Below are 72,089 nucleotides of genomic sequence, written 5' to 3'. Positions count from 1 at the left end.
CTCCAGGCCCTGAGCTGTCGGTACAGAGCCTGACGCGGGGCTCAAACTCTTGAACCATGAGATCGTGACCTGAGCCAAGGTCAGACGCTTAACCGACTGAGCCATCCAGTTGCCCCGAGGTGCTTATGTTCCACTGCAGGAGAGATTTGATGACGAGGTAAACAGAGAAAGTGTGTGGGGACAAGTTAGATAGTCAAATTTCTCTGGAGAACCCAAGGCCACCTAGAGTATAATGTCAAATGAACTTCCATAAAGAGGAAGAGGAAGAGGTGGCCTGTGGCTGGGCCATCAAGAGGGAATTCCCACAGGAAGAGAACTTGAGTTTGTTCTCAAAGGATGAGTAAGGTGTAATTCAAAGTCACAAGGTTAGTAGCAGAGCTGAGATTTGAGTCCAGGCAGTGTGATTTGCAGAGTAATACTTTTAACCAGGGGTTGACAAGCTATGGCCCATGGCCAGATTTGTTCCACTGTCTGTTTTGGAAAATACAACTGTTTTTCTGAGAGTGAGAGAGAGGTCACAAGTGAGTGAGGGGCAGAGAGAGAGAATCTCAGGAGGGATGGGGCAGGGGGGTCGGGTGAAGAGAGAGAGGTGGGCCTCACCCAAAACGGGGCTTGTGCTCACCTGATGCAGGGTTGGAGCTCACCCACTGTAGGACTCGAACTCATGAACCATGAGATCATGACCTGAGCCAAAATCAGATGCTGAACTACTGAGCCACCCAGGCGCCCCTGAAAATACAATTTTACTGGAATATAACCAGGCCCATTTGTGTTGACTATGGCTGCTTTTGTGCTACAAGGGCAGAGAGACTGTGTCCCATAAAGCCTAAAATATTTACTATCTGTCCTTTACTGAAAAGTTTGTTGACCCCCGACCTTAACCATCTCACCCTAGTGCTCCTATGGGCTAGGTGGACACGAGGGAGACAATGATAAACCAAATGGACCCTTCCCTGAAGGAAATCACAGTCCAGTTAAAATAAGGACCCTCCCCAGGGCATCCTGCTCTCACTGGGTAACGTAAAAATAATAATTAACAAACAACAATGCGGCGGTAGTAACAATGATAATCATAGCAAACATTAATGAGGACTCACTGTCTGCCAGGTACAGTTTATAGTTCTTTACACATATGAAGTCACTGCATCCCCCCAACAATCCTGCGAAACAGGCACTCTTATTATTGTCACTGTAGGCAGGAAGAGGTTGAAGTACAGAGTTTAACAGCATTACTCACTAAAAGTTGGGATTATAAAGACACAAGCAGGCATTCTGGACAAGGAGAAGAATGCAGGGAAACAAGAAAGACAAGCACCACATTATGGCAATGCAGGCTTCGACCTCCACACTAATGGGTCAGGGCAGTAGCTCTCTGGTCAATTAGAATTAGAAATGCAGAAGATACATTTTACTGAAGGACCTGATCATTAGAAGAAATCTATTCTGACAAAGTCTGTGGCAGTAAATCTCACCAGGAAGTACCCTACTTCACCATCAAACCTTACTTTCTCATAAATGGGAATCTAAGCGGAGTCTCGTGAGGAAGAATGCCAGCATCTCTGAAATCACTGTTGTGGACAAAACTTTTGCTTTAGAATAGCAACTCACATCAATAGGCGCTCAGTAAATGCGTCTGGAATTGAAGTATGTTTCTAAAGCACAAAGATGGAATGTTCTTCTAACCATTCATTTCCTGTAGCATCAGGAATGACTCACGTGAGCTCGAATGGCCCAAATGGCTCACGTTGTTCCTGTACCATTTCAAAATGAGGAGAAGAAAAGGAGCTTATCTCTATTCAAGTGCCAAGTATTCTGCTAGGTGATTTACATCCCCAGCATATTACCAGGATTAATACAAATTTTGAAAATATGAGGATTTTTGCTTCTGTCCAGGGGCCAGATTCACCCTCTTACCTTAAGCAACTGAATAAATGGACAAAATATATGAAATGATGTCTTTCAGACATTAAACAATAGGTACTAGAGGGCAGTGATCACTGAGAGAATGGAAACAAAGGAGGTGAGTCCTATGAGTATCCGAGCTTGGGACTTGGAATAAGTTTACAGGCTACAGTGCAGTGAAGATGGCCCCAAACAGAGTCTAGTAGTCTCACTGAGTTGAGAAGACTGAATTCAGAGCACAGGGAGGCAAAAATGATAACCTTTGCAGAGATAATGCTGGAGAAGACACATGCAGCGAGAGAGAGAGAGAAAGAGAGAGAGAACACTTCAAAGTTCTTCAGAGGGATCTCCTTGTAATCTTTGGTTGTGTTGTCCTGATCTCCATATGCATGTAAGGAAACCACTGAGCAGGGAGGGGGAATAATCCCTGGAATAGGGTAGATATAACAATTCCAAGAGTTCTAACAAATCCTAGATGACTAGATTAGTTCATATACACTAGCCCAATTGGGAAATCTTCCCGTGGAGCACTGGATAGTCATCATAGGGTGTTCCTCGATAGTGGGGCCAAATAAGTTCTAGATAAAAGACTATTCTAACCATTCCTTCCTAACTAATCGTAAATCAAGCTTCGAAAGGATCAGACTCTTCTGAAGTGACGTAACTGAATTCCAGAACAAGGCCCAACAATATTTAAAGAATATATCAATATATCCAGCATCCAAGAATGTAAAATTCTCAATATCTGGCATCTAATAAAAAATTACCAGACATCAGGGCACCTGGGTGGCTCAGTCAGTTAGGCAGCCGACTTTTGATTTCAGCTCAGGTCATGATCTCAGGGTTCATGGGTTTGAGCCCTACATTGGGCTCTGTGCTGACAGTGAAGAGCCTGCTTGGGATTCTCTGTCTCTCTATATCTCTCTCCCTCTCTCTCTGCCCTCCTCCCTTGCCTCTCTCTCTCAAAGTAAATAAATAAACTAAAAAGAGAGAGATTACAGGTCCACAAACTTTAAAAAAAAATTACTAGACATGGAAAGAAGGAAAATACAACTCATAAACCAAAAAAAAAAAAAAAGAACAATTTTTAAGTGAAACATACACAGAAATAGCATAGATGATAGAACTGAATTAACAGATATGAGTGGCACATGAGCTATTAAAAATACAATCCATGTTTAAAAAGTCAGAGGAAAACATGATGTGACAAGGAGAGAAATGAGAGACATAAAAAAGACCCAAATGGAATTTCTTTTTTTTTTTAAGTGAATTCATTTATTTTAAGAGAGAGAGAGAGAGAGAGAGAGAGAGAGATTGAGTGTGCACATGAGTGGGGAGGGGCAGACACAGAGGGAGAGAGAATCCCAAGCAGGCTCTGCCCTGTTCAGTGCAGGGCCAGACAGGGGGCTGGAACTCACAAACTGTGAGATAATGACCTGACCTGAGCTGAGATCAGGCTTCAGATGCTTAACCAACTGAACCAGCCAGGTGCCCCTCAAATGGAATTTCTAATATAAAAAGTGCATAATCAGACATGGAAGAAGACAATGTTAGCATATTTGAAAACAGAACAATTGAAACTATACGAAATGAAACACAGAGAGGAATAAAACTGAAAAAAAAAAAAAGAGTGTAAGAACAGTGTCAGTAATCTGTAGAACAATATAAATTGGCCTATAAATTGAAGTTCCAAAAAGAGAGAGAGAGAGAGTATTATAAGTTAATTGTGCCTGCCCTCCCCAATTCATATGTTCAAGTCCTACCCCCAGTACCTCGGAATGTGACATTATTTAGAGATAGTTTCTTTAAAGAGGTATTAAGTTAAAATGAGGTCATTAGGGTGAGTCATACTCCAATATGACTAGTGCCCTTATAGAAGAAGAGAAAATTTGGACATAGACATGCAGAGTGAGAAAACCATGTGAAGATACAGGGAAGACATCCATTTACAAACCAAGGTGAGAGGCCTCAGAAGAAACCTGCTTTGGATTCTGTGTCTCCCCCTTTCTCTCCCCCTCCCCTGCTCATGCTCTGCCTCTGTCTCCCAAAAATAAGTAAATTAAAAAAAAATTTTTTTAAGTGAACTTAAAGGCGCCTGGGTGGCTCAGTTCGTTAAGCTTTGACTTCGGCTCAGGTCACGATCTCACAGTTCATGCGTTTGAGTCCTGCATCAGGCTCTGTGCTGCCAGCTCAGAGCCTGGAGCCTGTTTCAGATTCTGTGTCTCCCTCTCTCTGCCCCTCCCCCGCTCGCACTCTATCTCTCTCTGTCTCAAAAATAAATAAATATTTAAAAAATTCTTTTAAAAATGAATTTAGCAAGATCACAGCATACAACAATATAGACAAATTATTTGTATTATTAAACACAATCATAACTGAAATTATTAAAAATGCCGTAGGCAATAACATTAAAATATTAAATTCTTTATTCAAAATTTCCTAAAACATGTATAAGTCACGTACACTGAAAATCATGAACCATTACTGAGAAAAATTAAAGAAGGCTAGATATACCATATTCATGGTTCAGAAGACTCAATATTGTTGAGATGTCAATTCTCCCCAAATTTTGGTATATAAATGCAACACAATTTCAGTCAAAATCCTGGCAGGCTTTTGTGGAAATTGACATGCTGATTCTAGAGTATACATGGAAATGCAAAGGAGGTACCATATGCAAAGCAATTTTAAAGCAGAAGAACATCTGAGTTATATTAGCTGATTTCAAGGTGTGTTCTAAGTCTACAGCGATGATCAAAAGTGGTATTGATGTAAATAGGTATAGAGATCCTAGAACAGACTAGAGAATTCAGAAATAGAAATGTGCATGGCCATTTGGACTTTGGCAAAGAAGCCAAGGCAATTCAATGGGGAAGGGATAATCTTTTCCACAGGTGGGGCTGAAATAGTTGACTATCCATATGTAAAAGAAAAAAAAAAGAAAAGAAAAATGAATGTTGACCCTTATCATACACTATAGATAAAAATTAACCCTGAATGGATCCTGTGACCTAAGGGTAAGAGAACCTTCAAAGCTTTTCGAAGAGAACACAGGAAAAATTTTAGTCACCTGGGTTGGGGAAAGATTTCTTACCTTGGACACATGAAACATGAACTACAGAAGAGAAGGTTAATGAATTAGACTTCACCAAAATGAACAACTTTGGTTCTTTTTTTTTTTTTTAATTTTTTTTTTCAACGTTTATTTATTTTTGGGACAGAGAGAGACAGAGCATGAACAGGGGAGGGGCAGAGAGAGAGGGAGACACAGAATCGGAAACAGGCTCCAGGCTCCGAGCCATCAGCCCAGAGCCCGACGCGGGGCTCGAACTCACGGACCACGAGATCGTGACCTGGCTGAAGTCGGACGCTTAACCGACTGCGCCACCCAGGCGCCCCGAACTTTGGTTCTTCAAAACACATTGTTTAAAAATGAAAAGACAAGTCACAGAATGGGAGAAAATATGTGCAAATCATGTATCAGATAAAAGACTGTATCCAGAATATATATAAAGCGGTGTTACCACTCAATATAGTTCAGAAAAGGAACTACTCAATACAAAAAAAAAAAAAAAAATGGGCAAAATATTTGAACAGACACTACACCAAAGAAGACACATAAATGGCCACTAAGCACATAAAAAGTGTTACCAGAAAAACAAATGACAATCAAAACTACAATAAGTTACTACTGCAAACACATTAGAATGGCTAAAATTTTAAAAAACACATAACACCAAGTGGTGGTGAAGATGTGGAGTAACTGGCACTCTCATACATTGCTGGTGAGAATGTAAAATGATATCACCATTTTGGAAAACATTTTTTATGGAGTTAAACGTACACCTGCCATATGGCCAGCACTCTCACCCTCAGGCACTTACATTGCAGAAGTGCAAATGTATGTCTGCCCAAAGACCTGTATACAAATGCCTGTACTAGCTTTATTCATAATAGCCAAACACTGGAATTGAATGTCCATCGACTGGTGAACAGACAAATATATTGCATAATATTCACAAAATAGAAAACTGCTTAGCAATAAAAAGGAATGAACTATTTATTTTATTTTTACTTCAGGCTAATCAAGTGAGGCAGCGGGCGGGGAGAAGAAAGACAGAAACCTGTCACTGGTTGTGACAATTCATTATAAAGACCACTGTACTTGAACTGGCCGGGAAGAGACTCTTGATAATAGCAACAACGTGGGTGAATTTCAAAAGCATTACGCCAAGTCGGGGAAAAAAGAATAGAACACAAAGATTATGATACTGTATGTTTCCGTGTGTATGAAATTCTGGAAACAGCAAAATTGTGATAATGGGAAACAGAGCACTGGCTTCCAGGGGCTGGCGTGGAAGGGGGGTATCGACTGCTAAGGGGAATGTGGAGAGAGAGTGCAGGAGGGACAGAGAGAGAGAGGGAGACAGAATCCCAAGCAGGCTCCTCACTGTCAGCACAGAGCCCAATGCAGGGCTCGAACTCACAAACCATGAGATCATGACCCAAGCCAAAGTTGAAACCAAGAGTTGGCTGTTTAACCGGCTGAGCCACCCAGGTACCCCTTATTTACTTTAGTTTAGTTATTTTAATTTAATTTTACTTTATTTTATTTTTTAAATGTTTATTTTTGAGAGAGAGAGAGGGACAGAGTGCAAGCAGGGGAGGGGCAGAGAGGAAGAAACAGAATCTGAAGCAGGTTTTAGGCGCACAGCTGTCAGCACAGAGCCTGATGCGGGGCTCCAACTCACAAACCTTGGGATCATGACCTGAGCCGAAGTCAGACGCTTAACCGACTGAGCCACTCAGGTGCCCCTCATGATTTATTTAAGTAACCGCTACACCCAATGTGGGGCTCGAACTCACAACCCCAAGATCAAGACGCTCATGCTCTTCTGAGTGAGCCAGCCAGGCGCCCCCGGGGGGAAACTTTTTAGGGTGATTATGCTCAACATCTTTACCACAGTGTTGGTTGCACAATTACGTGTGTAAAACAAAGCTCATCAAATTGAACACTTAAAATTGGTAAGTTTTTGTTGTATGTAAATTATACCTTTCGTAAAAGTGACCTTGCCCCCAAATGAAGCATGTGTCATCCCCAGTCCACAGCTGAAGGAACTGAGGCATATAGAAGGTAAGGAACATGCCTAAGTCACAGAACTAGCCGGTAGTGGGGCTGGGATTCAAACACAGGTGTCCATTTGAGTCCGTAGCTCATCTTTTTTCGTCTGTGTTTCGCTTCCTTCCTTGCTATTCATTGTATAAATAATTATTAAAGGATTGTATTAAAAGCACTTAAAAACTAGCAGAACAGGACCTGTATTATGAAGGCCCCTTGCCCAAGAATGTCTGGTAGTCTTCCCCTTGTGATTCTTACTTCGAAACCCTACCCTCACCTGGCTTCGTTTGGAGGCAGTACACCCGCACAGGGCGTGTGTGTCCTCCCTCTGGGACTGTCGGGTTTCTCGAAGGCGCTGCCGTGCCCACACTGCCTGCCTCGCCCTGCACCTTCTCCTCAAATCCAAGTCTTAGCTTCCCTTACCCCAGCCTCGAATTCACCCCATCCCATGTGCAGCATTTACACTTGTATTTACCAGCTCCACGTGTTTGTTCTTATTTATCTTGTTCTTTCACCTGCAGGCCTACGGAGTCCCTAACTAAGCCAGAAGCGTTGTGGAATGCTGCTGATCGGGTCTGGGTGTCCCCGACTCCCACCTCACATTGCCCGAGACGACATCTTTGACACGCCTAGAGCTCCAATTTGGATCTTCTAAGCTCAATTTGGTTCAGGTGAGCCAACCTTTATTAGGTGTCCACTGGGTCTCAGGCCTGTGAAGCTGCCATTACCCATCAGCGCCGTGCGCGTGGTAACAGGATGCGAGTAAGGCCCAGGCCACGACAGCAGACGGCGCGGTCTCCAGGGTGAGCGGGGGCCGTGATAGAGGGTAGTGTGGGGAGGGAGCCGTCTTCACAGAAGAGGTGACCCCTGTGTTGGGTTTGAGTGATGGAGAGGAGATGTACAAATTCCTGGGAATATCCGCCCAAAAGCATGGAAGCGTCCATGAGTGCACGTGTCTAGCAGAGGCTGGTACTGTTGGGTACAGAGGCAAAGGGACAGGGCAGGAGCTGAGGGCCAGAAGGTAGCAGGAGCCACACAAGGGCAGGCTCCTGATGCAAGAATCGGGAGCCAGGTGGGGTGCCTGGGTGGCTCAGTCAGTTAAGCGTCCAACTCTTGGTTTCGGCTCAGGTCACGATCTCAAGTTTTTGAGTTCGAGCCCTGCACTGGGTTCTGTGCTGACAACTTGGAGCCTGCTTGGGATTCTCTGCCCTCCTTTTTCTCTCTGCCCCTCCCCAGCTCTATTTATTTCAGTTATAAATAAACTTAATCAAAAATATAAAAATAAAGGAATCAGGAGGCAGGTGTGCTGTTACCAGGTGAGCTGTTACCAAATAGGGGCAGACTCTGGCCCAAGTACAGGATGCAAAGTGATAAAGGGAGCATGTATGAGCTTTGACTCTGTGTTAGGCACTTGTGATCACTTGACGTGTGTTAGGTCACTAATCCTCACAATCCTATCAGGTCGTAAGACCATTGTTAGGCCCATTTTACAGATGACAAAACAGAGGCCTAGAGAGGGTAAGTAATATGTCCACAGTTTTTTTAAATTTTGTTTTTTTCGCATTTATTCATCTTTGAGAGGCAGAGAGAGAGTGTGAGTGGGGGAGGAACAGAGAGACAGGGAGACACAGAATCTGAAGCAGGCTCCAGGCTCTGAGCTGTCGGCACAGAGCCGGATGCGGGACATGAACTCACTGGCTGCGAGGTCATGACCTGAGCCGAAGTCAGAAGCTTAACCGACTGAGCCACCCAGGTGCCCCCACAATTTGTTTTTAAGATGCGAACCCAGGAAGTCTGACTCAAGAGCCCAACTTTAACCACTTTGCTACTCTTGTCCCAGAAATATTGGAAGGACTTCAGTTATTCATTTATTATTTATTTTTTATTTTTTAAAGCTCATGTATTTATTTTGAAAGAGACAGAGACAATGGCAGGGGAGGGGGAGAGAGAGAGAGGGAGAGAGAGAATCCTGAGCAGGCTCCGTGCTGTCAGTGCAGAGCCCGACGTGGGGCTTGAACTCACAAAACCATGAGATCGTGACCTGAGCTGAAACCAAGAGTCAGACGCTTAACTGACTGAGCCACCCAGGCGCCCCAGGACTTCAGTTTTGTTTTTTTTTTTTTAATTTTTTTTAACGTTTATTTATTTTTGAGACAGAGAGAGACAGAGCATGAATAGGGGAGGGGCAGAGAGAGAGGGAGACACAGAATCTGAAACAGGCTCCAGGCTCTGAGCAGTCAGCACAGAGCCCGATGCGGGGCTCGAACTCACAGCCTGTGAGATCATGACCTGAGCCGAAGTCGGACACTTAACCGACTGAGCCACCCAGGCGCCCCAGGACTTCAGTTTTTTAAATGCCTCCAAATAGCAGTAGCCCGATCAGAGGGAGCAATTAGAGTGTAGGCAAAAATTTTAAATAAGGGAAATAAACCAGTCTCAAAATACCAAGGCGCGGGAGGTATTCCCCCCCCTCCCGAAAAATAGCAAGATATTTATAGACCTCTTAGTATCTGGAATAGAGGGTTATCATCTGTAGAAGATTGTAATTTACAAACATCATAAAGTAGAAATTCGTTGATGACCCTTTAAGGCAATGCTGCTCAGATTATGCCTTCCGAGCTTGGTTTCAAGCATGTCTGGAGGCAGGTGGCATCTTCCTGGGCCACAGCTGCCTTTTCTCCCAGAGAGGACCCAGCGGTCCCCCCCGTGCCTGTACCCAGATATCCAGGACACAGAGGGGACACCCATGACACCCAACACCCAGGCTCAGAACGTATGTGAGTCACAGCATTCCTTTTGACCACTGGCATCTTCAAGGTCATAATTAACATCCTGTTGCTCATGAACAAAGTCCGGATTCCTCAGTTTGGCCTTCGCGGTCACCCACAACTACCTTTCCCAGTTCACCGGTCCCCACCTAGCCCCACGTATCTCTCCTCCAGCCCACACGACCCACTCTCCTAAATTTAGACCAGACTTGTGTATTCCTAGGTCTGGGTCTACATTCCCACTGTTGCCTTGGCCTGGTCACACCCCCTTCGTCTCCCTCTCAGCTGTCCTGTCAAACAAAATCCGACCCATCTCTCCAGCCTCAGGTCAAGGACTACCTGGTCATGCCCATGAGAGGCAGCCTCTCCTGGGGGGGTTAGTGCCTACTGGCAACATGCCTCGCTCCCAGAGGGGCAGGACTGGGTCATGCACAGGCTTGCATGCCCCCCAGGGACCAGGAATGGCCCTGACATAGACTGGGCACTCATTAAATATTCGCTGAATGACTGCCGGGTTTACTTATTTTTTCATTTCCTCCAATTCCTGAGAACCTTCAATTCCAGAAATCTCAAATGAGTATCTGTCACATATTGAAAAGACTCACAGAGAAGGTATTTCAGAGCTTCTCTCCATGACCTGGTCTAGAATATGGTATCTCACTGTTGGGAAGTTCATCCTGCTGTTTAATTTAGCTTCTCCAGCCACACGGTAGGCTGATTTTTGTTGTTCTTGTTCTTGTTATCACCTCTGTACTTTGGAGAACAGCTGGTGCCCATATTTGGCATAACAATTTTTGGTAGACCTTAGAATTCTGTCACATGATCTGCTATCACACAGGGTAGCGTGATGTCCCTGAACAGAACCCCATAACGTGGAAGCCTCCACACAGCATGAAGAGCGCACACGCATCATAGTCCTGTTTTTCTCTAGTCAAGGCCTCCTGTGCATTTGAAGGTTCTATGAAATTAACTTTCTCCTTGTTGGTTAAATAATCTCTGTTCCCCCCAGAGATTATTTCTGGCCTTATCCAATGTTTTCAAGTTGAAATAGAAATAAATATTCTTGTAGGGTCTAAGGAAATTTCTAAGTATATTAAATCCTGTGTGTATCTGTATTGTGTGTGTGTGTGTGTGTGTGTGTGTGTGTGTGTGTGTGAGTGAGAGAGGGGTGTGTATGTGGGGTGTGTGTGTTTGTGATGGGTGTGTATGTGGGGGGTGTGTGTGTGTGTGTGTGAGGGGTGTGTATATGGGGGGGTGTGGGTGTAAGTGAGGGGTGTGTATGTGTCTGTCTGTTTGAGGGAGACTGAGAGATTATTGAGCTGCCCTTCTAAAGATCAGGTTATGGTATAAAAATACTAAACTAGGGGTGCCTGGGTGGCTCAGTCGGTTAAGCGTCCGACTTCAGCCAGGTCACGATCTCGCGGTCCGTGAGTTCGAGCCCCGCGTCAGGCTCTGGGCTGATGGCTCAGAGCCTGGAGCCTGCTTCCGATTCTGTGTCTCCCTCTCTCTCTGCCCCTCCCCCGTTCATGCTCTGTCTCTCTCTGTCTCAAAAATAAATATATGTTAAAAAAAAAAATACTAAACTAGTCTGAAGTTTACCGAACATGCGGTAAGCATTTGGAAACCCGCTTAAGTACTTGGAATCTTCTAACAGCTGGGCCCTCTGTCATTTTAGCTCCAGGAAATTGATCAAAGACCATCAATTAGCCCTTATGGGGTCACGTCAGTCTGGCCTCAGAGCAACAGATGTGGAAAGGGGCGAGAGAGCAGTGTTTCCCACAGAGTGTGAGCTTGGCATTTTTCACTTTTGAGAGCTACTTGAAGATTCCTAGGTGTGACTTTCCTGGCACGGACCCAGCGATTCTTCGCTGCCTGGATCAATCCTAAAGGAGTGGCGGGTTTTGGTTTTGCATTTGTGCTTTAGGTACAATCTTCATCATTGTCCACACGTGCACACACACCCACCATTTCATCCACGGTAAAATCTTAATCATTGTCTCCATTCTCTCTCTCTCTCTCTCTCTCTCACACACACACACACACACACACACACACACACACACTCATCCATTGTGGTGCTTCACTCAAACTGGTGAATGTGCTGAGGATGAGGCTTGCCTTCTGCTCTCTTCCAAGGAGAGCCGCTTTGAAACAACCCACCAGGACATTAGAACAAACCCGCTTTTATTTTATCCAGCAGATGGCGCTGTGCACCACACTCTGCTGGGCCATCTACCGGTAAGGTCGAGGGACTCGACAACCTCAGGGAGGTTGTTCCTCCAAAGCCTGGAGTTAGGGCGAGGCTCCACTCTGATCCACTCTCCTCTCCTCTGCAATCTTATAGACATTATGCATCCACCGCAGCCGTCAATGGATCCTAAAACGTATAAAAACTGCTTCCTACTAATACATTCATTCAGGAACCTTCCAGTGAGTGTCGCCTGTGTGACAGGTGCAGTTCTCAGAGCTGGGGGTATGGGGGTGAGCAAAGCAGTTGACTAAATGATGCCCACTGCCCGTGAGACGATGAAAACATACAAATAAATCTGTCACGTAACGTAATCTCAGTCATCAGTCGTACTCGGAAGACAAAATAAGCAGGTTCTTTCAGTGGGCTGTTCTGAGAAAGCCTTTCTGTGGGGTGACAGGTGAGCAGAGCCCTGAATGATTCACAAAATGTGGCTCCAACCTCCAGGGCACCTGAGAATGACCTGAGGAGCTTTTCAGCACCCCTGAGGTGTGCTGACCTAATTGGTCAGGGCCAGGGTCGGGGCGCTGGGGGTTTGAACTCTCCCAGGTGGTCTTAATGTCCAGCCGGGGTTGAGAACCATTGACTCTCAATACCTCAGCAGAAAATCATGCCCCTTGGTAGAGTATTTTCCTGTAACTGAATGAAAAGGGTTCCATGATAGGACTCAGAAAGGTGTCAGCGACTCTTCTCGCTGCTGCTGACTGACATATGGCGGGCTGCATCCTGGAGGCCTTGGGTTGGGACTGGACCGGTGGTGACACTGTCCCAGGCGGCTCCCTGAAGTCCAGCCAAGCTGGGCGGCTGAGCTCGCTCGGCCAGCCAGAAAACACACCTGACCCTGCCAGGCCTCCGAGCCTGGGAATCATCTTAGAAAGGATCCCTCTCCTACCCCCATGTGAGTACACTTGGGTGCCCTACCTGGGAGCAGAGGACTCTCCTACCACCTGTCTGTCTTAAGGTAGGGACCACCTTAAGTTGCTTCTTCTACAACTGTACCTCTCTGACCTTGTACCTAACTCCCTGCCTCTCCGCCTTCTGCTCTGGAATTCATCAAGAGTCTCAGGCTAAACACAGGACAAACCAGTGGCTGCCAGAGGGAAAGGGCATGGGGAGTGGGCAAAATGGGTGAAGGGGAGAGGGAGATACAGGCTTCCAGTTAGGGAATGAATAAGTCACAGGAATAAAAGGCACAGCATAGGGAGTAAAGTCAGTGACACTGTAAGAGCATTGTATGGTGACCGGTGGTAGCTACACGTCGGGCGAGCATAGCCTAACTTACAAACTTGTTGAATCACTATGTTATACACCCGAAACTAACGTAACTTTGCGCGTCAACTACACTCAAATAAATAAATTAATGGAGAGGGGGAATCTTTAAGGGAAAGGGGCTCTCGGGACTAGATTCTGGAACTATTGAGTGGGCCCAGGTGTGCTCTGGGAGCCTCATGGACTCCAGCCCTCAGCTGCTGACCCTGATTCTGTCTCGTTTTGGACACATGGGTCCCATCTCCACTGGTGCCCAACAGTGAGCTGCCTTGGAGAGCATTTCCTTGTTTCAGACAAGCTGGAGGTTGTCTTTCCCTCGTCTGAAATGCTGGCCAGGAATGGCTCGCCACATCCACCTTCCTGAGACTCGGGCTCCAGGGCAGATCTTGCCCTCAGACACTGAAGTGCTCAAGGAGGCGAGCGGAGGATCTAGGCTGAGAACAGACACACTAAAAAGAACCCTCGGGGCGCCTGGGTGGCTCAGTCAGTGAAGCTTCCGACTTCAGCCCGGGTCATGATCTCACAGCTCGTGGGTTTGAGCCCCGCTTCGGGCTCTGTGCTGACAGCTCAGAGCCTGGATCCTGCTTCAGAGTGTGTCCCCCTTTCTCTCTACCCCTGCCCATGTTCTCTCTCTCAAAAAATAAATAAACGTTAAAAAAGAGAGAGAGAGAGAAGAGAACCCTCTGTAATGAGATCTCCATGGTATTTGCCCTGGGGCCCAAGGCCACAGTTCTCTTTCTCTTTATTTTTAATCATAGAAAATTCAAAGCAAACACAGGAGTAGAAAGAATTGTAAAGTGAAACCCCAGGGACCCTGTCATCCAGCTTCAACAGGTTGTCATCTGTCATCATAACTCTAGGAGCCGGGGATAGGGAAGTACAGTAGGTTTCAGATAACATGTCATGGTACCCATAAATATGTCAGAGGCACATCTTTAACAGATAGCATTTTCAACACGCTCCCCATGCATTTATCACCTAATACCACAGTAGTTCATATTCATATTTCCCTGTTGTCTTTTTTTATTTGTTTTTTTTTTTCAATTTTTGAGTGGGGGTGTAGAGGGAAAGAGAGAGGGGAGACTCTTAAGCAGTTCCATGCTCAATTAGGAGCCCAACACAGGACTCACTCCCACGACCCTGGGATCATGACCTGACCCCAAATCAAGAGTCGGATGCTCAACTGACTGAGCCACCCAGGCTCCCCTCCCTATTGTCTTGAAGGTCAGTTTGCTTAAACTGAGACCAAATTGTTCCTTGATGCCGGCAAATATCGTATTCGTTTTCCATTTAACCCACTTCCAACTCCCCAGTTCTTGTTGGGTGAGGAGCAGGAAGTTAGGTAAGAACATTGACAGTGACTTGAGAGGTTTAGTGGAAGGCACGTGTGGGATCTGGATGAGCCTTCTCTTCCCTGCTCTCTGAGGGAAAGACAAGCTTACTTGTTATGAGCCTTAAAATTCACAGACAGTGATCTGTTAAGTACTCATCAAAAGCAAATAAGCATTATTACATAAATCCCCAACAGTATTTTGCTATATAAAAAAAAAAAAGATATTAAGCTCTATTCTCTGATGTGAAAAGTCAACTGAATCACTCAGATAATTCTTTTTTTTTCTTTTTTTTTTCTTTTTTTTTTCTTTTTCAACGTTTTTTATTTATTTTTGGGACAGAGAGAGACAGAGCATGAATGGGGGAGGGGCAGAGAGAGAGGGAGACACAGAATCAGAAGCAGGCTCCAGGCTCCGAGCCATTAGCCCAGAGCCCGACGCGGGGCTCGAACTCCCGGACCGCGAGATCGTGACCTGGCTGAAGTCGGACGCTTAACCGACTGCGCCACCCAGGCGCCCCAGCACTCAGATAATTCTTAAGAAATGCATTCAATGTTTAATGGCCTTGTTCTTAAAAGCGATACCCTCCCCCACCCAGTCAAACCACTCTTTTGAGTTTAGAAGTGTTATTTAACAAAAACAAAATCCACTGTTCTTCCTTCCCTCGGTCATTAGAAGATGGTCTTTAGCTCTTGGTTAGTTTTCATTCTTTTCCCTGGAAGACGTTCCCCTTAGAAAGGAAGGGAGAGTAAATCGAAGAGTGCAGGGCGTTAACAGGGATCTAGTGGAGGGTAGAATGCTAAATCGTAACTTCTCGCTGGGCAGAAGAAGATTTTGCTATATTTTATTTATTGGGTTGACTCCTTTGTTGATACAAATCCCCTGAGATGTTGTAATCTCTTAGCTATGCTTTAAATTTTTTTTTTTTCAACGTTTATTTATTTTTGGGACAGAGAGAGACAGAGCATGAACGGGGGAGGGGCAGAGAGAGAGGGAGACACAGAATCGGAAACAGGCTCCAGGCTCTGAGCCATCAGCCCAGAGCCTGACGCGGGGCTCGAACTCACGGACCGTGAGATCGTGACCTGGCTGAAGTCGGACGCCCAACCGACTGCGCCACCCAGGCGCCCCATCTTAGCTATGCTTTAGAGGAAGGTTTTAGTCTCCTTCTGCTACTGTAACCCATTGGTCAAACTCGGTGGCTTAAAACAACACACATTTATCACGGTATGGTTCTAGAGGTCAGAAATCTAAAATGAATTTTACAGCACTAAAATCAAGATGTTGGCAGGCCTGGTACTTTCTAGAAGCTCTAGCCGAAAATGCGTTCCTTGCCTCTCCCAGCTCCTAGAGTCCGCCCACATTCCCTGGCTCGTGGTCCCTTCCTCACATCACTCAGACCACTTGCTTCTGCATCACATCTCCTGCTACCCGCCCTGGACTCCTGCCTTCCTACTATCAGGATCCTTGTGATTATGTTGGGCACCCACAGGTCATTAGGATGATCTCTCCGTCTCAAAATCTTTCATTTAAACACATCTGCAAGGTCTCCTTTTTGCCATATATAGTAACATTTACAGGTTCAGGGGATCAGGATTTGGGCATTGCTTAAGGGAAGGAACGAGCTGTTGAAAATCCAGGCCTTATAAACCACCCCAGAACTCTCTCTTCTTTTAGTCTTCTTGGGGGTGGCCAGTTGACAGTCACATACACCGTACTCTGGGAAATCCAAAGCTGGTCATTTGTTGAAGGGTAGAAATTTGTGGGCCCCGAAGCAGATAATATGCATTTTCTCCCTTGTGAATCAAAATTGTTCCAAACTGTGAGTATCCATAGACAACTATTGAGATATCGTCATCAGATAGCTTCAGTCTTGGACTTCTGTGGTTTCTATGGGGTTGTGCAAACATTAGGTACATTTGCCATCCCTCTCAAATCAGGGCAGGGTCTAGGACTGCTTTGACCGTGTCCAGGCCTTAGGAGTCAGACAGCTTTCACTTCCTGTCTCCCAGAACACTGGATCTGGAGGCCTAATCTTCCACGTAAGAAGTCCAACAACCTTGCTGGGGAGATTGCATGGAGAGGTCTGGAGGTTGCTGGGAGAGGAAGAAAGCCACAGCCTCCCAGCTATCCCTGTCAGGGCACCATTTATGTGAGCAAGCTGTCGTGGATCTTCCAGACCAGCTCACTCTGGCTGAATACCACCGAATGACTCAGTCTACACCACAGGCAGAAGAACCACCTTATCAAGTCCTCTCTGAATTCCTGATCTACAAAATTGTGACATACAAGAAAGCGGTTGTAGTGTTAAACCTCTAGGCTTAAGACTGTTCCGCAACAATTCGATGACCAGACAGAATTTGGTGGCCACTACTCACACACGGTGTGCTAATCACTCTCTAGAGGGTCAAGGGTAGAAACGGAGGGGGCAGCCATCCCCAAATCCCAATCCACAGTATCATCAGAGAGTGTAGATTTGGACCTTTCCTGTCTACATAGTGAGAAACTGATGGATTGACTCATCTCCGAAGTGAGGATCAGGCAACAAAGAGTCAGAGTTTTTTTGGAGTGACAAATGGAATAAGAAGAGTTTTGTAATCTGAGAAGGCCTATCCGGATGTCGTACTTAGTAGTGGTAGTTATAGTAACGGTGTTATAGGAGAATTAAATGGAGAATAGTCATTCTCTGCTTGTTTAATATTGTCTCCAAGGGTGGGTGTTGATAACAGGTTTCGAGCAATATGATTTTGCATCATAACTCATTTTCACTGTTGAGAAGGAAGAAAAGGACAAGGGAAGAGGAAAACAAGTTATTATTTTTTTCCTCCCAGAGAGTTTGGGACCTAGAGCGTTACTTGCTAATGTATTACGTAATTGTAGATTATGTAATTTGTGGACACATGTATTCTCTTCCTGTCCTGAGCTGACCCTCCCCTCTCTTGCTTTCTTTGATCCCCGTGCAATTTTCTGTGTATCCTGCCACTACAATAGAATGAAAATGTATTTTTTAGACCTCAGCTGAGCCTGTGAATGCCTATTTAAAACCAATTGCCCTTCAGAAAGTTTGATCAAGCCTCGTACAAACAATGATTAAAGAGCTGGAGTGAAATAAGTCTGCCTCTCCACGGAAGACAGTTCATGCAATCAAGGCATGAACTTGAGCCCAGAAAAGAGCCAGCACATGTAGTGCCTTTGCAGACATTTCAAGTTTAGTCTGTCCATACTGAGGTCTGCAAAAGATTAGAAGCTGGAATTCTAGGCCTGTCAGGAACCAGACCCACACAGCCTCTGGGACCAGAGGCCTTTGGTCACAAGATACGGGAGCCTCTTCTCAAGCAACTGAGACAGAACATGCAAACACATATTTCTGTCTTGTAGATTAAGATTCCTGGGCTGGATGTCCATTTTCAATTTTAAAAACTGGTTTAGAATTCTCCCTGTGTTCTTAGCCATAAGAAAGGCTTTGCTCACTGTTGACTAGCCTACCCTGATGGAAAACAAACAAAATGTTAGGTTTTGAAAACAATACAAATCAGACTTCCCTGCCAGACCACCCTGTTTAAGGACAGCAGGAGAGATCCTGGTGGCTTTTCTGTGCTTGAGGTTTTCACCTTTTCACTGTGAGAGTTGCTCTGAGTACGGTTAGCACAGCTCTTGTGAAGTCAGGGTGCCATCTTCCAAAGACGGGACCCCTTATTTTGAAAGAAACCGGCTGCATCTTAGGCCAGATATTGGAAGTCAGAGACCTGAGGGCATCCCACGGCCTGGAGAGAAGGGGAAATTGCCAATACTGTGTTTCCCGGTGGTGAGCTGTGTTTGTTCAGGCGGAGAAAGCAATGAAAGTGTTCCTTTCTCCCGATAAGGTGAAATTTCTCCAGACCAAATTCCCTGGCACCCAGTGATTATACCTCTGAAGCGGCCAAGCCCACAGCACACAGGAAGCAACAGTGACGTGCCCTGGAGAAGACACAGGTGCTACTGAATGGAGACGGTGAGGGCGGAAGGAGGGGGTGGAAGCTCACCCCGGGGATCCAGCGGGAGCTGGGGACGCAGGGCTGCACATGGGCCAAAAGGAAGGGATTTGGGATGGGCACACTTGACTTTGCCATTGGTGTGTGCCTTTGGCAAGTCCTCTGACGACTCTAAATTACATTCCTCGTTGGGAGAATGGGGATATCGTCTATTTCATGGATTCTGGGTGAGAGTGCCTGTTGCAGGTCATGTTCACGGCACAGGACGAGGGAAGAGTGGGGCCGCTGAAACATAAGAAACCGGTGAGACTGAAGTCATCGATACAAGTCATTCCCAGCTTGGGGGCAAGGATGGGGCTTCTGTGCAAGGGCTTAGGGCCTCAGTCAGGATTGCTCTGGGATCCAAGGAGCTGGTGGTGAGTGGTCCTGAGTCTCTGTGGGGTCATTAACCTCTTCAGCTGTGCCATGAGGCAGGCAGGGCCTGGGACTGCAGGCCATAACAGAGCTGACACCCACGGCAGGCTGTGCATACTCACCGTTCTTTTTATTTTAAAAAATTGTTTTAATGTTTATTTATTTTTGAAAGAGAGACAGAGTACGAGATGGGGAGGGGCAGAGAGAGAGAGGGAGACACAGAATCTGAAGCAGGCTCCAGGCTCTGAGTTGTCAGCACAGAGCCCGACACAGGGTTTGAACTCATGAACCACAAGATCACGACCTAGGAGGAAGTTGGATGCTTAACTGACTGAGCCACCCAGGGGCCTCCATACCCTCAGTTCTTAATGAAGGCTTGTAGCAACCCAACTCGTCTCAATTCCAGGTTATGCCGCTTTCCCAATCTTCATGTACCCATCTGGCAAGCTTTCTTTTTTTTTTTTAATTTAATTTTTTAAATTTACATCCAGGTTAGTTAGCGTATAGTGCAATAATGATTTTAGGAGTAGAAGCCAGTGATTCATCCCCCACATATAACACCTAGGGCTCATCCCAACAAGTATCCTCCTTAATGCCCCTTACCCATTTAGCCCAACCCCTCCAGCAACCCTTCCATCAACCCTCAGCTTGTTCTCTGCATTTAAGAGTCTCTTTATGTTTTGCCCCTCTCCCTGTTTTTATATTATTTTGCTTCCCTTCCCTTATTTTCATCTGTTTTGTATCTTCAATTCCACGTATGAATGAAGTCATATGATATTTGTCCTTCTCTGACTAATTTCGCTTAGCATAATACCCTCCATGTTGTTGCAAATGGCAAGATTGCATTCTTTTTGACTGCCAAGTAATAGTCCATTGTATATATATATATCACGTCTTCTTTATCCTTTCATCTGTCGATGGACATTTGGGGTCTTTCCATAATTTGGCTATTGTCAATAGTGCTGCTACAAACATTGGGGTGCAGGTGCCCCTTCGAAACAGCATACCTGTCTGTATCCCTTGGATAAATACTTAGTAGTGCAATTGCTGGGTCCTAGGGTAGTTCTATTTTTAACTGTTTGAGGAACCTCCATACTGTTTTCCAGAGTGGCTGCACCAGTTTGCATTCCCACCAGCAATCCATCTGGCAAGGTTTCACCCATGAAGACTCACCCACTCTGATGAAAGTTGGACTTTAAATGAATATTTGGAAAGGGATTAGGTGGCAGGTCTTCATTTCCCATTCCTTTTTTGCAGCTGGTATTCCAAGTCACCAGTCACCAAAATAAACCTGCTTTTTTACTTTAAGCCAAAAATTTCTGTTGATAGACTGATGGTGTACAAATGGTGACCTTTCCGGATTTGCAGAATTCTTTGAATACATTATTTATTAGCTCACAGGTGCTGCATAGAGTTGTAAGATAGATGTCGAGAAGGCCAAAGAAGAAAATGCTAAAGGAAATTCTATTTGTGATAGGAGCTTCACAGGATTTCTAAATATGTTGTGAAACCTATATTTTGGCGTCTGCCTCCGCAATGGCCATGGATGTTAGGGTAAACAAGTAAACAACTTGGCTTCACTTTTATCGTTTTGGGGAAGTCTAGCTTATTCAGGGGGAAAAAGGGCCAATAGCAAGAAATAGTATCTTTGCAATAATGCCTTTTCCAAATGTTTTGCATTTGCTCACCCATGAGATAATCGTGACAACCTTGTGATGGAGCAGGAGTTAGGTATGGTGTCAACATCGACACCTGTGGGAACAAAGTCAGAGAGCTGTCTCTCTAGGGCCCTGGCAGAGGTCACAATGATAGTGACAGAGAAGGGTTGGAGCCAAAGTTTCCTGTCGGCCTATCTCTTACTGATGAAAGTTTTAAAATGTTCTTTCTTTTATTATAAAAGTAATACAGGGGTGCCTGGGTGGCTCAGTCTGTTGGGCGTCTAACTTCAGCTCAGGTCATGATCTCACGGCTGATGGGTTCGAGCCCCGCATCGGGCTCTGTGCTGACAGCTCAGAGCCTGGAGCCGGCTTTGGATTCTGTGTCTCCCTCTCTTTCTGCCCCTCCCCTGCTCGCACTCTGTCTCTCTCTCTCTCTCTCTCTCAAAATAAATAAACATTAAAAAAAACAATAAAGTAAAAGTAATACGTACTCATGAAAAAAATTAGGAAATAGAGAAAATTAGAGAACAAAAATTGCTCCTAATTCTACCACTCAAACACCATTATTGCTAACATCTTTGATCCAGAAGATAAAGGACTTCTGTGTGCTCCCCTCTACATGCTCAGGTATGCAGTGAATACCTGCTCTTAGCAATCTTACACTAATTGAACTGTCATACAGATCCTTGCTTGGCATTCAGAGAGACAAGTGGCTGTCCACTCAGTATGAGCTGAGCGGCACCAAAAGAGAGCCAGTTGTGCCCACTCCCTTCTTCTGGGACCATTATTAAGTCACTTCTTAGGCTAAATAATCATGTCTCCAGAAAGCAGGTCCCTATTAGTTGTAGTTAGGTCTTATGAGATGAGTAACCCATTAGCATCCGTGAACAGAGACCGGTTTCTCAGATTAACTGGCTCAGAACAAGACTCTGATGGAAGGGAAGGATGGGTAATTGTTTTTTTTTTTTTTATTAACAAATTAAATGCATTATTTACTTGTTTCTTTTATTTTTATTTTTTAAATTTACATCCAAGTTAGCATATAGTGCAACAATGATTTCAGGAGTAGATTCCTTAGTGCCCCTTCCCCATTTAGCCCATCCCCCCTCCCACAACCCCTCCAGAAACCCTCTGTTTGTTCCATATTTAAGAGTCTCTTATGTTTTCTCCCCCTCCCTGTTTTTACATTGTTTTTGCTTCCATTCCCTTGTGTTCATCTGTTCTGTGTCTTAAAGTCCTCATATGAGTGAAGTCATAGGATTTTTGTCTTCCTCTGACTAATTTCACTTAGCACGATACCCTCTAGTTCCATCCATGTAGTTGCAAATGGCAAGATTTCATTCTTTTTGATTGCCGAGTAATACTCCATTATACATATACCACATCCTCTTTATCCATTCTTCTGTCAGTGGACATTTGGGCTCTTTCCATCCTTTGGCTATTGTTGATAGCGCTGCTATAAACATGGGGGTGCATGTGCCCCTTTGAAACAGCACACCTGTAGGATGGGTAATTGTTAAAACTAGTGTGAGGAGTGTTTTCAAAGCTATAACAGGGGCGGGTGGTCTCTCTGGTTGATGACACCTGACATTCTACTGCTGCTGTCATCATCATATGACAGGACAGATGGTTTTCCAAAGATGGAGATATCTATCTCATACAGCATGTCCTTCTTACAGTGCGACTGACACCCAGTCACTGAGAGGTAGAGTCTGTTTTCCTTTCCCTTGAGTCTAGGCACGAGCCTGTGACTGTGCTGACTACTGGGGAATGGCGGAAGTGAAACTGTGTGACTTAGGCTGCTAGATCCCAAGAAGGGTAAAGCTTCCACTTGGTGCTTGCATTTCTCTCTCTTCTTCCCTTCCCCGCCATCTTCTCAATGTTCACTTTTGGAATCCGGCCACCATGCAGTGAGGAAGCCAAGACTAGTCCAAGTAGAGAGATCACCTGGAGAGGAACTGAGACCTTCGGCCAACAGGCAGCACCGACCACCAGACACGCAAGTGAACGAGCCTTCAGAGGATCCCAGCTCTCAGCCTTCAAGGCTTCCAGCTGAGGCCCAGCACTGCGGAGCAGATACAACAAGTTATCTCCATTCTGCCTCGGCTGGATTTCTGACCCACAGAATCCATAAGCGTGATGGGTAGCTGTTTATGCCACCGAACTGAGGGGGTAACTGTTACATAGCCATAGTACTGGCACATGCATCTAAATGAAGAAAGACACCTACCCAAGAAATCAGATGCTCGCTTTGTAGAAACGCATCAGTAGCTTCTGACCCTCATGCTATAAACCCTGCAATCTAAGAGCGAAGACAAATGCCCCGCCCAAGTTCACCTTCCTTGCATCTTTACTTGACTAATTCTCCACTTCACCCTTTCCCCAGGTCAGAGGTGCTCTAGCCAAGGTTATCTGGGGACCATATGGTTCCTGTAGAATCCACCCTTTATCTCTCTTCTTCTTGTGTCTCCTCAGTGTGGAGGATGGTAGAAATTTGGAGGAATGGGACACATAGGCTTGTACGAGGGGCAGCAGGTCAGAGGTTAAGGTGTACAATCTTTAGACACACGCTCCCAAGAGTGTGTGGTCGCTGTCATGTCTAATATTTTTAACCCAGCCCAAAGTAGTGCATGTTCAAGTTTTTTAAAAAATCCAAGTCATGCAGAGAGTGAGAAGTAAACGTTTTCCTATCCCCTCTTCCCATGCCAGCAGTGGTCACAATTAGCCCTGGGTGGGTCAGTGTTAGCACAAACCCTGGAACCATACCCCCTCACTTCGAATCCGTGCTTTGTGAGGGGCCTAGTTACATGACTGGGGCCCCAGGTCCCTCATGTATACAATGGGGACAACTTATCCCCTAAGTCGTGAGTTGCTGCGAGAGTTACACGAGCTAATAGAAGTAAAGCACTTAGGACAGGGTCTGACGCACACAGTCCCACTCGGGATTAATCATTCCTACCATTACTGCTGCTGTTAGTATTATCATCATTCCTCGTAGGGTTTCCTGTGGCCTTAATGGGTTCAGGAGATGGAAGGTATTGGGAGGAACCTAGAGTTAGGGAGAAGGACTCCCAGACCATAGGGTGGCCGCTGTGGAATGTAGTGAACACCCTCCACATCTCCTCACTGCAGCCCCTTCAAGGCTGGCTAAGCCCTGGACGCCTCTGCCAGGTGTCTCTAACCACACTTTCTAGTTGATGGTAGAGTAAGAGGCTAAAATGTTGCTACAAGAAAGGAGGGAGGCCCAAGCTGGCCCAATGCTGACAGTTTGGGAATCGCGAGAGGTTGTGAGATGAAAATGTATTCACCTGTCCCTTTGAAGCAAGGACTCCCTCCAGCTTTCATCTTTGGAATTCTGTGAGGTTGTCACACATCTGGTGCCTCCTGCCCCTACCCACATGGTTGTTGGAGGTGAGTGTTGCACGTGTAGGCATTTGGTAAGTGTCACCAAATGAATGTGCCTATGATCTGTTCCCAAGTACCTGGCAGAGAGGGCGGAGTCTTCGGTTTTCTCCATGAAAGAGGCCTCAAGGGGCAGTCAGCCTGGGCCCACTGATAGATAAGTAATCTCATCTCTTGAGTGGAGCATGGTTCGGGACCCAGAAATTTTCTTTTCTGTATCAGTTTGGATGCTTTTGGTAGCAAACAATAGAAAAACCTGACCAAAAGTAGCTTCAATATGAAGAAAAACTAACTATTTCACCTGACCAGAAGCAGAGGGAGGGAGGCCCTGGGTTGCTAGCTCTGGGACTGACAAGAGCATCAGGAACTCAGGAGATTTTTCACCAAGGAAAACTTTCCCATGGTGCTTCCCCTTCCCTCTGATTTTATCTTACATCTCATTGGTCAGAGGTATGTCACATGACTATGCCCAACCCAGTCATTGGCAAGAGAAGTGGAGTTACTATGATTGTCTTAGACTAATTGGCATTCATCTGAAGACCTGTCCAAGCGGGCAGGCGTGGGGAAACGGGGCAGAAAGGCGTGCTGCAGATAAGTAGTGGATGACTTCTCTTTCTTATTCCAAAAAGCTCTCTTCAGTGGCACATGCAATTTAACAAGATAATATTCAACAGGATTAAGTGATGAGGATGGAGAAAAAAGAAACGGAAACAAGGATACAGAAGGTGAAGCCTGAAATACTATCGAGTAAAAAAATGCATGCCACAACATCCTCTAGGCTTGCTAAGTGGAGGCCATGCATGTGGGTTCGGTAGTCAATGCCAGGAGGGTTTGCCTCAAGTTGCAAATGGCGGCTTGTGGGCCAAATGTGGCCCACTGATATGTTGTTTGGGTCCTTCCAGGACTATTTGTTTATGTTTCAGTTGGATGGTCGCCAACCTTAACAAATTGAGACATGTCCTATTGTTGGAAAGCATTTCTGGCTTCTCTTTAAAAAAAAACAATCAGAAGATATGGAAGGTACAACAATACTGGGCCTGCCTTCCCAGATGGCAGCATCAGCTGGAGCTGACAGCTCCCCTCTGAAGGACACACGTGCTCTCAGTTCTCACGTGGCCCACCCAGCCCACGCTCCTCATGGGAAATGCCCCATGGGCCTTCAAGTGCGTGAGCCCAGAGTTAGTTGACAGGGTCCCTAGGATAGTAGCCAACCAGTTCCTCAGGAGAATGTGGGTATCCCAACCCTAAGCCTGGACCTCACACAGGGACCATTGGGATGGGATGAGCTCCCCCACCTCACCTCACTGCAGAGCCCTGGAAAACTCTCACAGACTGTTTCTTATTAAGGCTTTCTACACAAACCAGGGGGCAAAGATGGGGGTGGGGGGCACACGGACAGATAAGGAGAGGGGCAGGGATGCGTTCCACCACGTAGGGATAATTTTCCAAAAGAAAGCTTCCGAAGGTGCTTCCAGTTTGAAGAGGGCTGGACTGAGGGCAGAAGAAGAATCTGTCTCAATAGTTTTGAGAGTAAAGGGAATAGGAAAAGGTTTGGCATGAAGGCTGGATTTGGAGAATGATTCTCACTGTAGAACAGTTTTACAATCTGTCTCTATTTGGAACCTCTGATAGTTCCCTCCAGAGTTGAAGAGGCCTTAGATTCTAAGGCAAGAATTTTTCAGTCATGTTACTGCAAATGTGAAACTCTTTCTCCAGAAACAGGTAAAGAGGTCCCCAAGCAGATGCGCACACAGATGGGGCTTATCTGATTTCCTGTCCATCCATGCCCACACACTGCAGGCTCTCTGGAAAGGTTAGATAATGACAGTGACTCAAGAAGCCAAGAATGTGAATTATGTGACATGCAGCCCGGATCTGGCCCATATATGGTTATTGTTCAACCCACCAGAGCAGCCTGGAAATGAGCTGCCATCTTGCTTTTTTTTTTTTTTAAGTTTATTTATTTTTGAGACAGAGGGAGACAGAGCATGAACGGGGGAGGGGCAGAGAGAGAGGGAGACACAGAATCGGAAGCAGGCTCCAGGCTCCGAGCCATCAGCCCAGAGCCCGACGCGGGGCTCGAACTCACGGACCGCAAGATCATGACCTGAGCTGAAGTCGGACGCTCAACTGACTGAGCCACCCAGGCGCCCCCATCTTGCTTTTGAAAAGGGGGAGTTTTGCAACACATTTGTGTCTGTGTAATAAACAGTTTGTTGGAGAGAGAGGCAGAGAGATAGAGACAGACAAGAGAGATGAGACCGAACCAAAAACCTGCTTTTGGCTCCCTGCAGCATGCACGCACCGCATTACCACTTACCCCCCAGTCTGTGCTACCTGGTCTCCATCAGAATGGTAAAGGCCTGCAGTGGAACCAGAGCAGGAAACCAGAGCTAGGACGTTAGCTAAAGCAACTGGAAATCCATTATAGCATTATATGCTTCACTGAGCTCTTTAACCCCAGAATAGCAAGCACAGGATCTACCGCCATGATGTGACAAGTGGGGACAGCTGCTGTCCACCTAGACCTTGAGGGCAGGGAGACCAGGGCCTGAACTGCTGCTGGGATCTAGCGGGTCAAGGAGAGGAAAGAACAGAGACACTCAGAAGAGCTTAAGTGGATGTGGCCGCCCTCATGTTAGCAAGATTTGGCCAGGATTGAGCCCCTTGAAGAAGAGGAAAAGCTCACATCGTGTGGAAATAGCAGACGACCAGAGACCTGGGGCTGTGGAGAGAGACAGCTTGGCTTTGAAACATGGCTTTGCCCTGTATGATCTTGTACCACCCATTTAGCCACCCTTTGCCTCGGTTTCCCTACCTTTGAGATGGGTATGAGACTAGCCCCTTAGAGGAACAACGGAGAATTGTTATGAAGACAAAATGAGACTATATAGGTAAATCTGGACCCAGGGCTGGACACAAAGTACTCATATAATGTTGGTTTATTCCTAGCCCCCTCCCAAAAAATCTGACTGAAATTGCCATATAAAATACCAAATTTATCCCTGACTACAATCAGAAAAAAACAAGAAGTCAAATGAGGGAATACCCTTGACGTAGCTTGATAGACTGCAACTCAAATTTCAGAGTTCACTAATGTGATTTCAAAGAGGCCTAGCATTTTTCAGCAGAGGAGGGAAAAATCAAGTGGGAAAGTGTTCATTCCATTTCCACCATGTGCCTATCACTACAGGGGGAAAGGGTAGAATGATAATTACATAATTAGTACCAATTTGCATACCAAGTACTGCCTACGAATGATCTGTGTTCTACGCTATCCTTCAAGCTAGAGATCATCCCTACTTTAAAAATGAGGAAATGGAGGGGCGCCTGGGTGGCTCAGTCGGTTGAGCGTCCGACTTCGGCTCAGGTCATGATCTCGTGGTCCGTGAGTTCAAGCCCCGCGTCGGGCTCTGTGCTGATGGCTCAGAGCCTGGAGCCTGTTTCGGATTCTGTGTCTCCCTCTCTCTGACCCTCTCCCCAGTTCATGCTCTGTCTCTCCCTGTCTCAAAAATAAATAAAGGTTAAATAAATAAATAAATAAATAAATAAATTTTAAAAAATGAGGAAATGGAGACACAGAGAGGTTAGGCAACTTGGCTAAGGTCACACGATCTGGGATCGGAACTCGGGTCTGTGGGCTGCCACTGGTGAAGGTGATGTTAATTACCGAGGGCCTTCTGGATGCCAGGCAATGTGCCGACCTCTCCTCCCATTGCTTCGTTTACTCTTTTCACACCGCTGCAGTGGGGCAGGTATTAGGGACAACTATTATGCCCATTGTACAGATGGGGAAAGATTAAGTGACGAACGGTCACAGTCACACAGAGGAAGTGTCAGGTGTCTGCCCTAGGTCACGGTGGCCCAAAGCCCGAGCACTTACCTGTCGCCATACTGCATCCTCTGTCTCAACAAGGCACAACTGGTCACAACACAAAACTCTGCATAATTACAAGGGCCCTTGGTTTGTGTGAACAGCCTGACTTTGGGAAGAGATTTTAATTTTTTTCTCAGCACTACAAATGGTTATTAGCAAACACTCTCTCCTAGGAAGATGTATTCAACGTGCCTGCCAAGGAGGTTGTTCTCAACCTCTCATGGCGACCTAATAAACCCAAGGTCATGGGAAACCTCGTCTCTAAGAACATGTGGCTGAAAGAACAAGACGTACTAAAGTAGCTTGGATGTAGCTTGAACTTTACCGAGAGAACACTTGAGTAGTTTTATAAGACCTAAGAGCATCCTGAGGGGTGCCAGCCTTATTTATAATTAACGCAGGTAAGTCTATGATTTGTGAGTCCTATCTTTTATGGACAGCATCAGTGAATCATCCTCCAACTACACAACTTTTTTCCACAGACCCAGGGGAAAGGGAATTGTCAAAAACCGGGGTTTTCACCCCACCTCTTCCACACCCCTTCTTCTTATCAATCCCCAACCCTTGTTTTTTAAGAAATCAGAACACTTTTTAATTCTTTAAAGAGAAAGGTATGATTGACCTCTAATGTGTGCTATCCGATATGATAGTCACAAGCTACATGTGGCTAGTAAAGTATAAGTTAGTTAAAATTGAGTAAACTTGGGGCGCCTGGGTGGCTCAGTCGGTTGCGCGTCTGACTTCCGCTCAGGTCACGATCTCACGGTCCGTGAGTTCGAGCCCCGCATCGGGCTCTGGGCTGATGGCTCAGAGCCTGGAGCCTGCTTCCCATTCTGTGTCTCCCTCTCTCTCTGCCCCTCCCCCGTTCATGCTCTGTCTCTGTCTCAAAAATAAATAAACGTTAAAAAAAATTAAAAAAAAATTGAGTAAACTTGAAAATTCAGCCTATCAGTCACACTAGCCACATTTCAAATGCTTCATAGCCATCCGTGGCCAGTGACTCTCGCTATGGACAGCAAAGATCTCTAGAACATTCCCATCGCGCAGGAAGCTCTATTGAATAGTCCTGATCTACAAGCTCGAATGTGAGGCGTAGGGCTTCTCCTCGGGTGACTGTTTTTGCTTGGGTTTCCCTGGAAGCAGACTGGGGGGGCAAGTAGTTTATCTGAGAAGTACAGGGAGCGCCGGCAGGGAAGCGACCCAGAGAGAGGGGCAGGCAGCGAATCACCTGCTTAAATGTGTGGCGAAACTGAGAGATGGTGTAAAATAACACATCTCCAAATTATCCTTTCCAAAAGAGGGGGCTGGGGTATTTGTACACCACTCCAGAGAACTGCTTCCAAGGCTCAGAGTTTCCTAACGCTTTTTTTTTTTTTTTTAGGAAAAATTCCATAATGTTTCTTTTCGAGAGACAGAGAGAGCCAAAGCGTGAGTGGGGGAGGGGCAGACAGAGAAGGAGGCACAGAATCGGAAGCAGGCTCCAGGCTCTGAGCTGTCAGCACAGAGCCCAACATGGGGCTTGAACTCACAAACTGTGAGATCATAACTTGAGCTGAAGTCACACGTTTAACGGACTGAGCCACCCAGAAGCCCCGTTTCCTAGCACTTCTGATCTACGCGCAGGTGGGCAGAGATTTCGGAGGTTGGGCAGGGGTGGGAGGTGAAGCCCCTAAGTTCAGAGGCAGAGACTTGGCAGTGGATGTTAACAAGAGTCCCCAAAATCTGAGAGATATGGATGTGGCATAACACTGACTGCTATACGAATGCTTAAGGGTCACATCCTTCCCAGAATTTTGCCTAGAACATTACGTCCATGACACTTCCCTAATGTTGGCACTGAAGGTCTCACATCCTGGGAAATTCCTCAGTCCCAGGAAAACTGGGACAGTTGGTGCCTTAGTGCATTCAGGCTGCTTGAACAAAATACCACAGCCTGGGTGGCTTATACACAACAGAAACTTCTCATAATTTTATTTTTATTTTTTAAAATTTTTTTTAAATGTATTTTGTTTAAAAAAAATTTTTTTTTAATGTTTATTTATTTTAGAGACAGAGAGACAGAGCACAAGCAGGGTCAGGGCAGAGTGAGAGGGAGACAGAATCTGAAACAAGCTCCAGGCTCTGAGCTGTCAGCGCAGAGCCCGACGCGGGGCTTGAACTCACGAACCGTGAGATCATGACCTGAGCCGAAGCCGGAGGCTCAACCGACTGAGCCACCCAGGCGCCCCAAACTTCTCATAATTTTAGAAGCTGAAAGCCCAAGACCGGGGTGGCAGCATGGTCAGGTGAGGGCCCTCTTCCAGGTCACAGACTTCTTGTATCCCCACATGGCACAAGGGGGCTTGGGAGCTCTCTCATCGGGTCTCTTATATAAGAACACTAGTTGCATTCGTGAGGGTGCTAGTCTTATGGTCTAAGTACCTCCCAAAGGCCCCACCTCCAAATACCATCTCATTGCAGATTAGGATTTCAACATATCAATTTGGGGGTAACACAACCTATCAGACCATAGCACTTGGTCACCCCGAATTTAGCAGACACGGTTGAATGGTGGCAGGGTGTTCAGGAAGGGGGGAGAATCAAGAATGAACGACCCGTTTCAGATTTGATTAATCGTGGGGGCTGCCAACACCTGTGAAAAGGAACAAAGGGGAAGCTGGTTTTGAAGATACGATGGTGCCATCAGTTTGGGACAGATGGCATGGGAGGTGTCTTTGGGACATATAGGTAGAGGAAACTGGGCGTGGTGAACGTCACCCTGGGAAAGAAATAGCTCGATCTGCTATGACCAGGAATCCTTCCTGATGAGCACTTTGCTTTCCTTTGATCCCAAACCACATATTTGTCTAGAATACCAATTTAAAACTTTGTGACCGGGGCGCCTGGGTGGCACAGTCGGTTAAGCATCCGACTTCAGCCAGGTCACGATCTCGCGGTCCGTGAGTTCGAGCCCCGCATCGGGCTCTGTGCTGACAGCTCAGAGCCTGGAGCCTGTTTCCGATTCTGTGTCTCCCCCTCTCTCTGCCCCTCGCCCGTTCATGCTCTGTCTCTCTCTGTCCCAAAAATAAAATAAATGTTGAAAAAAAAAAAAAACTTTGTGACCGTCGCCTGAAATGGTTATGAAGGCCACTCTGGCACTCAGAAAGCAGTATGCCATGAATGTCTAGGATTTGTTCCTCGATGCAGCCGTCTGTCACCTAGCAGGGGACAGGCAGGGATCTGAGCGCAGGGAAGGTCTGATGGCCACTGTCAGTAAAGTTGCAAATACAAGTGTCCTTGCATGAGGGAACCACACCAGGTGGTGGGAGGTTGTACCTACGGCCAAAGGGTGGGATGGGAGCAGATACCTGGGAGGTGGGAGGAAGGCTCTACGAGCAGGGAGGGCTTGGAGAAAAAGAATGAAAATCGTTTGGTACCAAGCTTGGCAGGTATATGAGAGGCCTCAACACTCAAGCCCCCCCTTCACTGATTTGCCCAAGACAGACTCTGGTGGCTCTGGTTAACCTCCCCTCTCCCCCCGCCTCCCACCCCCTTTGCTTTGATACATCTTCTCCATGGTAACTGCTCGCGTTTTCTAACAACTCTGACATTCTTTGTTTGGCTTTCTGGGCACCCTTAAACCAGCCAGGGCGATACACGCATTGTTGTTAACACAGTAGATCACCTCCTACTACTTCACACTTACTCCCTTGCTTGATCCCCACAGTCACCTGGCAGATGAGGACTTTCACTGCCATCTTCGTTTTTACGAAAGACGAAATTGAAGCACAGCGAGATTTAGGCAACTCGCCAGAGTCACTCAGCTGGCAAGTGGTAGAGCTGGTGCGTGACCAACATGATGTCAGTGACTAGGGAGCTGGAGAGAGGTGTCCCAGCGAGGGCCCTCAGCCCTGCAGCCCTCTCCTTCCCAGCCTGCAGATCCTGGAGAACAGCCTCTGCCCTCCCAACCGCACGGCTCCACTTCCCTAGCTCTAGCTGATGCCCGAGGTCCCCTGCCTTTCCCACCTCTCTCCTGGGCTCCTTCTTCATCCCACATTTATTTTATTTTATTTTTAAGTTTATCTATTTGAGAGAGAGACGGTGCCAGTGGGCGGGGTGGGAGGGGGTTGGGCAGAGAGAAAGGGAGAGAGAGAATCCCAAGCAGGCTCCACCCTGTCAGTGTAGAGCCCAACGTGAGGCTCAAACCCGTGAACCATGAGCTCACAGCCAGAGCCGAAATCAAGAGTCGGACGCTTAATCGACTGAGCTACCCAGACGCAACTCACCCCACAATATCATATTAATGATTGAACAGATCAATACCTTTACTCCTCTCCTTCAGAAAGCATCGTCCTTTTTAGGCAGCTATGTACTGTGCTACATCCTAACCTGGGTTGGGAGTCAGGGACCTGAATTTGACACAAAGCATTGTCTTTTTTCTGTGTGTTTCTGGTTGCTTCCCATCATTGGGTCTCCCTCGCTTCCCACATCAAAACAATTAGTTGTTAACTTGGTTGGTGTTTTTCGGCACAGACAAAGGGATATCAGAACCATGGGGTGTAGGGGGTTCGGGACTGCTTCTAGCTGTGTCATTCAGGCTGTCCTTGGTCACCTTTATCAAAGTGTATCTGCCCTGTGTTGCCTTTCCCCCAGACCTCTGCCTTCTAGATGACACAAAGCAAACCTGACAGGTACCTCCCCCAACCCTCTGTGATTCCAAATGTGACCCCCCCCCCACCCTACCCCCAGTTAGAGTCACCGCTTTAGAAGGGTTCCTCCTCCTGATCGAAGTGTGTTTCATCCTGTTAGAGGGCTGGGTGGAAAAGAGATTGTGAGTCGCTCATGGTTCCAGATGATCTTTCAGATCCATGGCAGTGCTTACACTCCACGAGACTATGATTCTGATGAAACGCTAGTGTGAACACCTAAGTCACCTCCCTGTGGTTTATGCCGCAGAGCAGAGGAAAAGATAATTAGCCTCAAAACACAATGGAAGGGGTGGAATAGTGGAGGCAGGGCCGATAAGCCGGCCGGTCACACTGTGAGGCACAGAAATGTTCTGCATAGTAGGTCATCAAGAACTACCCTGGGTTGTCTGGGGGAGGTGGGGAGGCTCACCCCTGTAGAGAGAGGTCTCAAGACTCACATGAGAACTCAAAGCTGCTCTGTCCTAGGAACTCTGCTCAGTTAAATCTCTGCAGAAGGGGCTGTCCACTCTATTCCTCACATCACTGACGAAATCTGTCTGTCCTGTTCTCAGTGCTATGCGTTAAGTCAACATAAGCATTTACTGAGCCTAGGATTGGGGCCAGACGGGGAGCAGGGGAAGAGGGGGCAAAACCCAAATAAGCTTTAGGCTCTGCTCTCAGGAGGTCTCAGTCCAGCCTCCTCCCTTAATAAGTGGAGAAGGGGAAGCTTGGGGAACGAACTAAAAATAAGGCCCTATCCTCATTTATTCATTCACAAGATTCTTCCGGGTGATGAGCACACCTGGAGTGCTGACAGTTTTCTGAAGGGAGTGAGGCCAGTGTGTTGTCCTCTGCCCCACACCAGGCCTTCCCTGCTTCCCCCAGGCCTGGCGGATGGTCCATTCCAGTCCACCGGCCCAGGCGATGACCCACTTCCCGGGCGTTTGGACAGTTGTGCTCAGACCTGAATTCTTCCAGCTCCCCTGGAAACTCAGAATCTGGGCTGCCATCCCCACGAAAAGATAAACACACCAGCTTCACGCTTCTGCCTAAATTATATTTCTACAAAATTTCTAACACAACAGGGTTTTTCCATTACCATAGTAACTCCTGCGTGTGAACAGCAGACTCCAGAGAGAAGAGAATAAAAATGCAGAGAAACCCAGGCTTCAAAATGGTACCTGGGGAAAGGGGCAGGCAGGTGAGGCTGGCCAGCCACAGGCCTGGCCCTGCGGGGGAGCCTGTGGTCTCCATCTGGCCTGATCCAGGCCGTCAGGGCCGGAGGGATCTGTGATTCCTTTTGCAGCTATTTTTGCCCATAAGTTACAGTATCTGGAGGCCCAAGGACATGGACATTGCCCTGGTTTTCATTTGGTTGACATAGGACTTTCTTCTTTCTTTTCTTTTCTTTTTTCTTTTCGTTTTTCTTTTCTCTTTTCTTTTCTTGCTTGCTTGCTTGCTTTCTTGCTTGCGTTCTTTCTTTCTTAGATCTAGGGGAAGATACTTTTGTTTGCAGATGGTGTCATTCTGTGGCATAGTTTGAAAGAGACAGGATGCAAACAAGGCTGAACACGATATGGGTACGGAATCAAAGAGCCGGAAAGGAAGAGCTGCCATGCCCCAAAGCTGAAAGCGCTCTGTCCCCCCTCACCAGGGTGGCCGGCCCTTTGGTCTTTGTCCCTTCTGGGTCACAAGGCCATGGGTACAAAGAGCCTCCATTCAGGCTTCCCCAACAAGAGCAACAAGCCAGCAGTATCTCCCGTCTCCGAGTTAGGCAGGGTATTATAAGGTCCATCTGCCCATCAAACATTCCAGGTCTACAGGAAGTGGCCTACAGCCTGAGTGGAGGGGAAATGGATAAAGACAAGGGCATAACTGACGTCATGCAGGCAAACTGCTGACCACAGTGCCTAGACTTTGAGCTAACAGGTTTGCTGCTTTAAAATATGCAGCGGGAGGATTGTTCCCAGGGTCCCTGCATCTGAGAAGCAGTGGGCTTCCTCCTAGGGTCACAGTTTGTGAAACAGGTCCTGATTCCTGAGACAAGAATTATCGTTGAACTTTTGGGGAATGTTGCCTCCGCGTGTGTGTGTGTGTGTGTGTGTGTGTATGACTCAGATACATGGACACAAACTTTTCAAAACGCTTAAATCTCTAAGTGACGTAGATGGCGACACTCCTCTGTGTCATGCATTCCTCTAGACCCCAGGGCAGGAAACACGTAAAGGACTAAGGTTTCAGTAACAACAGGCCGCAGAGCACTAGGAAGGCGCCGTGTCTCATCGCCGGGCCGTCACAGGCGCTGGCCTCTCTTCCCAGATCCCTTCCCCACACTCTCCTGTGCCTCTGTCAGTGGAACTCTGAACATCCTCTCATGCTAAGGGCTTCCCTAACCTAGCTTGGTTAGGAGCTTAGCCTAAAAGAAGATGCACCGTTTCCTGCCTGCGATTTGACTAAGCTGCCACCGGGGCATGGAAGTACCTCTGCTAGAGCTTGGCAGACAGTGCTGAGCAGACCAGAACAGCTGCAAAGGCAAAACACCAACCATCATCCCTTATCAGACACTTCCTGGGGGCAGGGTCTCTGCCCCGGGCGAGGTGGTTTCATATCTCATTTAAATTCTCTCACGGGTGGGTGTCTTCGCGTGTCCAGCTTACAGATCAAGAAACTGAGGCTCAGAGAGGGTAAAAAAAAAAAAAAAAATCTTCCCTAAATGGGGATGGGACGTACGGCACAGTGAGTATAGTTAACAATACTGTGTCACATATTTGAAAGCGACAAGGAGAGTAGAACTTAAAGGTTTTGGTCACAAGAAAAAAAAATGTGTGACTCTGTGAGGTGATGGATGTTAGCTTATTGTGGTGATCATGTTGCAGCATATACGTATCATTGGGTCATTACTTTGTACACCTGAAACTAATATACTGTTATATGTCAATAACACCTCAATGGAAACAGAGAGATCGGTACTCATAATTGTGGTAGTGTAACAGTGAATGAAATAAAGTTGTATCACTTTTTTAAAAGGTTTCTTAAGTAGGAGCGCCTGCCTGAGTGGCTCAGTCAATTAGGCGTCTGACTTCAGCTCAGGTCATGATCTGACAGTTTGTGAGTTCAAGCCCTGCATGGGGCTCTGTGCTGACAGCTCAGATTCTGTGTCTCTCTCTCTGACCCTCCCCTGCTCGTGCTCTCTCTCTCTCTCAAAAATAAATAAACATTAAAAATATTTTTTTAAATAAATAAATAATAAAAAGTTTCTTAAGTCAAACAACTATTAAAGGGCAAAGCAGGTGTTTAAACACAGGACTTGGGCCAGTGCCCATGATCTTTACCACCGTACTAAGTGGCTTCCCTTACACGTTCCCAGGCTTTCTGTGGTGCTTTCTTCACCCACGTGTGTAGACAAAGATTCTAAAACAAAGCAATGTGGCCATTTTGTGCCGATAGCTTCCTGCCTCCTTTGTAAGCCTCGGTCCGAATCCTGGCAGCAACAAATCAAGAGCTAAATTCTGAAGAAGCAATGCCCAGGCATCACTGGCCCATGCAAAGATCTGGGCAATTGGCCCAGGGAAGGTGTGTGCTTTGTTTGGGGTAGGTCAGCATTTCTATTCATGCTCCATTGATTTCTAGACAAAATTTATGTAAGTCCTAAAAGCTGGAAGCTCTGCCTTGGATTTAACCCCCACACAGTCTCTTCTTTCTGATTTGTTTTAAAGATATAAATAAATGTTTTTAATTTTATTTTTTAATTTAGAAAAAAAATTTTTTTGAGTTTACTGGCTTATTTGGAGAGAGAGAGAAAGAGAAAGAGAGCACAAGCAGGGGAGGGGCAGAGAGAAGGAGAGACAGAATTCCAAGCAGGATCTGCAGTGTCAGCACAGAGCCTGATGCGGGGCTCGAACCCACCAACCGCAAGATCATGACCTGAGCTGAGATCAAGTCGGACGCTTAACCAACGGAGCCACCCAGGTGCCCCAATTTTATTTTTTTATTAAGATTTTTATTTTAATTACAGTATTAACATGGTGTTATATTAGTTTCAGGTGTACAACATAGTAATTTAACAATTCCATATATTAGTGTGCATGATAAGCATACTGTTTAATCCTCATCACCTATTTCACCCATCCCCCTACCCACCTCCCCTCTGGCAACCATCAGTTTGTTGTCTATAGTTAAGGGTCTGTTTCTTGGTTTGTCTCTCTTTTTTCCCCCTTTTGCTCTTATGTTTTGTTTTTAAATTCCACGTATGAGTGAAATCATAAGGTATTGGTCTTTCTCTGACTTACTTTGCTTCACATTATACTCTAGCTCCATCCGTGCCATTGCAAATGGCAAGATTTCATTACTTTTTATGGCTGAATAATATTCCACCGTATGTATATACACCACATCTTCTTTATCCGCTTATCAAATGATGGACGCTTGGGCTGCTTTCATGATTTGGAAATTGTAAATAATGCTGCAATAAAGACAGAAGTGCATGTATCCCTTTGAATTAGTGTTTTTGTATTTCTTGGGGAAATGCCCAATAGTGTAATTACTGGATCATAGAGTAGTTCTATTTTTAACTTTTTGAGGGAGCTCCATACCGTTTTCTAGAGTGGCTGCATCAGTTTACATTCCCACCAGTAGTGCACAAGGGTTCCTTTTTCTCCACATCTTCGCCAACACGATTTTTCTTCTATTTTTTTTTTTTATTTTAGCCATTCTGACAGGTGTGAGGTGATAGCTCATTGTAGTTTTGATTTGCATTTCCCTAATGATGAGTGATGTTGAGCATCTTTTCATGTGTCTGTTAGCCATCTGTATATCTTTTTTTGGAGGAATGTCTGTTCATGTCTTCTGCCCATTTTTAACTAGATTATTCATTTTGGGGGGTATTGAATTGTATCAGTTTTTATATATTTTGAATACTAACCCTTTATTGGATATGTCATTTGCCAATTCAGTAGGTTGCTTTTTGATTTTGTTGTTGACGTCTCCTTCACTGTGCAAAAACTTTTTATTTTGATGTAGTCCCTATAGTTTATTTTTGCTTTTATTTCCCTTGTTTCACAGACCTATCTAGAAAAATGTTGCTATGGCCAGTGTCAACGACATTACTGCCAATGCCCCCTTCCAGGATTTTTATGGTTTGGGGTCTCACATTTAGGTCTTCAATCCATTTCGAGATTATTTTTGTGCTTGATGTAAGAAAGTGGTCCAGTTGCATCATTCTGGATGTTGCTGTCCAGTTTTCCCAACACCATTTGTTGAAGAGACTGTTTTTCCCATTGTATATTCTTTCCTCCTTTGTCGAGGATTAATTGACCGTAAAATTGTGGCTTTATTTCTGGGTTTTACTATTCTATTTTATTCTTATTCCATTGCTCTATGTGTCTATTTTTGTGCCATTTTTTTACTAAGGATAAAATTCACTTTTTTGCAAAAAAATTTAATGTTTATCATAGAAAATCAAACTAGGTTTAATTGAATGTATCAACAAGAGCATAATATACTGTCGTAAACAAGGATTTCCAACCTGCTGTGTAACTAAATAAGAAGTCAGTTAAACACTTGGTTTAGCAAAGGGCAAACACGAGTCACTGCCACTTCATCCCATACTTCCGTGCTGGTTCTCATTTAAGGAAAACACACAGTGGTCTCCCTGGCTCTTTCTGTTAGAAATGCATTGGAAAGTGACAAGCCCAGGGAAGAAGAGAAGAAGCTGTATAGCAAGGTAGAGCTGAAGTCAAAACTCTACTTCCATTACCTTGGGGGAAGTGGAAGGGACGTTTGTTATATGTTCACCAGGTCTACATGGAAGACAATTTGATCACAAAACAGCCCAGGGCTAAGATTTCATTTGTGGGGCATGGGAAACATGGGCATGTCCTAATTCTTTCTCAAAGTGTCTCTGGTCATGTACCCATGTTTAGGGGCGAAGGAGATGTTAATGCTGTGCCCCAGGCCCTCCACAGATGCCACAGTGGCTCCTGCCTTGAGGTGACTAAAAGGATGGCCCTCCTTTCCTTAGACAGGCTGGCTCGGTGTCAGAAGTAGAGGCAGGGGGGTATTGTCAACTGCAATGAGTCGAGTCCCCAGTTTATCCCACAATGGATGCATTCGGCTTTTTTAGAACCTCAATGAGATTTTCAGTGATAGTCAATCACCTATGAGATATTTTCGCCTCTATGAGACGTTTCTTACAAGTCTCTCTTGGGTTTGACTCAATTGGTTGAAAGCTTCTCTATTGTTCTTGAAGACAAATGCAATTCCTTTTAAGTTATAAACCAGCACTTAGGTCCTATAGTTTAATATGTCTTCATACCACCCCCGTTTGGAGCCTCCATAGAGACGGATGCATTGCACTGCTGCATGGAATATTCCATCTCAACCAGTTGGCAGCCCCCAATACTCAGTCCGTGAAACACAATCATAAAGTTCCTGGGCAGTAGATTAGACACTTTTATTTACCTCGTACTTGACTGGGAAGTTATTGAGGTCTCAACATTTTGATAATTACTGGTAGAGGCCCAAATCCTTTCATGAACAGGAAGCAGGCTGAGAAGTCTTCTTTCTGATTTTTGAGGCTTAAAATTCTTCTTTCATTCAAATTTGTGTTTCTGATGAGGACGTGTCAAGGCCGATTTGAAAATGTCAGACGCTGTTCATCACAGAGAGAAGCCAAAGGAGCCCATCTGAGGCACTGGATGTGTATAACTTTGGAAGATGGTGCGTTTTCTACTTAATGCAATGGAGGACTGTCATTCTGAGTGGTGCCTTTGTTGCTTCTCACCCCCAGGCCACCACACACGTACTGGTGAAGGGACAGCCAGAGGTAATACGGCATGGTGGTGAAGAGCAGGCCTTTGAAAAGACTTGCCTCCCCAGCTTGCCACTCGTGTGAGCCTGAGTGCCTCCATTTCGAGTCTCAAATTCCTCATCTGTAAAATGGAGACACCAATGCTCCTCTCAAACAGGTGTTGAGGGAATCAAATAACATCGTGTATATAAATCATTCAACAGCAATACCTAGAACACAATGAATACTATAGTTTGGCAAACAAATCCAATGGACTTCATATTGGCCAATGAGGGAGGTTTAGTTCTAGTCAGGTTCCTTTGACTCACTTCAAATTCCCTTTTGACAAGAAACTTCCCATGCCAAAATATGACTTACATTTTTCCAGAGGTAGGAACTACATAGAGATTAGGTCCCACATGAGTGCAGAGAGTAGGAGCAAAGGAGAGGAAAAGAGAATCATGGGTAAAGTGGTCAGAATTCCACATGGCCCCCAAGATTCCCACCCCCCTGGTATATATTCTCTGTCTAATCCCCTTCTCTTATATGAAGAGGACTTGGGAATGGGATGGGATAGTCATGCCTGTGATTCCTTTGTGTTACATACAACTTCCATCTTAGCTGGACTGGCAAGAAAGATTTGTCCCACTGGCCTCAAAGAGGGAAACAAATTGCCATGCTGAGAACTGCTTATGGGGGCACATGACAAGGACCCGGGGAGACCTCCAGGAGCTGAGAGTTTCTTTGGCTGATGGCTGGCAAGAAAGCAGAAACCTCAGTCCTAAAAGACCCAGTACTGATTTCTGCCAACTAACTGAACTTGGAAGTGGCCCCTGAGCTCCAGCTGAGATCACACGCAGCTGATGTCTTGATTTCAGCCTGGTGGGACCCTGAACAGAGAGCGCATCTACACCTGGACTCTGGACCCCACTGGAGATTCTGAGATAATGAATGCGTGTGGCCGTAGGCTGCTATATTTGTGCTAATTTGTTATGTAGCGCTGAAATCTCTACAGAGAGAAAAGGCAATGATTAGAGAAATTTCTTCTTGCCCCTTCTGCTTCTCCCACAAGTAGAGAGGGACCTTAGAGAAGGCATGGAAGAGGTGCCCAAGGTTAAGAGTCTTCCAGCTTTTGGCACACAGGGCCCTCCACACCTCTGGGCCTTCTCTTGCATTTGGGCCTCCCTGCCTCCAGTCTCTAGTTCAGCTCCCATGTTGCTGCCAGGTTTTTCTAAAGTGGAAATCAGATCACATTACTCCCCCATAAACCCTTCAGCGGGTTCCCCATCGCCCACAGGTTGGAGCAACTCTCAAGGTCTGCAAGGCTTCTGGCTCCATTACTTAGGAACGATTTGGGCACTTACAGAACATCCAACTAACAGAGGCTTCCGCAAGCAAAGACCTTTCATGACCTCACCTAGGAGAGGTCTAGAAGCAGAACATCAGAGTGGGAGCAACAGCTCACCCTCATCAAGACTCATTCTTCCACCTTCCCTCCACATCCTCCTGACTTAGCACGTGGGTTTGCCAGCTCGAAGGTGCACGCGTATTGCTGGCACTCGGCGCCTGCGTTCCCGGAAGCAGCCCGAGCCGCCCGAGCCGCCCGAGCGGCCCGAACAGACTCCTGCCTCGGGAGGGCGGAGCACGTTTCTGCCGCAAAGCCCCACCCACACGAGCTTACATGTCATTGGCCAGGACTGTCACGTGGTCCTCCCTGCGGCACCGGAAGGGGTGAAAGGCGGGCCTGGCTTCTCCAACCGCGGAAGGACGGCTAGGGACTGTCGCGTCGGTCCGGCAGCATCGTTGGTGGCCACTCCTGCTTTGCCCAGCCACCACCCCCTGAGCAGCAGGCCCCTGGTGGATTCTGAGTCTGCAACATCCTCCCCGCCTCGGCCGCCTGGCGACCCCGACCCTGGTGCAGTGCCTTCCCCTCCCCAGGCCCCAGCCAGCCCTGGCTGCGCCGAGGCATCCGGGCGACTTCCCTGCAGCCTCATGCTGGGACAGCAGGCGCTCCTGCCACGAGGGCCCTCGTTAGCCGTCTCTTTGAAGGCATGTATTTGCGTCTCATTCTTATTGTCCCAGATTTCAGGCCTAAAACCAGAGTCATACCTTTTTTCCTTGTTTCCTCGTCCTGTATCTGATCCATAGCAAATCCTATTAGCTCCATCCTCAAAATATATCCGGACTTCCGATGCTCCGTACCACCTGGACACCCCCCCCCCCCTCGCCCCGCCTGCTCCCCAACATCGGCCTGTCACTCCTACTGCGGGGGCCTCCACGGATCTTCCTGCTTCTGCCTCCCCCGATCCCCCAGCCAGTCAGTTGTTACCCCAGCATGTTATGTCCCTCCTCTGCCCTAAAACCTTCAGATGGCTCCCCGTTTCACTTTCAGAAGTCAAAGTGTTTCTCACATCCTGTAAGGCCCATATGATCTGCCTCTACCTATTTCCCAGTCTCACCTCCCACTACTCTCCCCCTCATTAACGCAGTCCCAGCCACATTACTGGCGCCTCACCAGTCTTTCCAAACACTCTTGTGCCTCAGGGCCTTGGCATGGCTATTCCTCTGTCTACAGGGCTTGGCCCCACACATCTGTAGATGCTCATCATTACAGTGAGCCCTTCCCTAACCACCTTATTTTAATTTATTTTATTTTATTTTAGAGTGAGTGAGCAGGGAAGAGGGGCAGAGAGAGAAAGAGAGAAAGAGAGGGAGAATCTCAAGCAGGCTGCATGCTCAGCACAGAGCCCAACCTGGGGCTCCATCCCCCAACCCTGGGATCATGACCTGAGCTGAAATCGAGAATCAGTTGCTCAACCAACTCAGCTACCCAGGGGCGCACCCCCCCCCCCCCCCCGCTCAGTTTTAAGTTTATCCAACACTTTATCTCTCTCCCAGGCGTATTTTTCTTTAGGCACTCACCTAACATGGGGTATAATTTATATATGTAATTTGTAAATTTGTCTTTGCCACACTCCCCATAAATTATAAGCCCCATGAAGGCAGCTGTGTTTTCTGCTGTGTAACTGACCTAGAACACACAATAGTAGCCTAACAAATATTGATGATTAATGGGTTGAATGAATGGATCTTTGCATCCCAGCACAATGCCTGGCCCACGGTAAAAGATCAGTAAATGTGTCGAGCTCATGGACAAATAACTGGCTGAAGTCGGAAGTGCAGATCAGAGAGAACAAATGTGCTGTGCAAAGTCTCTGTGAAGAAACTGGCATTAGGACAGCGTGTCAGGAACCAAGCATCACAGCACTGGGAGCAGGAGTGTGGGGACGGGAAGAGGAGGGCAGTGACATTCAAGCCATTCATTCCATCCGGGATTAAGTTCAATTAACCCCTCAAAAGGCAACTCAATTCTGTGTCCTCTTTCATCCTTCAAGTTCAAGTTCTATTAGCAAAAGCTGCTGCCCACGGCATGAATCTTGATTTAGAGGGGAGGAGGAGGGCTGGTTTTTGTGCAGATGGAGGAAAAACACAAGAATAGGAAGCCCCGCTGACTATTGGGTGGGCCGTGGAACAAAGGTCCAATTGTGCTGGTGCGTAGCCTGGCCAAAGACAAAGTGCGGAGGAGAAAAAAGGGAGAAGAAAGGTCTTGGTGCAGTGCCCAAAATCTGGTCACTTTTGTCACACAAGCTGTGTTTGTGACCCATTTCAACTGCTGTTGGTTGTGTCGGTCATAGAGTCAAATCTGGGCAAATCTGGTGGCTGTTTTGGGAATCTGATTCAACTTGGATACATTTTGTAGCGGGTTTCTCTCTGGTGAATCATTTCTCCAGTAAGTGGATTCATTACCTCAGACCTGGACTCCCGAAGAGACTGTGTCTCAACTGCTCAGGGTGGAAAATTCTTAACACCTGTCAGATGCAGGGAAGAGGCAGCTATCCTTGTACGCACTTTGCGAGTTTTTGAATATTTGTGTAAATAGGTTTTACACAGGGCATCTCCGAAGTGGGAAGAAACTTAAGCCCCTGGGCACGAGGCTGCAAATGAACTAGTTGTGGTGGTGGGTAATTTACAATCTTTAAGATCGAGCAAGAACAAACGTGTATTTAAGGAGCCTCCGTATGTATGGTTCTGAGTTTAAATTTTGGGTTTGTTTTTTTTTATAGTCACCTACAGAGAATGCAAATCTTATTTTTTAAAAAAACTATTGGGGCGCCTGGGTGGCGCAGTCGGTTAAGCGTCCGACTTCAGCCAGGTCACGATCTCGCGGTCCGTGAGTTCGAGCCCCGCGTCGGGCTCTGTGCTGACAGCTCAGAGCCTGGAGCCTGTTTCCGATTCTGTGTCTCCCTCTCTCTCTGCCCCTCCCCCGTTCATGCTCTGTCTCTCTCTGTCCCCCACCCCCCCAAAAAAAAAAAAGTTGGAAAAAAAAAAAACTATCATGCGACTCTATTTCGATTCCCTTTAAATCCATAAAACACTTATTAAATCTGAAGAATGTTTTCTCATAAAATACTCCAGATTAAGACACAGGGAGCTTAATTTTGTTGATGTTGTAAAATAGGCAACTTAAAGCTGCTTAGTATTATATTTAAGGATAAATTGTCCCAAGAACAGCATAAAATGAGACAGTCAAGTAACAGAAGCCTGTTTTCGTACTTGTGTAATTGTAATTTTACAAGCAATATAAAAAATGTAATAAAATTATATTGCAATTAGGTTTTTATTAATTTTAAAACCTTTAAGAAATGATTTGGCTGCTGTGTTTCCATGTTTCTGAGCATAGCTTTTTCAAATTAATGCTAAAACTTCACTGTTTCTATTTGTCATAAAATAAAGTCCCTGGCACGTTGTTGTCACCAGCTTTTCTTGTGAGGAAAGATCTGGTGGCAAAGAATTTATAATCTCATTCTTCAAAATTCTAGACATTTGCCTGACCTACATGTTTCTTAAATCTTTCTGAAACTTCCTTGAAAGGAAACCAGAAGAAAAAAACAACAACAACCCTGAAAACAAAGATAAAGTTTCCTTTAAAGGCTTTTTGTTTTTTTTGGGGCGCCTGGGTGGCGCAGTCGGTTAAGCGTCCGACTTCAGCCAGGTCACGATCTCGCGGCTCGTGAGTTCGAGCCCCGCGTCGGGCTCTGGGCTGATGGCTCAGAGCCTGGAGCCTGTTTCCGATTCTGTGTCTCCCTCTCTCTCTGCCCCTCCCCCGTTCATGCTCTGTCTCTCTCTGTCCTAGAAATAAATAAATGTTGAAAAAAAAATTAAAAAAAAAAAAAAAATAAAATAAAGGCTTTTTGTTTTTTTTAATGTTTATTTTTTATTTTTGAGAGAGACAGAGAGCACAAGCAGGGGAGGGGCAGAGAGAGAGAGAAGGGGAACAGAGGATCCGAAGCGGGCTCCATGCTGACAGCAGAGAGTCTGATGTGAGGTTCAAACTCACGAACCATGAGATCGTGACCTGAGCAGAAGTCAGACGCTTAACCAATTGAGCCACGCAAACGCCCCTCCTTTAAAAGTTTTGAAAGAAAAATGGATCATGACATTAATCGGAGATCACTTTTTTTCCGTGTTTGAACTGTTGACTTTACTAATTTCCTAATCTGAGTTTTTGAAAAGAGTATCGTTAATGATCAGAGTTCTGCGGTTCCTCTTAAATATTAATCCTGCCAGGTTTCTTAGAAGAAACCTATAGTAATCAATTTCTATTAAACTTGATTTCAGTATTCACAAAAGGATTAATAGAAGTTGTTTATAAATCACCTTAATCTTCTTGAAAGAAAAAAAGAATGTGAATTTAAAAAAATAAGTAAGTGTGGCTTCATACCTCATAGCATCATCAATGCAGCCACACTGGCCCCAACTTTCTGGGATAATCCTGATCCAAGTCATTTTATTTTTTCCACTGATGGCAATTGGTTACATGTATAACTGAATGAGATTTAAATCTGATGAGCTTTCTTTTTCATAAGACCAAGTTCTGAAATTAGCAAGAACCATTGGTAAGACCACATATCCTGTTTTTTAGTTCAGAAAATACTGTCACTGTGGCCATGAACTCTTTTTTTTTTTTTTAATAAGGTTTTATTTCTTTAAGTAAGCTCTACACCCAACGTGGGGCTCGAACTTACAACCCCGAGATCAAGAGTCTGCATACTCTACTGTCTGAGCCATCCAGGCACCCTGATCATGAACTTCTTTATTGAGAACTTTAATACTACAGCTGGTGGGGTTGTCTTTAATTTCTTTCAGTTTCTCTGAGAGAATGCCAACTAAAATGGGTCTGCAAAATCTCCTTCAAAACTGGATGGCAAATTTGCCTTCTGCAGGACCACGTTCCCAAGTCATGGGGCTAAGAGATAGGGAGAGGAGGACCCCAGGCCACAAGCACCAGGTCCACGCTACTAAGTGGGCTGCTCTAAGTCCCTGTTTGCTCACTTGCAACATGGGCCGGATAAACTGTACCTTCCTCCTCCTTGGACTTTTGCAACATCACATGAGATGTCTGTGGAACTGCTCTGGAAACCATCAAGGGCTGTCTGTCATGAGCCAAGCTAGAAGACAGGCACTCTGGATCCAACGGCCCATGGAGCCATTCCTCCTTGCAGGAACTCAGCTGGGACGCTTGTGTGGCTGAGCTTGGCTGAGAGGCCACAACCCGGGTAGAGCTGGGCCCAGAGAAGCTTCCCCCCCATGGCAGGAGAGAGCAGGGAAGGCAGAGCAGGGCTGAGGCAACAAAAGACTCTGGGTTTGAGGGCCTGCTGCCTCTGCTCAGAGGAGTATCTGGGGTGAGCTATGTGTGTCCCTTGACTACCAGCTTGACCTTTGGCTGTCTTGGGGGAGATGGTCTGTGGGACCACCCCAAAAAACACCCTAGGCTGTGAACTGTAAAGGGCAAAGATGCACGGTCCTCTTCTTTTGTAAATTCACGTGACTGAATAAAAAGTAAATAATAACATTGACCCTCCCTTTCTATCAACTCTCGCCCCAGTTCTCACCCCTGCCTTTAAGAACCCACTTTCCTTACTCCTGGGAAGAAAGCAAGCAGCTCTTTCTGCTGATTGCCAATGATCCTAGTGATAACCCTGAGTTCTGGTTACACAAACGAAAGGGAATCTTGTGATCAGACCCAGATTCGCTGTGTCACTCGTATCCACCTGTACACAGTTAAAACCTCTCACCGAACTAGAGATCCATTTGTACATGTAGCAGGCGTCTGAGCACAGTGTAACCTTGGATACCAAGAAACCCAACTTTCTCAGCCTCGTTGCTAAGGCAACGGGACAGAGTGGGTGTGGGGGAGCCCAGCATGTCTATCTACATGCTGTGCTTACCAGCAGGAGGAATGGGATGGAGGGATGGGGAGGGTCTTGGGCCGCCCACCTCTCCGAGGCCTTAACTGCAAAGGCCGCAGGGATAGTGTAATGTCCTCGGTCACTGATAGCCGGGGAACCTCTAAGTGAGACCCTATTTTATACTCCTGGAGGGATGCACAGCAGACAGGGTAGGCTGGGAGGGAGGTAGACAGAGGTGGGGTGCAGGAGAAGGACGCTGGTGAGTTGAGAAGTGTGGGGTAGGGGGAGACAGCAGCCAGATGAAGCTTGGATCCTGATATTACCGGTATTGGTACTGTGCCAGCAAGAGTCTGGTATTTCTGCCACAGAACCGAACGTAAGTGAGTCTAGAACATGACCCTAGCCACAAAATTCACACCAGTGGATTATGCATGTTGGCCTGGTTAATCCTATAATGAACCACCAGGGAATGGTTGAAAAGTAAAGCCGAACGCTGTAGAATATTCTAAAGATCAGGTAAAAGGAGAGAAAGGTACTAAAACAAGAAAGAGTCTGCTTCTCCCACATTGCTCGTTTGACCCGAGACCCTGTGTTTACTCTGATCTACAGAGCCCAGTGCCCTTGTTCTCCTTCAGGACGCGGAGGGAGAAGAGGGTCCCTAATGCCATCTGGACCGTCGTGGAGAATCACTCTCATGTGCCTTCCATCCAGGCAGTGCCTCCAGGGCCAGGCCTTCACGCCCCCGAACCACCTGTATCCACCCTATTCAGGTATCAATTTATAACTCTTACTATTTTGTTAGAATAATTTGTAACTTGTTTAAAATATAGGGAAATTCACCAAGACACAGAGGCAATAGGACATTAATCACTGAGTGAAAAATTCATCAAATTTTCGAGGGAGGGCAAGGTCGGTCAAGGAGCAGATAGGAATGCTTATGTTGGCTCAGCGACCGGACCCAGCCAGAGCCAATGAGATTCAGTGGTGACCACTGCAGGGACTTCTGGGGAAGAGAGCGCTGTATCTGCCGGGCATGGGGGGCCGCAGCCATCTGGCCAAGCTGTGGAGCTCGAGTACGGAGCCAGCCAGCACACAGAAGAGTGGAGCCAAAAGATGCAGCAGAGAGACCTGGGTCCTCATGACCTTGACTGAGGCCCCCTCAAAGCTGCTCACGCTGGGCCTGAGCCCAGACTCCTCTTCAGCTCTTCAGTGCGATGCACCAATACATTTGTTCGTTTGTTGCCACAGGCAAGTGAAATAGCTCTAAACCAAGGGATATATCCTGTCTGAGGTTGGGATGAGACAGAGGTTGGGGGGGGAAGTCGGTGGCCAAGGACAGAGGCCTCACGAGCAGGAGTAGCATGACTGATACGTAGAGAGGGAGGGAGAGAAGTATGAGTCACTCAGGTGTAGTGGTTATAAGTCTAGGTGAGGCAAACCCGAAGCCCTGCTAGTTTTCTTCTTTTTTCCCATGTGGTCGAAGAAGTTGTGATTTTTGTATACTGTTGCAGACATACATGGTTGGACCTTTTATTTAATAATCGCTGGCACTGGCTTAGTTCCTTTGCATAATTCTACCATATTTCCAAAAAGCTAAAGAGAGGAATGTACTCCCCCCAACATATCCCACACCATTCTCCTCTGCCCTCTACCATGCCATGTTTATGTAGCATACGTTCTTTTCAGGGCGTGTGTTATTTTCCCCTTCGGTGACCACCGTCCAGGGCAAAAGAGCTCTTTACATAGGTGCTGCTTTGTCCCCCAAATCTACTGCCCCAGTTTGGTAGAGGACTAACCACTACCCTCCCTTTCCTCTTAAATTCCTGTTGTCTGGCAACAGAAGGACAGGTTGTCTGGTTATCTTCAAGTATATGATTCTCAGCCTCACTTCTACCTCTAGAACAGTCATTAAATGTGATCCTCCTTGGATTTGTGTCTGTTTTCCAAAGTGGGTCGAGAAGAACGCAAGTCCTCTGAGACGTTCCTCAAAAACAGAGCTTGAAGTCCAATTTGGAAAATATCACACACCATAACCCCCATTGGAGATTCAGTGTGCGCTTTGATCTTGTGGCCTTGAGAGAGTCCTACAATTTAAATTTTGCTTAGCCCACCTTTTCCCATGTTCTGCTAGCAAGGGATTTTCTTTAATGCTGTGTTGCTAACATTCTTCTGAACAGGTATTCTAGAGAGCGTGCTTTGTGAACATCTGGCTTAAAATGGAGTGAGTTGTACACAATCTTTTATTAACTCTCTTGTTATAAGAATGTAACTTTAAATAACCTGAAGCAGATGAGGAATGTTCTTTCACCTTCTGCTTTGGTGAAAGCAGAGGTTTTTTTTAATGTGCAAATGGGTATGAATTCATCATTTTCATTATTGTTCTTCAATCCTGCAACTCCAACTGTTGTTCGCACTGTAGCCGTGCAGGAGGCCAAGCGAGAGGAAGAACAAGGAATGCCTCTGGGTTTTCTCTCGGGGAAAATGCATGATATAAGCAGGAACAAAGGTAGTAGCCAAAAACAGGCAGCTGAGGTAGAGGAGAGCCGCGAGACAGAGCTTGGATCTGTGATGATGGCATTGAGAGTGTTAGAAGAGGTGGTGTGGTCTCCTTCGTTGCTACCTTCCGCTTCCCAAAGGTTCAGAGGAATGCGGAGCCCAGGGAATGGAGAGGCAGAGCTGTTTGAGGTTCAAGACAGGGGTCTTGAAAGGACATCTTTTCCCTTCTTGTTGCCAGTGTGAAGCCGCGTATACAATTATGTTTTGAACACAATATGTGCCGAGCACAGGGCGAAGAGTTTAATATACAATGTCTCATTTAATACCCACAAAGGCCCCGAGAATGTAATTTTTCACCGATTTGCAGATGAGGAAACAGATAATAGAAGCTGACCTCAGGTCATCTAGGTAAACTGGTCGAGTCCCTGTGTCTCTTTACCAGGACGCTACAAAGTCGCACATCACGTGGGCAGCTCACCCCCCTTCGTCCCAAAGAGATGACATGGGAGTGTGGCAGGTGTGTCCAAGGCCTCAGGCCCACAGCCTGATAAGACTGATCTGTGTTAACTGACAGCCCTAAGTTGGGACGTGGGCACCTGAGCACCAGTCTGGGAGGAGACAGGAAGCCAGTTGACTGTCTCCAAAGACCTGTGAGCGGTTTTCAAAGTACCTGGATAGCTGCTAAAAGGAGAGAGATGTAACTGGTGTATTTGACTCAGATTTTCATTTTGCAGTAGCATGAAAATGAATTACTTTTATAATGAAGTGAGGCTTCTTGGTTTGAATAAAAATACAAGGGGAGCAGATAGGGGAAAAAAAACTAGTCTTTTTTGGGTAATAGTTATTACCCAAATCAATGACTTGTAATAATCGACGACTCAAGAACAAGTAGGAATCTTAACACCTTCTGAGTTTTTTTATGAACCAGGGAATTTTGATGAAAATGACATGAGCAAGTTCTGGACGATCCGCAGCACCGTCTTCGGTGAGGAAGGGATGCCCACACTGAGTTGGGGGGTGCCTGGCAGTGGAAAAGAAACGAGGGAGAAATGTCTTTGAGGAGTATTATCTGCCAGGCTACGTATGTTTTCACCTTCACCTGCCGTCCGAGAGCTGGGGCTGGGTCACCCTAGCTAAGGCACACATTTACCTTACATAGCCATCTGTATAACTTACCTAGTACCTAACTTTGCGTGGTAGTATCGTTAACTGTTATGTGTCTGAGGCCCCCGCTATTTCATACTTAGACATTCCGCTTAACATAAGCAACGGTAAGAGTGAGAAGCTGAAATCAGACTGATCTGGGTTCCGATGCTGGCTTTGCAAATTGGACAAATTACTTCAATTCGGTTTTTTCCCCTATGAAATGGGGATAATAGGAGTCCCTTTCAGAACAGTGAATAATACTGAATTAACTTTGTAAGGTGACAGACGGTAGCTAGACTTACTGTGGTGATCAGTTTTCAGTGTTTACAAAAGTCAAATCATTGTGTTATACACACACGCAACTAATAGAATATTGTATGTCACTTATATTTCAATACAAAATAGTCCTTTTCTCAAAGAGTTGTTACGAAGTTTAAAAAGCATGATGCATGGGAAGTTCTTAGTATAGTGCCCAGCACATAGGAAGCACCCAAAACATAATAGTTTCCCTTCTTAAGAGGAAAGCTCTTTGATAATAGGTAAAAATTTAATAACTATTTGTAAAGTATTTTTATGCATATTATCCTGATCCTTATACAGGGCCTTGCAATTAGGAAGTAGGTTATTGGGGAGAAATTGGCATTCTTTTGCAATTATGGCGGAAGAGTAATTGATCCAAATCTTTCTGGAAGGCAACATGGTAACAGATCAAAGACGTATCCTCGATGCTTTGAGACACGTATACAAACAGGCATATGCAGAAAGGTTCATCATAGGAGCACTTGGCTGGCTCAGTCAGTGGAGCGTGTGACTCTTGATCTCAGAGTTGTAAATTTGAGTCCCATGTTTGGTGTAGAGATTACTTAAAAATAAAATCTTTTTTATTTTTTTTTTTATTTTATTATTAAAAAAAATTTTTTTTAACGTTTATTTATTTTCGAGACAGAGAGAGACAGAGCATGAACGGGGGGAGGGTCAGAGAGAGGGAGGCACAGAATCTGAAACAGGCTCCAGGCTCTGAGCTGTCAGCACAGAGCCCGACGTGGGGCTCGAACTCATGGATTACGAGATCACTACCTGAGCTGAAGTCGGACGCTTAACCGACTGAGCCACCCAGGTGCCCCAATAAAATCTTTTTTAAAAAGGTTCATCATAGGGGCGCCTGGGTGGCTCGGTCAGTTAAGCGTCTGACTTCAGCTCAGGTCATATTCTCGCAGTCAGTGAGTTTGAGTCCCACATCAGGCTCTGTGCTGACGCAGCTCAGAGCCTGGAGCCTACTTCAGATTCTGTGTTTCCCTCTCTCTCTGCTCCTCCCCCACTCACGCTGTGTCTCTCTCTGTCATCTCAAAGATGAATAAATATTAAAAAATTAAATAAATAAATAAAACAAAAGGTTCATCATAATATTATTAATAGTGAAATTTTAGAAACAACCTAAATGTCCAACAATATTAGATTGGTTAATAAATTCTGCTACATCCATATAACATGTATGAGGAAACTTTTAGTTGCAAGTTACATATCATTGCTCATGCTAGCTTCTGTCAAAAAGGGGATTTACTGGCTTAATCAGGAGAGGCAGGCCTAGCTCAGATGCTACTGCTCTGTAAGCCTTCTCTGACCCACCAGGCAGGATATATAGATTTTTTTTGTATCCTTTTATGCATAAGTCCTAAAACAGTGCCTACTCCAGGCTAAGAGCTTAAATTAGCAAACAGATAAATCAATGGTTTTAAGTGAGGGATCACAAGGAAATCAGTGTGGCCTAGAGGAAAGAGGCTTGGAGGCAGAGAGACTCAGTACAGGACCTACCTCCTTGGCTTTTTAGCTGTGCGACCTTGGTCAAGTCAACCAACCCGAGCCTCAGGTTCCTCATGTAAAATCACAGAAGCCGCTTGAACAGATAACTGTAGAGGACTGAAGAAGCCATCTATTTCTTTAAGAATATTTGAATATATATTTTTCTAATTATCAAAGCAAGGGAATGAAATAACATCTTTTGATGCCCCCTGTGTAACTTCAAGATTTTAGCCTACTTTTGTTACCTATATTCCTTCTTTACTCGCTTGCAGGTCTATATAAATATAAGCCGGGATTTTAGGTGTTTCTTAAAGTAACGTTCTTTCATTCATTCATTCATTCAATGAACACAATATACATCAGGCGCTGTATACAAGTTCTGACAGAGAAAGAGATTTTTAGAGAAACAATAGCGAGGCTATGTGGAAAGGGCTGTCAAAGAGGTGTGATTAAGAAGTCTGCTATGGAGGGGCACCTGGCCAGCTCAGTCAGAAGAGCATGAGACTTTTGATCTCAGAATCATGAGTTTGAGCCCCACGTTGGGTGTAGAGATTACTTAAAAGTAGGTAAGGATACTGCTATGGAAACACATAGGGGTTGGGGGGCTAGAATTCTAGGGCAGATGGAGGAGAGTCAGTCCTGCCCCCAAATCACTGCCATATGAAGCTTGCTGAAGATGTGGGGTTTTTCTTCAAGTGCGGAGATGATGGTCTTCCAGTGATGTCATGCGGTGGCAAAAAGGGCAGAGAAGAGGTGCCTTTGATGGGATGACCGGACTTATGGTTTCTTCCCATGAGGTAGGAGTGATAGGACTGATCCCTTGCACTGGGGAAGCCCCCAGGGCTCTGGGATTCCATGACCTGATGAGGGACGGTGTGGACTTCCTGCTAATGGAGGCACGAGGGGCCTCCACTCCAGGGGCGGGAGGTTGTTGTACCCACCTGGTAGAGCAAGAGACCTTGGTTACGTTAGAAAACCGTGTTCCGTGCTGTAAGCTGGCATCCCCACTTGCCAAGATTCTATCTCCGGTTCCAATTACAAGCAGGAGCAAAGGCAGAGTTAGCCGTCAGATGTGTCTGGGCCCCTAGTCTAATTCCATTCCATTCCATGTCTGTTGTCTTCTAGTGTCTTCATCTTCCAAGGTCCCAGATTTCTGAAGCCCTAGGGCTGCCTGTCTTGGTGGCCACCACATGGGCATTCTAGCTCCCATCACCTTGCCAGGAAGGGTAAGGAAACACCCAGGCTTCAAACATAGGAGCCCTGGCTCTGGGTGCCCCATCCTGATTGTCCCCAGTGCACCTCCTTTTTTCTGGTTTTCCCATTGTCCTAGACCCACACCTATTTCTTCCTTTCAACTGCGAACACCCTCTCCTCTGTCATTCTGTTGAGAACAGTGAGAACCTCCAAGTACTCCCTGGTGCTGAGGCCTACAAGAAAAGGTTGGATGGGGTGCATTTTGAGCTGATCCCCCTTCTGCCCACTTGCCCTGTAAACAGGAGCCACCTGCCATTCCTCCTTCATCTCACAGCTTGGAACGTGAACCATGCACCAGGGAAATGGAATCTGCAGAGATGCATTTCCTGCACCTTAGGCCATCCCTGCATCCCTTCAATCTCAGGATTCTCCATCATCTCCTGCTGGGTGCTCTGAGGACACAGCCTGTGCAGAAACAGAACCAGGCAACACTACCCAGGAGCATTTGGTGGGTGCTGGGGAAGTACTTCCCCACGATGCTAATGATGGCAACTTGGCGCTGAGAAGCTCGTTAGCAAAAGCATTGAAGACGCCTGCCATAGCTTTCAAACGCTGACAATCCGTAAATTGAAATTAACAACGAATAAAAAGATAAGGAAAGCGCACACTCTCCCTCACTCCAGCTTCCGTGGATGTTCTTAGTTACCGAAAGAGAACTGAAGCAGGAGGGAGAAAGATCCCGGCTGCGTTCCCCTTGCCACCCTTCTTCCCGCAGGTTTTGCCTTTTCCCAACCGCCTGGCATGTGTGCGTGTGTGTGTGTGTGTGTGTGTGTGTGTGTGTGTGTGTGCATGCGCAGAACCTCCCTTCTGTTCAGCTTGCCCCCTCGCCACTCCCCATCTTGCGAGATTTCAGCTCACAGTCAAAATGGGGAGATGGCCAAATTGTAAAAGCAACTGCAGGCTGCTGCCGCCCGCACTCAGTAGGGGTGTCTCGATGCCTCGTCACCGCGTCCTGAGCAGGCCAGTGGGTGTGCGTGTCGATGCGTTTCCTTCTGCACTGCACCAAAATACTGTCACTGGAAGGTAGATGGAGCCGTAATTACAGCTAACCGTTTGCTATTCAAAGGCTGTCCCTTTTGGCAGCTTCTACCTTTTGGAAGAAAACGAAGGGAGTTGACAGCAGGGTCAGATCTTTGCTTTGCGAGGATGGTTCTGGAAGCTATGTGGAAAACAGATCTGAAGGGTGCATTAGCTCGGGAGGTTGGTGGCTGCTGCAGGTAACTGGGAGAGAGACGATGTGGTTGTTCTCTAGTGACCCAGGACTTCCTGTGTTCACACGCTTTTGTGATGTGGCATCACCACTCCTCTGATGAAGAGGTGTTTATCCTTCACACCTTTGAATTTGCCCTTGTCTTGTCACAGGGTTTTATCAGTAGAGTGCAGTAGACATGACCTTATGTGACTTTCAAGCCTAGGCCTCAAGAGGCCATGCAGCTTCAGGTTCTCCCTCTTGGAACTCTGAGACCACCATGCTACCCAGAAGTCAGGCAAGCCGACTGGATGATGAGAGACAAGGTGGAGAACTGAGCATCCCAGTCAGATAGTCATTCCAGCGACCCTCCGCCTACAACTGCTAAGTGAGCCCTGGCAAGACCAGCCCACGAACCACCCATCAGAATAATAAATGAGTGTTGCTTTAGGGTAGGTTTGTGAAGCAGCCCAGATAACTGAAATAGACAGTGTTAGTGGGATTCATTCACTCAACAAATATGTTGGGGCACCTATTATGTGGCAGGCTCAATTGCAGGTACCAGGAATCTTGCAGGTGAACAAAATGGATGCACGAGCCTGCACTCTAGCGGGGGGGTGGACTGGAGAAGGGGTAAGTGTGAGAAATATTTAGGGCCTCATGACTGACTGAAAATGGAGGGTGCAGGAGAGAGGAATAAAGTATGGCTTCTTGGGTTTCCAGGGTGAGCAGTGAGGGCAATGGTTGGGCCATCCTGAGATAGCAAAGCAGACTGGGAGTGGTCCAGTTTTGAACACATGTGCACCCATGCATGGAACAGCAAGATGGCAGATGTAAGGAGGCGTGTGAAGCTTAGGAGGGGTATCAAGATAAATATTTTGGAGTCGTTTTATACCGTACAATTCAGCAAATATTTATTGACAACCATGTCAATCATTCTGAGACACCAGGAAATACAATGACAAACAAGAGATGGTTTAGTGAAAAAGATGAAAACATTCGCTGTAGCAAGTGGTTTAACAGAGACAATGCAGAGCTCTGACACAGACACGGAGAACCGAGAAATTGAATATAGACTGTGGTTGAAATCATGACACTGAGTAAGGTTATCCTTGGACTGCACAAAAGAAGAACAGTGGATGGGCCAAGGACAAAATCCTGGGAAATATTAACATTCATTTTTGTGCTTAACAGTAAGGGAGAAGACATACAAGAAAGGGTAGGAGATACTGGGGGCCAGGGAGGGGCAGGAAGAAGACGGGACCAGGGAGAGGAAGAGAAAACAAGTTGCTTTTTTGTCACTGACCAAGGATTTTAGGGGCAAGAGGCTGGTGAGAAAGTAATAGGCTAAGCATGTTCAAATTGTTTCGGGGTTGTTGGTGGAAACTGTTGCAAATAGGTTCTGATTTCGCCTAGATGTGCTGTGGGCTCTCAGAAGCTTTATGGTGGGGGGTGGGGGGGCACTGATGGCTGGTCTGCTTCCAAGAGTGCCCAGGAGAGGCTTTCCTTCTGCAAGTCCCTCAGGGGCTCTGAGCCCTGCTGCTACTCTAACATCGACTGCTTTGTTTTCTCACACGCAACCCTGGATTCCCTTTTAAATGGCTGATTTATATTAATTTTGCTCTTACTCTTTGTTTCTTAATATCAGGGAGTCATCTCATCTGGGGCCCCAGGTTTCGTGAAGCTGCCCCCAGCTATAGCCTATCATTCCCCACAGGAAGATGCTCTCCTTCATGAAGGCAGGACACAGAGATAACCCCACAGCCAGCTCTTATTGTCTGCCTGAGGAGGACACGCTAGCCCAAAGAATTCTGTTAGGAGTTGAATTGTGCCCCCAAGAAGTTATGTTGGGGTACTAACCTTCAGTACCTCAGAACGTGACCTTATTTGGACATAGGATGTTTACAGAGGTAATCAAGCTGAAGTGAGGTCATTTGGGTGGGCCCCAATCCAATATAACTGGTGTCCTTATAAAAAGAGAAAATTTCGACACAGAGACAGATATGCACACAGGGAGAACACCATGTGAGGATTGGAATACGCTGCTACCCGTCAAGGAACTACCAGAAACTAAGAAAGAGATTTAGAACAGATTCTTTGGTAGTGCCTTCAGAGGGAGCATGGCCCCGCAGACATCCTGATTGCCGACGGCTAGCCTCCAAAAGCATGAGACGATATAGTTCCAAGTCATTCAGTTGTGATGCTTTGTTGTGGCAGCCCTGACAAAGTAATACACACAAAGTTATACAACTTCCAGGTCTTGAATATCCCAGAATTATTTGATTGAATCTTTGAAATGTATCAGAATAGAATTTTTATTCAGTGGGATTCAACTGGATCAGGAATTAGGATGAATTCAGAAGAGCACTGAGGAAATTTTATCTCTGTCTGCTGAATGAGTGGCATAAAAGAGGAAGCATACACTACTCGAAGAAAACAAATTGTTTTCAAACTCTCATTTGGTTTAGAAGTACTATTTACATATAACTGAGGCACTAACTAAATGTGGTTTCTTGGGGCGCCTGGGTGGCGCAGTCGGTTAAGCGTCCGACTTCAGCCAGGTCATGATCTCGCGGTCCGGGAGTTCGAGCCCCGCGTCGGGCTCTGGGCTGATGGCTCAGAGCCTGGAGCCTGTTTCCCGATTCTGTGTCTCCCTCTCTCTCTGCCCCTCCCCCGTTCATGCTCTGTCTCTCTCTGTCCCAAAAATAAATAAACGTTGAAAAAAAAAATTAAAAAAAAAAAAAATAAATGTGGTTTCTTATTTATTTACTGCAGTGATCGCCCTCCCCCCCACCCCCCGCCCAGGGAACATTCCTGATTCCCATGCTGGGTCTCATAAGCTAGTTGGTAGTTCAGATGTCTCTTTAACTTAGATTGACTAGTTGTCTCCTCAGCTAGTCAGAACAGGTAAGATTTTATTTTGTTGTTGTTGTTGTTGTTGTTGTTGTTGTTGTTGTTAGAGCATGCATGGGGGAGAGGGACAGAGGGGGAGAGAGAGACAGAGAAAATCTTAAGCAGGCTCCATGCTGAGCGTGGAGCCCAATGTAGGGCTCCATCCCATGACCTTGGGATCACGACCCTAGCCAAAATTAAGAGTCACTCAATTGACTTAGCCACCCGGACGCCCCTAAACAGGTGAGAGTTTAATGCTAGCTCTCCTGGGTAGTTTCTGCTTGCCTGTCCCTCCTATTTTAAGCCCTGGAAGGCTGACCCATGTCGACTGTAAAAACAGGTTCCCTTCTAGTTGGGTTCAGCTGAAAGGAGGTGCTGGTGGGAATCGAGGGAGGGGGAAGGAGGAGAGACAAGGAGCAGCATTTGTTCCCCAGGGTGTGGTGCTCCCTCCCTTCAGATCACGTGGGCTGGCTGTATTCCTTTGGGGAAAGCCACAGCTCTGGTCAGGGAGGCGATCGCTGCAGCCCTTTCTGGGTTCAGCGAACCACTCCCTGCTGTGGCCCTAACTCATTGAGGGCTTTTACCTTCAGTGTTCCCACATTACTGCAGTATCCCTCGTCCTTAACCCTCATAATGCTGTCCATACCTTCGTAAATTCCTGTAGACCCTTTATTAAGCCCTCCTGGGATTATTTAGTCTGAACGTGCCATCTGGTTCCTGCCAGAGCCCTGATGAATTTGCTAGTGAAGTGTACCAATGCTTCCCATATGTCTGAGGCTGTGCTAAGGACTTCATGGGCATTCGCTCATTTAATCCTACGAGCAAGCCTTACAACATTTAATCTTACTAACGACAGACTCACCTTCACACCGTGTTTTACTCAGGCTAATATTAAAAAGTGCTTGCATTACCTGAACAGCCATGACAGATACCAGAAGAACTTGGGAATCCACAGGGGTGCAGGAAATGTCATGCTGGGTTAGATACTTACCACGAAGATGGGAGGAAGAGATATTCAACTATGAGTAATCCAAATGTACCTTTTGTAAAAAGAAGTTGGCTCTCTAAATAACGAGGCCTGGTACGGATGGGAGTGGGGAGAGAAAGGGTGCCTGGGGAGGTGCCTTTCAGCGAGGGGCAGGAATTCCTTTGCAGCCAGGTAGCAGCTAGTGGCAGTGTGCCCTCTATCCCTCGCCCCCGCCCCTCATTGCCCTCTGTCTTTTACATATTAATAGTTCTTTATAAATATTGATGCCCAAGATGGCCTCATTAATATTTATTAGCCCATGCCATCCTTCTTCACCCGGGGTTTAAGGAGTGAGCCATCAATTTGGTGCTGTCAGAGGTGACGTGTGCAAGGTTCCCTGGTGAGAAGCAATTAGATGGTCTCCCCTCCAAAAAGTATGCTGATATTCTTAAAGCACCAATATTTGCTGGGGGGACTTCAATAACATCTTTAGATTTTTCATTTTGCTTGACTCCTACTTACATTTTCAAGCTCAGAAAACTCCCTAACCAGCCTGGTGGCTTTTAAGGTGACTAAATTGCAAACCCTTCATCCCCAGGGGTTCCCCAGTGGCTAAGGCCGAAGCCATTCATGCTCTGCTGCAGGAAAAAAAAAATTTGAAAGGCAAATTCCTCCAGGACTTTGAGTCTGTAGGTCTGGGGGTGAGCAGAATTACAAAGGCCACACGCGCCTTAGCACCACCCCTCTATGTCCCAGTCCCTGTGCCAGGGCTAACATCCTGAAATTGAAGCTCAGTGTTCTTTCTGAAACAGTGACTAAAACAGGCTTTCAGAGTCAGTGATCCTACCAGGCTAGTGCCCCGAATCCTGTTTGCCTAAACACAAAGAAACCCTGGTTAATTAGCAAATGTACTTTGCTGCTCATGTTCTTGCTGCTGAAATGAATAGTAGTAACATGTGACTTGACGGACAGTTCTGTATCTAGATAGCCAGTTCTCTCTACTAAATTTAAACTTTCAGAAGTCACCGAGGAATTTCAATAACAACTATATGGGAAAAATAGATCAGAGAGTTACCGATCTTTGGAGCAGAGCAGAGCTGAAATTCTTGTTTTTATAGGAGACAGAAGGTCTACAGTCATTTACCCAAAACCACACGGCAGTGTTTCACGGCAAAGGGTCCACCACGAACTCTTGATTTCAAGTGCGGTGCTCTTTTCACAATGCTCATTATATGAATAGTGAGATACTCTGGTGGTCCATTGAAAACATCACCGGAAGTCCCAAGTTCTGCTCTTTCATTCTTGCAGTTCATTCATAATCTAACTCTGACTACCCACATAATCTGCATCTCTCTCTATGTATCAAAGAGCTTGGCCAGAAAATAACATAATTTTTAGGAGTGTGTTTGATGATATAGCAAAATTCGAAAATTGCAATAATGCAGAATATACAAATAATATAATATGAACCACGCTTTTGTGGCCCAGATATTTTGTTCGTTCTATTAGTGTTTAGATAGAATGCATGAATCACGGGGGCAGGGACTATATTGGTCTTCTTCATGTTTTCCTCAGAGTGCCTAGAATATAGTTAGTACTCAATAAATATCGCTGAATATGGGACTGTTATGAAATATTGGTACAAAAATTAGAAATGTATAGGTCATATCACACAAAAGATATTAGGATATTCTTAAGATGACATCATGATTGTCAGATTTTTTCTCTTTGTCTTCAGATGCCTTTATATCTCACTGCTGGCCTAGGGATATTATTTGCTTCTGACATTAACTATTGTTTTTACACAATATTACAATTTCCATGAGGTTAAGGACTATCTCTATATTATTCAACTCTGTACCTCTATAACTGAGCCCCAAGCTTGGCACGGAGTAAGCACTCCATAAATACTGGTGGTTGCGTTTCTTTTTTACAACTCAATAAGAGCGTTTGCTGAGTCGCCACTTCGTGGTTGTCAACAAGATTTGCAGCTCTTCCCTCAGAGCACTGGCCGATTTCAGGACTCTGTAGCTAGCTTTAACTCTTAAATTGAATGACACATTGAAAGACAACAAGCTGCCCAACTTTGGGCCAGATGAGCTCTTAGCATTTATAAACACAGTCATAAAGTGCCAATGAGAGTACCAGACAGTTCGGCTGTGGGACGGAAGAAGTAAGAGTCCCATAAGCCTTCAAAGGACCAACAAACCTCCTTCTTACCAACAGGAAAAAACAACTGGCAGCTCTCTTCACCAACTCTACTTTCTCACCCAAGGGGAACGTTTCCTAAAGTATTCGCTCTTTTGAGAGCTTACAGACGGCAATGACTTAAATGCCTCTCTAATACTAGTAACACACTGCCTGATCCTCACCAAATTCCAAATGGCACCAATTGACTAGATTTGCAAAGTCAGATGCTTACAAAAGTCCGTGCCAAATGTCTGTCAATTACATTCTGAACTAGTAGGCAAAGATGTGAAGGAAAAAGACATTCCAGATAAGGGTATGACATGGAGGAAAGTATGGTGATAGGAAAAGAACAAAGAGTGGTTGACATGACGTACACCAGTGTAAATAAAGCCGTTTCTGAACAAAAGATAAGTAAGATGAAGCATATGGGTCGGGCTCATGAATTCCTATTCAAAGTTCTCAAATTCCACGTGACTTAGCTGTTGCCGCATAAGAGACCATCATAAAATTCACTGGCTTAAAATAATAAATATTTAATGTTATTGCCCACAGTAATAATATCTTGGGCAGTTCTTTGGGTCTTCTCCGGACTTCTGCAGCCTGCTGTGGTGTGGGTAGACAGCCCTGCTGATGTTGGCGGATTCCTCTCACATGTTACATGATTGGCCGGCTGTCGGCTTGTCCAGGAGAAAGTTAACAATTGTAGGCTGATGCTGCTCTTTAGAAAGACCTGCTTGCAGAGATGACCCTTGGCTGGTATCTGGGAACTTGAGTTTTGGAATGTTCTCTATGTTATTAACTGTATTGTTTTTCAACTGCTGATGTAACAAGTTGCCACAAATTTAGTGGCTTAAACTAACACAGGTTCATTATGTTACAGTTCTGGAGATAAGAAGTCCTTGCCTTTTCAAGCTTCTAAAGGTCATCTGCATTCCTTAGCTCATCACCCTTTCTTCCATCTTCAAAACCAGGACCATAGCAACTTCAAGTCTCTCTCTCTCTCTCTCTCTCTCTCTCTCTCTCTCTCTCTCTAACCTCTGCTTTTGTCATCACCTTTCTTTGACTCTGATCCTAGATAATCCAGGAAAATCTTTCCATCTCAAGATCCTTCAGTTATTCACATCCTCAGTGTCACCCTTGCCATGTAATTTACCATATTAATAGGTTCTGGGCATTAGGACATAGGCATATTTGTGTGTTTCAGGTTCACTAACTGATGATGGAGAATACAGTGGGTTAACAAGCTGGAAATTTAGAGATTAAAGTCATTAGAAGGTTATGGGAAATTGTGCGGGATGAAATAATCAGTGATTGGAGGTACGAGTCAGAAAAACAAGTTATTTACTTGAAACTGGTAAACAAACCAACCAACAACAAAACCTGTGTTAATCAAGACCAGTTTGGGTAGAGCTTGTGGTATTTATATTTATTCATTCAAATATTTATTGAGTGTGTACTATATGCTGAGACTACAGAAGGAATAAAGTAGACATGTTTATATCTCCATAGAGCTTACCTTCCAGTTGGATGTTTCTAAGAAGGTTTAGGCTGATCCCTAAAGAATGGAAAGAGGCAGTTCCACAAAAAAATAAGGGGTTCCAAGGAGGGAAATGGCATGTGCAAAGCCCTGGGGTTGGAAAGAATGTTATCCTCTGTAAGTGTAATCAAAGTTCTAGGAGACTGAAGAATAGAGAATGAGGGGGAAGGATGTACCTAAGGTGGCAAGGAAGGTAAACAGATGCCAGTTCATGCAGCAGGGGCCTTATGGCCACAAGAAGGACACTAGATTTCATTCTTAGCGTAACTAGAGTCACTGAAAGGTCTTGTTTTTCAAAATGGTAACTTTACTGTTGAGGGACAAGAGTTGTAGTGGGAAAATCAGTTAGTGCCTTACTACTCAGTGTGATCCATAGACCAGCAGCATCAGAATATTAGTCCCTCCCCAAGTCTAGAAATAGAATCTGCATTCTAACAAGATCCCCAAATGATTCATTTGCACATTAAACTTTGAGAGCACTAAGCTGGAAGATCATGGTAGCTTGACCCAACAGAGTGACTGGGGAGGTGGGAGAGTAGAGGGAATGTCTTAAAGATAGTCATAGGCATACAGAATTTGAGTTGGGATTTAAAGCTGGTATAGGGAGGACAATGTTTAAAACACAGATATTAGTTAGATGCAGGCATGGAACACTAGTCTTTGGTGTCAGAGATGTTTTCAGGCAGAAGTCCAGTACCCTGGAGAGCTCCCCTAAACGAATAGGTTTTTGGAACTGAAGTCTAAGGATCCACAGAGATGCCTTTTTAGACTCAAAACTTTGAAGTCATCCTTGACTGTATTCTCTTGAGAAGGCTCTGATGATCACTGGGTTAAATCCTATGATTACTGTAAATCATCTTCAATACCCAAAGAATTTTCTGTTCCACATGATAGAATGGCCATGGTATCTGCTCTGACTTGCACACTCTAGTGTGTCCTAAAGGAGGCCAATAGGCTGAGATGAGGTGAAGGTAAGACCTTTTCTTCCTGACACTATTTGCCCTCAAGGATGTCTTCTTTTCTGGAACAGGAGCTAGAGTTTGACCTAGGTTCAAGGGCTCTATCCCAGAATAAAAACTGTCAGGCATTAAATACAGTGATAACTCTGAAATGGAAAAGGGTCTATAAAATGGGGGAGATTATGAAGGAAATATCAGCAGAACTTGGTGAAGTATAGGGAGAAGGCAAGTGTGGAATTCCAGAACACCTAACTGATGCCAGGATCCTCCTATCGCCCTCATCTGTCCTGCCTAGAAGTGTGTGTAGCAAGTATAGAGAATTCCATTAAAATCCCACTGACCCTGTCAGATACCAGCAATATCATTCCCAGTAATCCGATTAAACTGAAAAACAAGTATAAGTGAGAGTATGAAGCAATTCATGCATTATTGGTGGGAATGTAAAATGGTAGACCATTATGGGAAAAAGATCTGACAGTTTCTTAGGAAGTTAAATATATACCTACTGTGTGACCCAGCAGTTGCACTTGTAGATAAAACATACATCCACAAAGACTTTTTAAGAATTTTTGTAGTATCTTTATTCATAATAGCCAAAACCTAGAAACAACCCAAATGTTTCTTAACTAGAGGAGAGGTAAACAAATTATGGTGTATTTGTATAATAGAATATTACTCAGCAGTAAAAAATAATGAGAGGCTCATACACACAATAATGAGAATAAATATCAAAAACATTATGGATAAAAAAATTGTAGTATATTCATATAATGAAACATTAGCAATTAAAAAAATCAGTTACAAATGCATGCAACAAGGATATATCTCAAAAACAAGAATCCAGGCACAGAAAAGTAGACCAAAAAATAGCATACTGTATGATTACATTTATAAGAAATTGTAGAAAAGGCAACTAATTCATGCCAATGGAAGACAGAAAAATTGTTGCCTACTGGTTGGGCAAGGATTAAAAGGAAGTGGACAGAAGACAACTTTCTAGGATGACAGAAATGTTCTACATCTTGACTGGGGGGATTGGTTACTTAGGTATATACTTTTGAAAGAATTCATCCAGTTGTAGTCTTAAGATCTCTTGAGTAGTATTGAATATAAATTTGACCTCAATAAAAATAAGTTTTTGAGGCACCCGGGTGGCTCAGTCAGTTACGTGTCCAACTCTTGATTTCAGCTCAGGTCATGATCTCACTGTTGATGAGATTGAGCCCCACATCGGGATCTGAACTGACAGTGTGGAGCCTATTGGGGATTCTCTCTCTCCCTCTCTTTCTCTATGCCCTTCCCCCTCCTTGCCACCTCTCAAAATCAATAAATAAATAAACATTAAAAATAAGTTTTTAATTAACAATAAAAAAAAAATCCCATTGATCTCTGCTTCATTCCAAGGGCACATGTACCTATATATTGCTGGCTTATTTCACTCTAGAAAAATTTGTGATGGATACTCAGTCTTTCTGGTCTGGAAAGAATGTGGCAGAAGGGCTGGCAGTTTGCCCAAGTTGATGCAAAACTTGAGGCAGCTGGGCTTAGCAAAAGCTTTCACCCAACCTCTGAACAATGCTTGTAACCACAAATTGTAACATCCCCACTGGAGCCTGTGTGTCAATAGAAATCTAATTTAGAGTGGGCTCCCAGTCCTTCTAAGCCACAAGAGCCTGATGAATTGCTCAGCTGTTCTTTCAGGCTGTTCCAGTGTCAATGGCAACCAGGGAGGAAGAAAATCCAGGTTTTCAGTGTTGCAAAAATTCAGTCTAGTATAAAGGGCCCTGAAAGAGGAGCCAAAGAACAAGACAACAGAATAATGAGACCCCATGCTCCTAGATCTGCTCCTCTTTTTTCCCCATCACCGATTTAGTCCCAGTTCTAGTTGGTTCCCACCCAAAGTGGATTACTTCAACCAACATGTTGTATTTACTATGACCCAGGTGCTATGCCATGTACTTAGAATGCAGGTAAAAGATCCCAGTCCTTTAGAAACTGTCTGGTGGAATTACCTGCTATCACATCTGGCATCTAATTTGATCCTTACAACCTCTCTGAAAGGTAAGTAAAGCAAGAATAATTACAACCCCTGTTTTGCAAATGAGGAAATTGAGGCTCAAGAGAAATGAAATCATTTGCCCAAGGCTACATAGCAAGTAGTAAATTTAGGATTTGAATTCAGGTGTTCTTGTGCTCGGTCCCATGTTCTTTCTAATGCATATTAAAGATGTATGTAAAACAGGTATGTGTCCTTTATCTAGTCTAAATTCATTGAAGTCTTGAGTCTGAAGAATATTGGAACTCATAAGCACAGAACTGATGGGGAGAAAAGGAATTGGGACCAGTCAGTGCTTAGCCCTCCAGGGGTAATCCAAGATATTACTTGTGCACTGTCTGAATAGACACAGAGGGAACAGGCTTTGCTCATTCAGGCTTTGCTCATCCACATCCACAGTGATGTGATCTGATGGAGGAATCTGATGAGGGATGGTGAATGTTTAACCAGCTAAGTAGCTGGTAGGTTAACTAATTTCATTCATTGTCCATCAGTGTCATTCATTAGTCTCTGATCTATGGGTGAGAGGCACAAGAGGCCCAATGAGGTAGGTGGAGCACCAAATTCCCAATCTAGTAGGAGGCAACTCAGAGCAGCTTTTCACATCTCTGTCCAAGTTCTTGGTAGAAAGCCACAAATTTGGACTCTAACTCCCTTTAACAAAAATAATCTATTAAGAATACAGGTGGAGACGCCTGGGTGGCTTAGTTGTTTGAACTTCCAACTCTTGATTTCAGCTCAGGTCATGATCCCAGGGTTGTGGAATCAAGCCCTATGTCTGGCTGTGCTGAGTAAGGAAACTGCTTGGGATTCTCTCTCTCTCTCTGCACTCCCCTTCAAAATAAACAGTAAAGAAGAAAGAATATAGGTGGCTCACAAATCTATAGAAAACTTGAACATCCAGCCCTCAGGACAAGAACTAGAGTGATTCTGAGGATTCAGGTAACAAGGACAAAGGGAAAATCTCTTCCTAGTGCCAACTTCAACAGTTTTCTGTCCTTTCTTCTTTTCAGTCAAGATTCATTATCCAAGGGAGACGGCCTGATTGGCTTAATATGGGCCATCTGCCGTTACTTTGGCAGTCCCCAGAAAATTGCACAACAGTCTCCAGAAAATTGTATGCACTATGTGAAGACTTGGTTCCTCAAAGGAAAATCAGAATCCCATTAATTCTGTTTCCAGAAGAAGCAATGCTGAGAAGGCAAAAAACTTGGATGTCCACTATAGGATTCATAGGAAACTGAAAGGCTAGGAAGGGAAAGCAATTAAGGAGACTGGGTCAGAGAATTAAACAGCAAGAAAAAGTGAGAGCTCCTTATAGCCCAGAACTTACCACCATGCACCAACCCCAGGTAAAGAGCAGTAGTGAGTCTTAAGCTAAGGCTCATGAGATCTTTATTGTCTTACTCAGAACAGGCTCAGGAATTGGAAGAATTTGAGACTGCAGATAGAATAATAACAACATTACATATAACATCTTGAAGAAGCTAAAAAAAAAAATCGGGCTAGCTGGAAGGAAGGAAGGAAGTATTAAGCTCACTGTATTTTGTGGATAGTAAACAATAAGAATCAAATTACTTGGATTTAAATGATTTAAATGATGAAAATGCATTACAGATATAGGAAACAAAAACAGCTGAAGATGTCTTAGCATTAGATACACTTCATCAGAGAAAAACAGTCCATTGGTTTGAAGTTTGTGCCATGATGCACCATTCGGAATGCTTAGGTTGTAAGCCATAGTAAAGCTTTACTTACTCTGGCTTAAACAAAGGAAGAAAGTTAGTTTGTTCAAAACAAGATACACAGAGCTAGGGCAAATTCTAGTAACAGTAAAATTACTAATTCAATGATACCATTACAGCTTAGACCCAGTTTGAGTAGTTCTCAAAACTATTGGTCTCAGGACACTGTTGATGTGGGTTATATCTATCAACATTTGTTGCAGTAAGAACTAAAACTGGGAAATGCTCAATGTTGTTTTGGTTTCAAGTATATAGAAAAAATCGGTCTTATACAGATAATGTAGTTAGAAAAGAAAGGGCATTTTAATAGTCTTTTCAGATATTGTAGATATTCTTCTTTGATACTATACTCAAACCCAAGATTAGTTTCCTGAAGATTGGTTGTAATGTGGATCTGAAACCCTATCGGTGAAGTTTTTATGTTCTGTTACATCCATTGATCTATCTTGCATGGATCTTTAACTCTTGCATAATTTTGTAAAGTCAAGCATTGGTCATTTGGAAGATTTTAGTTCAATGAGTTATGCAGATCTTTTAAATATTGACACATTTCATTATACAATACACAGTAATCTAATTAATTAATATCACCACTGATCTTATCAGAAAAGTCTTTAGGGGCGCCTGGGTGGCTCAGTCGGTTGAGCATCCGACTTCAGCTCAGGTCATGATCTCGCAGTTTGTGGGTTCGAGCCCCGTGTTGGGCTCTGTGCCGACAGCTCAGAGCCTGGAGCCTGCTTTGGATTCTGTGTCTCCTTCTCTCTCTGCCCCTCCCCCACTTGTGCTCTGTCTCTCTCTGTCTCTCAAAAATAAATAAATGTAAAAAAAATTTTTTTAATAAAAAAAAAGAAAAGTCTTTAAATATTGGGAAGCTATCAGTAAATATAGGAAAGCTATCAAGCTCACAGAGAAAAATATAAATTTTCCAAAATTCTAATTTTGCTCAAAAGCTTGCCCTTTATCACTGGTAACAAATACTGTCCATTGTTTTCTCTGAAGTGACTCACTTTGTCCAAATTTGAGATAATGTCTACCAAATACTCAAATTTAAGTAACCATAGTTGGTCAGTCCTTCTTTCAAGTAAAAAAGGAGCTAAACCACAACCCCACAATCACATGTCTGCTTTCCCTCAAGACAATTATCATATTTTTCAATATGCAGAGAAGAAATTTATGAAAACTTGCCGTTTTTAAAAGTACAGATATCAAAAATGCATATTGAAGGGTCAAAATTTAATGAATTTAATTTTTTTCTTCATCATCAAAGACATTAAGTAAAACTAGTTGGGGTGTTTTTTTCTGCAAGTGCATGGTGCAGTGCAAGAATACAACGATACTACTACAGTGTGTATGATATGTGCCAATGACTCGATTCATGCTGATGCACCGACAGTGCTTTTGCATCGTGAGTGCAAATGTCAGCTACAGAGGAAAGGGCAAATAATATCTTAGTATTATTATGAAGATAGTTTTGATCCCATAAAACTCCTGAAAGGGCCTGGGGAACCATACTGTGAGGACAGCAGACTTAGGCTTAGCAAGATCTGGAGTACAGGGTGGGATCACTTTACCCTGAATCATACAGGAGAGAAGTAGGTACTAAACAAAACTAGGATTCTGTTAGGAAGAAAGAGGGAATAATGGATACAGGTAGACAATCAGCAGTGTCCACTGTGCATGGGCACAATACATGGAAAGTGTAGCACAGTTAATATGGTTAGCTGCTGTGGAATTAAACCAACAGTTATAAGCACCTTCCTAAGTATTGTCAAGATAACTGGGTATATACCTGCAAAGTATGAAGTTGGACCTCCACCTCAGACCGTATACAAAAATTAACTCAAAACTGGTCAAAGACCTACATGTAAGAACTAAAACTATAAAGCTCTGAGAAGAAAACCAAAGGGTAACTTTCCGTGACCTTGGGTTTGGCAGTGTTTTCTTAGATATGACACCAAAAACACAATGAAAGAAAAAAAAATAGATGAGTTGAATTTCATCAAAAATAAAACTTCTGTAAATCAAAGAATTAAGTAAGTGGAAGGACAATCCACAGAATGGGAGAAATATATGCAAATCATGCATCTGATAAGGGCCTACTATCCAGAATATATAAAAAACTCTTAAAACTCAACAACAGAAAGACAATCCAATGAAAAAAATGGGCAAAAGATTTTAATAGATAGGTATACAAATGGCCAACAAGCACATGGAACGATAATCAACATCACTAGTCATTGGGAAAATACAAACCCAAACCACAGGGGGCTATTCACACCCACTAGGATGGCTATAATAAAGGAATAAAGAAATAACAAGTGTTAGTGAGGATGCAGAGAAATTGGAACCCTCACTCGTTGCTGGTAGGAATGTGAAATGGTTCAGCTGCTCCTCATAAAGGTAAACATAGAATTGTCACATGACTCAGAAATTCCTCCCCTAGGTACATACCCAAAAGAATTGAAAACAGGTGTTCAAACAAAAACTTGTACACAAACATTCATAACAGCACTACTCACAGTTGCCAAAAGTTGAAAACAATTCAAATGTCCGTCAACAGATGCATTGATAAGCAAAATGTGGTATATGGCTATAGTGGAATATTATTCAGCCATAAAAAGGAATGAAGTGCTCACACACACGCACATATATATATGTTCATATATACGCCATAGATGAACCTTGAAAACGTTATGCTAAGTGAAAAAGCCAAACACAAAAGGGCACATATTGTATGATCCCATTTATATGAAAATTTAGAATAGGCAAATCCATAGAGCCAGAAAGCAGGTTACTGGTTGCCAGGTGTTGGGGGAGGGGGACATGAAGAATAACTGCATAATGAGTACAGGGTTTCCTTGGGGGATCATGAAAATATTCTGGAACTTGACAGGGGCGATGGTTGCACAACATTGTGAGTGTACTAAAAGCTACTAAATTGTACACTTAAAAATGGCTGCAATGGTGAATTTATATTATGTGATTTTTTACCACCACTTAAAGAAAGCAAAACCAAAACCAAAAGACCCTTCCTAAGGTTGCACAATAGCAAATAAGTGGCAGAGATGGTAAGGCAAGTGAATTAGCACAGTGCTAGAAGTCTAAGTCCTCCAGCTACTGCAGAGCAACCAGCACATAATCCGCTGGGTTCAAATCGCACGCGGCAGGCAATACCCGATAGAGAGACAAAGATTCTACCAGACTCAGCTGATGAGGCTGTGAGTGTGAGGCCAACATAGCTGTCTCAGTGGCAATACATAAACGCATTGATTGAATATACCACCCTGGAAAAGGAGACATGGCTATGGATGTCACAGTTAAAACAGACCTTGAGGGGTGCCTACGTGCCTCAATCAGGTTAAGTGTCTGACTTCGGCTCAGGTCATGATCTCACAGTCCTTGGGTTCGAGCCCTGCATCGGGCTCTGTGCTGACAGCTCAGAGCCTGGAGCCTGCTTCGGATTCTGTGTCTCCCTCTCTCTTTGCTCCTCCCCTGCTCACACGCTGTCTCTCTCTCTCTCTCAGAAATAAATAAAGATTTTAAAAAAAAGTAAAAAAAAAAAACAGACCTTGAAAATATTCTCATTAAATATGTAAAACATGTTTCAGAAATTTCAGGAAAGTCATGACATGCTTAGGGAAACATAGCTGGTTAGTGGAAGAACCTGGTCCAAGAGAACCAATGTGTCCTGCCTCTTTCTACCACAGGATCTTCAGAGTTGGAGAAATTCCATAAACATCTTCCAGAATAGTTACAGTCTGAGTGTTTAAGCCAGGGACTATATTTCCCCTACACATCCCCTGAAATATGTGCACAAAGAGAAACCTGCTATCTACACTCACTCGTTGGAACCCTCACTACCTGTGTGCTCTAAGTCTTGGTTTGTGCCACACCCAAGTTAGAGAGCTGGCTTATCTGGGACCGTCCCCCTACTTCACCCAGAAGCCAGTCACCAAACCTGCCAATTCTCATGTTGGAACAACAGAGAGGATCTGGACACTCTCCTGTTCTCATCACGATTCCCTAATCTTTGGCTCGGACTGTTTCATACACGTCTTAAATGCTCAGTGTTACCTATGGCTCTATCTCACATGGACTCAAGAGGCACATGAACTGTGGATGGGAACTTAGAGAGTTCCAATCTCTGTGTATGACACTTCTGGTAGGTGGGATTGGATCTGGGTGGAGCAGTGTTCTCCTCCTTGGGCCTGGTTCCAGGTTAACAGTGACCATGAAAATAAGCTGTAAATTAGTTTACAAGACTGACCTCAACAATGCCGATTGAGACAAAGTCTTGATAATTGATTCCTTCAGAGGCACAGAGAAAGCGATCTTGACTTAGTGGTACCAACACTGGATTGTCAGGTTTCCTTAGCAACCTGCAGTCCTGCCCTTGGTGACAAATTGGGAGCTCCAATTTCCTTCTAGCTCTAAAAATTCTCATTCTATGAATATCTGTGGCTTTAGAGAGCTTACTAAAGGGAGAGTGGTACAAAAGAAAGACTATTAAACTTGACTATTAAACATGGACTGTTGAAATAGAAGCAGGGACACAGATGGCTGGCTAGGAGGTAATGTGATGGAAGAGAAGCAACAGGCTATGTTTCGTTCTCCCATGGGCCAAGTATGGTATCAGGAGCATCCAATGGCAATTCTAAATTAACACAAGTTTAAGCTTGCTCCAGCCCACTCTGTTAACTAAGGCAGGGTAATGAGTACATATTGTTGAAAGCTTTCTTTTTATTTTTTATTTTTTATTATTTTTTTTTTTAATTTTTTTTTTTTAACGTTTATTTATTTTTGGGACAGAGAGAGACAGAGCATGAACGGGGGAGGGGCAGAGAGAGAGGGAGACACAGAATCGGAAACAGGCTCCAGGCTCTGAGCCATCAGCCCAGAGCCCGACGCGGGGCTCGAACCCACGGACCGTGAGATCGTGACCTGGCTGAAGTCGGACGCTTAACCGACTGCGCCACCCAGGCGCCCCGAAAGCTTTCTTTTTAAAATGGCTATACACTATGAACTTCAGGAATTCAGTTGTCACATTTTAGAGAAAATGTCATTATCCAGAACTATTCTCTGCTAACACACGCTGAGCTATTACTATGTTGTACCATTAGAAGCACCGGTTTTAAGTCCAGACGTTCAGACCCAAGGGCAGAGGTTCATGTTCGATCTGATCCTGCGGCATCTGG

The sequence above is a fragment of the Prionailurus viverrinus genome, chromosome F2 (genome assembly GCF_022837055.1).
Source record: "Prionailurus viverrinus isolate Anna chromosome F2, UM_Priviv_1.0, whole genome shotgun sequence".
Taxonomy (NCBI): domain Eukaryota; kingdom Metazoa; phylum Chordata; class Mammalia; order Carnivora; family Felidae; genus Prionailurus; species Prionailurus viverrinus.
The sequence above is the reverse complement of the archived record's forward strand: the minus strand, read 5'-3'. Positions refer to the sequence as shown.